We start from the raw sequence: 72,089 nt of genomic DNA, 5'->3' as shown, positions 1-72,089 counted from the left end.
GACACCTTCTGGACGGGGCCTCACAGCTCGTGACAGATGAGATTTTCAGGGACAATTCAGTGACAGGAATTTAGAGCTGTCATTTCACTTGTTCGCAAGTTAAAGATGTAAAGCAATGTGGGACTCTTCAGGTCATGAAATATAAATTAAATGTCCACAACTGACTTTTGAGATGGTTGATTATTGAGTTTTAAACATAGTAAACATAGTCAATACTTTGGCTGGTTATTGTGATCAATTCAATTAATTGCAAAACAAAATGTGCTTTTTAAAAAAAAAAGGTATTTTATCCAAATCACATTGAATTTGATTTGAGACCATTCATCATCAGTCCATAAAACAAACCTTTCAATTAGCCTTCAAATACAATCTCACTTCGTGTATGCTGCCTCATAATCAATCAAAGTGATCTGGTGTCTCCTGGTGTTGATCTTAACAGTCTCGCACCTTGTGGAACGTGTGCATTAAACACTTGTTTTGTCAACATTGTGTTGTGGGAATCTTCCAGAATGTGTATCTCATCCATCCTTCAATGTGGACGAGAGCTTGTAGTTCAAGGTGAGTTCACCCGTCTACTTCTGGCTCTAAATATGCTTCTGGCTGTTTGTACCGACATGAACATTCATCTTGGCACATTCAGTCTCTCCTGAAATTAAACCAAGACATGTTTAACCTCTACACACTCCTGAAAGAACCCAGACACATTCATCCTCTCCTGAAGTTAAACCAGACGCGTTCAACCTCTACATTCTCCTGAAGATAAACCAGACTTGTTCAGACTCTCTTGAAGTCAAACCATACATGGTCAGTCTCACCTGATGTTATACCAGGTACGTTCAGCCTCTCCTGATGTTAAACAAGACGCGTTCAGTCTCTGCTGAAGGGAAGCACAAGTTAAAACATACATGTTCAGTCTCTCCTGAAGTTAAACCAGACACGCTCAGCTTCTGCACTCTCTTCAAGTTAAACCAGACACGCTCAGCTTCTGCACTCTCTTCAAGTTAAACCAGACACGCTCAGCTTCTGCACTCTCTTCAAGTAAAACCAGACACGCTCAGCTTCTGCACTCTCTTCAAGTTAAACCAGACACGCTCAGCTTCTGCACTCTCTTCAAGTTAAACCAGACACGTTCAGCTTCTGCACTCTCTTCAAGTTAAACCAGACACGTTCAGCTTCTGCACTCTCTTCAAGTTAAACCAGACACGTTCAGCTTCTGCACTCTCTTCAAGTTAAACCAGACACGTTCAGCTTCTACACTCTCTTCAAGTTAAACCAGACACGTTCAGCTTCTGCACTCTCTTCAAGTTAAACCAGACACGTTCAGCTTCTACACTCTCTTCAAGTTAAACCAGACATGTTCAGCTTCTGCACTCTCTTCAAGTTAAATCAGGCACGTTGAGTCTCTCCTGATGTTAAACCAGGCACGTTGAGTCTCTCCTGATGTTAAACCAGGCCCGTTGAGTCTCTCCTGATGTTAAACCAGGCACGTTGAGTCTCTCCTGATGTTAAACCAGGCCCGTTGAGTCTCTCCTGACGTTAAACCAGACACCATCGGTCTATCCTGACGTTAAACCAGACACCATCGGTCTATCCTGACGTTAAACCAGACACCATCGGTCTATCCTGACGTTAAACCAGACACCATCGGTCTATCCTGACGTTAAACCAGACACGTTCAGACTATACACTCTCCTGAAGTTAAGTCAGACATGTTCAGTCACTCCTGAAGTTAAAACAGACATGTTTAGCCACTCCTGAAGTTTAAAAAAAAAACAATCAGCCTCTCCTGAATGTTCGCCAGACCATTCTATCTTGAATTTAAACCCGACACCATCGGTCTTTCCTGACGTTAAACCAAACATGTTCGCTCTCTGCTGAAGTTAAACTAGACACGTTCAGTATTGACACGCTCCTGAAATAAACCCGAAACATTCAGCCTCTCCTCTAGTTAAACCATACATGTTAAGCCTCTCCTGAAGATAAACCAAGCAACATCAGTCTCTCCTGAAGTAAAACCAAAGACGTTCAGTCTCTCCTGATGTTAAACCAGACACGTATAGTCTCTCTTGAAGTTAAACCAGACACGTTCAGTCTCTTCTGAAGTTAAATCAGACACGTTCAGTCTCTCCTGAAGACAAGACATGTTCAGTCTCTACACCCTCCTGAAGTAACACCAGACACATTCAGCCTCACCTGATATTAAACCAGACACATGCAGTCTCTGCCGAAGCTAAACCAGACACGGCCCACGCCTTTCCTTTTTTTATTCTTACACAACCAAAAAACATACAAAGTGCTAAAAGTGCATGGGAGGATCGAGGAGTTTGGCTTCTCCAGCAGCAGAACAGTGAATGAGGTTAAAAGGTGCCTTAAATACACTTCCCTGAACTGGGTGAAACCATTAAAAACTCCATAGGTGACTTCCGGTAATGGTGGGTGAGGAGTAGACACGTTTTCTCCAGCTCCCGAACTTATTTCATTGTAACAGTAGAATTACCCCCTTTTTAATCAGAAAACGCCGAAAACAGTGACGCTTCGACTCCGAAATGACTTCCAGGACAACAAAACAGCAGCTTCGGAAGGATTCTCCGCCCAAGGAGGACAAAACGGACAGCAGTGTTAACATGGCCGCGCTGACTCACCTGCTGGAGGAGCATAAGACTGCCCTGTCCGTGGAGTTCAAGACCACCATCTCCACACTAGAGTCAAAGCTTGATTCAAGAGTCAAACGATAGTTCAAACTACTCTGAACGCTCACGGGCAGAGCATCTCTTCACTGGAAGCTAATGCGGACGTGGTGAGTGATCGTTTGGACTCGTTGGAGGCTAAGTGTGCGGAGCTAACTGCTAGCAATGCTAAGCTAAAGGCCAAAGCCGCGGACTTGGAGTAGCGTAGCAGGCGGAATAATATCCGCATTATGGGGCTGCCAGAATCGATCGAGGGCCCCCAACCAACGACCTTTTTTGCCTCCTTTCTGCACGAACTCATTGGCAAGGATACCCTGCTAACCCCCCCTGTGTTGGATCGTGCACATCGGTCCCTGGCCCCAAAACCAAAGCAAGGCGAAAGACCGAGGCCAGTGATAATTAGGTTTCACAATTTTCAGATGAAGGAGAAAGTGATTCAAGAGGCCCGGAAAAGAAGATCTGACATGCAATACCTTGGTAAGCCCATCGCTCTTTACGAAGACTATACCCCCGAGGTGATGGAGCAGCGCGTCGCATACCGGGATGTCATGCAACAGCTGTATAAGCAGGGGCTTAAACCCTCACTTCTCTACCCGGCCCGACTGCTGATCACCACGGAGGGAGGGGAAAGACTGCGGCTGCCATCTGTGAAGGAGGCTAAGGAATATCTGGCTGCCAAGCATTCTTAGTGAGATCTGCACTGGTCACGCTAATGAAGGCCACCAGGTACCACGCTGAAGTTCGTTTTGTTTTGGATGCTGATGCTGTTTTGACCAGTGGAGCCCTCCCACTCGGTGGTGGGGATCGGTACTGAAGCCCAGCTCATTGAAGACCTTCTTTCGTTATTTACTTAATCATCTTCCTAATGAGCCTGATGCAGAACACTAACATTTAGATCTGTTCATAAACGTTCAATATGGTCCCAATGAAACGAGTGATCTGCCTTCTGAGGTTGCCTTGTCTAGTATAAGCTGTTCACAAATATTATCTTCCCTTTTGTTTTCCGTCTCTTTTTACCATATTCAGTGTTCTTGTGCCTCTCTGTTCTAGGGAGGAATATTGTTGTTGTTTTTTTTTGTATAGCAACACTATTTTACAGAGTCAATGTTGAATTAATATAAGTTTACTGGTTGAATATTTAATTCTGCAGAAAACCTGTTAATTCATTCTTGTATATTATTACCTGCACATTCAAGGTTCTACATCTTACCATTTTTTCCAAACACCTTAAGCAGCTCGTCTGTATGCATTTTGATATGATTAATTCTTTCATTTACATATTCATTTGATTTCTATTATGCTGTTTCAACAAATACATATTTGGATATTATAACATTTATTTCTTACATCTTCGAAACCTTGTTGCCTTTGGTGTGCTCAATTTCATACAGGCTGCTGATCAGTTGCTATACCTGTTAATCTAGGGGTTAATTCTCGTTGTGTTCCCTTTTCCTTGGGAGCAGGAGAAACGGGATTAGGAGGAATAGGAAGTTTGTATCTTGTATGATACAGGAGTTTAGTTTTCCTAAGGGATTATTTGTGATGTGTGTGTATGTGTGTGTGTGCGCATGTGTGTGTACTGTTTCTTGTATTGTCGTCGTCGTCCCCTCCTCCCCCTTCTTTTTTTTTTATGTGTGTGTGCTTCCTTTTGCAGCTCAGTCAGCTGATTCTGATGAAAGCCCATTTTGATGACAGGTAGAAATATCCGCTTTATTTCGTGGAATGTCAAAGGACTGAACAATGTCGTCAAGGCCCACAAGGTAATATCGCACCTACAACACCTCAAGGGAGATCTGTGCTTCTTACAGGAAACTCACCTTCGTAATTGTGATATTTCTCGTTTGAAAAGGCCCTGGATGGGTCACTTGTTCCACTCTGGTTTCACTGAGAAAGTAAGGGGTGCTGCGATTGTTATACACAAGGACATCGCTTTTGAACCATCTGTTAATATATGTGATCCTAACGGACGCTTTGTTATAGTTTCGGGCAAATTGCAGAATACTCCTGTGGTTCTAGCTTCGGTATACGCTCCCACGTGGGATGATGAAAAATTTATATCAAAATTCTTTTCCTCTCTACCTAATATAGCAGACCATCTCATCATTATTGGGGGTGATTTTAATCTGGTACAGGATACAACTCTTGATAGATCATCTACAAAACAGACCACCCTAACAAAATCAGCTGCTACCTTGAAATTCCACACTGACCATCTGGGATTGGTGGACCCTTGGAGGACTAGGTTCCCTTCTAATAAGGAGTTCTCCTTCTTCTCTCATGTTCACCATAGCTTCTCACGAATTGATTTTTTCCTGGTAGATAATAAGTTGTTGCACAATATTGTTGCTTGTAAATATCACAGTATAGTAATCTCTGATCATGCCCCTACTTCAGTTGATATTTCTTTTTCCCCCTGCAGACCGGCTCACAAATTCTGGAAATTTAATTCACAGTTGCTTTCAGAAGCTAAGTTCAAAGATTTTCTTACCAAAGAAATACATTTTTTCTTCGAAATAAATGACAGTATATCAGCAGTGATATACTGTGGGATTCCTTTAAGGCTTATCTACGAGGGCAGGTTATTTCATTTGTATCCCATTTTAAAAAAAATGGAACTCTCTAAATTAAAAGAATTATCAGATAAAATACACATTTTAGATGCTGAATATGCCACCAACCCTTCCGCTGTGTTATATAAGGAAAGATTGCAGTTAGAGTCTCAATATGAATTGTTGTCAACCAGAAAAGTTGAGATTCAGCTTTTACAAACAAAGCAACGCTTCTTTGAACAAGGGGACAAACCTGGCAAACTTTTGGCATATCAGGCCCGAGCTGCAAGTGCCTCAAGACATATACCCAAAATAATGACTCTGAACGGGTTAGTCACAATGGACCCCAGGGAAATTTGTGATACCTTTTCTTGTTATTATTCAACACTTTACTCTTCTGAGGTCTCCTCTTGTATTTGGTCAGAGCCTACCTCTTTGGACTGTTTGGCATATCCCCAAGTAGACAACGATTTATTTAGTAATCTAGGAGCCCCCATAGCGGTTGCTGAGGTCCTGGAGGCTATCAGTTGTTTACAAAGCTCCAAATCTCCTGGACCGGATGGATACTCCATAGAATTTTTTAAAACATTTTCCAGCATATTGGCTCCTATCCTGGTGAGGGTATTTAACGATGCATTTATAAATGGGAGACTACCATCTACATTTTCAGAAGCATCAATAACCTTGTTGCTTAAGAAGGATAAAGATCCCCTCCAATGTAGCAGTTACAGGCCCATTTCCCTCCTTAATGTTGACTTTAAGATTTTATCAAAAGTACTCGCCATTCGCCTTCAGAAGGTCACACCAACGCTAATACACCCAGACCAGACTGGTGTTGGGGTTTATGGTTGGTAATTAGCATAAATAATTACTGTAAGTAATGGATTACTGAAAGTAATAGATTACTGAAAGTAATTTAGGAAAAATTGGAATTACTAATGAAGTAAACGGTTAGTTACTCATCAGCAACTCCTAGAGTAATTGAGTAATTACTCAAAAGTTAATAAATTATCAAAAATAATTTATTAATAAAAATTATTAATTTGCATAAATTGGTTATTTATCAAATAATAATTAAATCGGGGCACCACCAGCTAAGCTGGAAATAGCTAATACCAAATTTCAGTCTCGTTTGTCAAAAAGGGTTATTTAAGTAAAGTTAATATTTCTGTGTAAATATAACAATGTTAAATAACAAGGAAGGTGTGAGCTTCGAGCACAGACTGTTACAAACCAGTGAATTGTCAACAATAAATACACAATGATAACCAAGAATCGATCAATTCAGTTAAAATGCGTTTATTAACAAAAATGTATTATTCAAAAATAATTCATAAATCATTTATTAAAACAACACAATTAAGTAATAAACAATCAAACACGAAGATCTAATCTATTAAACAGCAAACGCTATGTACAAAGAAAGAGGGTGTGTGTGTGAGTGTGTGTGTGGAAGCCTGAGTGGGGTGTAATGACCACGAACGTCCACCAGGTGGCGGCAGGCGTTGGAGGGTCAGTGTGTGTGGGTGTAATGACCTCGAACGGACACTAGATGGCGGCAGGCGTCTAGTTCGAGGCAGTAACCGGAATGACCACTAGGGGCGCGGCGGCGCACGGAGGGAGAATGCAATGACTCGACTTGTCCACCGAGTGGCGGTCTTTCAAGAGATTGCAATCACCAACGCGGCCACCAGAGGCGCTTAGTGCACTCTTTCTGGACAGCGTGACGTCACTGTGCTCGTGCACGGCTCGTGAGCCTGCTCGGAGCGCGCCTGGGGGCTCGTGGCTGAGAAATCCCAGGGACAGTGAACTACACACGGTCACAGAAGCGGGTGCAGCAGCGCGCGGCTGCTTTTACGCGATCGTTTATGAGGAGGAGAGGAAAAATGAAAAGGAGGGAGGGAGAAGGGCAGTGGACAGAATATGTTCAGCTCTGCACACTGTCTCTGGACTGCACAGTCATCTAGAAATGGTCTGTGCAAGTTGAGGGAGAGAGCGAGAGAGAGAGAGAGAGAGAGCGGGTTACACAGTGCGGAGGTTCGCGTGGATGTAAATCCAACGCGCAGACACAGATTGGTTGGAAACACGGGATCGGCGTCCCTGACTTCAACACAATAATAAACACACAGCAATATTACAGTCACGTTATTCTCATTGTCTGCCCAGACTCTAAGCCTTACTCAGTTTGACGAGGGTGAACGTGCTGCCGGCGGCCGGGGAAAGTGCGTTGATTTCCCGGCTGCGAGTTTGTTTTCTCTGGCGTCCCAGGTAAAACAAGCTAAAACTGGTCTGTGGACAAGGAAAAAGTCCACAGGATGATCAAGCGCTTCTTTTGAGGAGGGGGAGAAGAAGCGGCTTCAGGTCTGCATGCGGGAGGAGGGTGCGCTGGCAGCTGCACACTCGGACTCCGGTGAAGAAAGAAAAAAAGGAAAAAGGGAAAAGTAGAAGTAGTTCCACGGTGGTTGTCGGCTCGTCCGGCCGGGTGTGGAACTCCGGGCCGGTCAGCGGGCACACGTGGCACTTCGTCTCCGTGCGAAACGGATGCGTCCGTCTTTACGCAGGTTTCAACATTGGAGAGGCAGAAATCACCCCGGCGGGGTGTTTTATACCTCTTGTTGTGGTTTCGTGTTACCGGTCGGCTCTGGGTCATGTGGACCAATCCTGACGGAGGGCCCGCCCTGGACCTTCCAGCTGGTGAGGGAGCTCTCGGGCTCCCCCTGCCGTTGGCCTCTAGTATTGCACCTTGGAGGGGGGGTGATCCGGGGGGTGATCCGGGATGAATGGTGAACTTTTCCCATTCTGACCATGTGATCTCTTTGTTCTCAAAACGTGGTCTCCCCTCCCCCTTCCATGATGTTGAGTGGCCCCAACATCCCCCCTTTGGTCCGAAGAGTGGGATGCGGATCTCAGGCTTTGGAGCAAACCTGGGCCGAAACGTCTATGAGTCTGTGAATGTCCCAATGTCCTGTGGAACACAAGGTCATTTTCTGTCCAACAGTTCATACATGAGGTTATTGTCCGAGCAGGGCAAGGCTAGTCTGGGCAGGGTAAGGCTAGTCTGGGCAGACCTACTATTCCTGTTCTAACTATCTAAGCCTTCATACATTTCATTTCTTACAAGTGCATCACCAGTGAAAATGAAAGAGGTAGGAAAGGGCAGGAAAGTTGAAGAACAGGAGGGAGATGGGTTAGTAGGCAGCTCGAGGACAAGTTTACAAAAGCGGAGGTACCGGATACAAGGAGTAGAGTCTGATCTGTAAACTGTGGATGTGGTTGCACCAGTGAGCAAGTGTCCAAAAGCCACCAGCCGTCTGGGGCTTTTGGTGCACCTGCTCCGGTTTGGAGTGAGAGTGAAGTGTGGTGTGTGGAGGTGCACGTGTGTGTTCCCTTCCAAAACCCAACTTTCACTACAGAGGCTTCAAACTGTACACATTATTTCTGTTAATAATGGCTAAGTTTTGAAGAAATCACAACTCTTGGCTCTGTGGTTTCACAGAGGTTAAAATAGCACTGCCGAGACTGTCAGATGTATCTGTGAAGGTTGTATAACCGTGGTGGTGTTAGTCTTGAGAAATTGCTCAACCCGGGTTAGTGGAGCTAAGTAAGGTGGTTCTACCTGTACTGAAGCTGCTAATGGAGGAGCTAATCTCCCTTCGATCTCGTGTGAGATTTCTGACTATACACAGGGGTTATTTCTCCTAAACAATACTTGACTGGTCTAAGGCATGCTAAGTGGTGTTAACAGAGCTGGATATGAGTTTACAGTGACTATATTTCCCTGAATGGTTCGACTCGAGCTTTGTAACTGCTCATGTTGTCTAAGGAGGCAGGGTTAGATTTCTGATGGTGGCAGGGGTTAGTACATGCATCTGATGGGAATTGAGCATGCTGGCACTAAACCCTACTGATTAAAATCTGTTATGCTCCTGGAATGGAGGTTCTCCCCCCTCGCTAGGGGAGGAGTTGACCTTACTCCGAGGGAGTAAATTGATTGAGTGGCTCTGCAGTGCAGGCCGTGACAACACTGACCTCTTCTGGCTGGTCCAGAAGGTGCAGTGTAAGGTCATTTCTCTACCAGTCATTCTTTGGAGGGAGTGGAACCTGTGGAGTGGTGTATGGTGGACCGATTGGTCACCAACACCCGTTGGAGGCTCACGTCTCCATCTGCACCACCGCTGTTGCCATACCGGAGTATGTGGGTGGTGCTGTGGTTGACTCGGTCAACCTGGGAAAATGACTAGGAGTGGTATGGTGAATGGAGGTTGGCCTCCATTACCAAAATGTCGTACAGGGCAACCATGACACTGCGTGTGGCATGTGTGCCTGTCTGAGTCGACCAAAGATGGGAAGCTCCAGTGGCTGAACGCTTGGTTCAGAAGGAGGGCAGCAGCCGGAATGGCTGTGTCAAGATGGAGGCTCCCAAGTTATGACACGTTAGTCGGGGCTCTGAGGTTTTGACTGGCGTGAACTCTCCCTGCTGGGGGTTCAGTCCCATCAGCGCCACCTATGAGCCCAATGAATTCAACTTTGGTGCGGCACCCCACTATGCTGAGAGCAAGTTTGGTTCACGCTACCAAAAGTTGATAAAGGACATGTCGTGTCTCGGCTAAATGTTCCTCACAGGTGCAGTGACGCACGAGGAAGTCATCCACATAGATGAGGGTTGCCGTGAGCAGCAATGTTACTCATCATGGTGTGGAGAAGGATGGTAGACACCGATGGTGGGTCTAAGTAGCCGAAGTGGCACCGGTTCCAGGCGGACTGGCGGTTGCCAAAGGAAGAAACTAGCTGCTACTGGTTAGCGGGGACCACCTTCGTGGTCCAGCACCGCTTTACCGCGTATACAGCTAGAAAGAGTATGTACTGGTGTACACAAGATGGCGGTGCCTCGAGGTCAGTGGGGACGCACGCCAGGTGGGGGTCTGTGACCCCCCTTTCGTGCGAGACCCGCGCGAAGACCGTGTGATAATCGCGGAAGACCTCAATGACTGCATCTCCTCGTTTCTGCTGTGTAAAGCGCTAGCTTTAGCAGGGTGTGGCTCGGTCTTTGACTCGAAACCTGAATAAGGTTCTTCTGGTACAGACGCGGTCTGTTTACCTGAAGTGTCTGTATTCTCTGGTTGAGTCATCGGAGCGTGCACAACCAGGTCACCTTCAGTGCTCGGTTTTGTTCCATGGAGAACCTGTTTGAGGTTGACATGGTGAGCGCTGGTGATGGTTTTGGTTGTGGGAATGAGGAGAGCGGTGTCATGCGTGTCGTCACTGGTGGGGGACGACCGCAGGTTGTCAGTGAGAGGCACCATCAGTTCAAGATTGTGAAATGGACTGTCAGTTGACATCTCTAAAGGTGGGAATGCGGTCACTTTAATCTGACCGTGTGTCAGATTGTGGACCCGCGGGTTGGCTGAACGATTGTTCAGCTCCAGAAGAGATGTGTCACAGATCACCGGGTCGGGATCTGGACAGCGAGTCGAGGAGGCACATGAACCAGGGACCTTGGTTAAGGTCTGAAGTGACCGTGCTGAAAGTGAGCGGTGGCTCGGAACTTTAAGCAGGCCGGCGTCGGTGGCCGATCTCTCGGACCAGCGCGCCAAAGGTGCCTCCGGAACCGAGGTTCCATCCATGTGTGCACCCCCCACGGTGTGGTGGGCGTGCAAAGAAGTACTCATGTACAAAGAAGAACTCACGTCCTTCAGTGACAAGAGTAAAGATTGGTGTGCTTGAACTGGGTCTCGGCTCGTCACCTGCAGCGGATGCTGACTGTCAGGGAGCCTTGAAGTGGATTGGCTGGGGTCAAACTTTGGGAGAGACCCAAGTATTGGTAGGGGACCTCTAGACTGGATGGCATCGACTCTGCTGTTGAAAGCTTGGTGGCCTGGTTCAGGGCCAAGGGGAGTCGGGCTGGGGACTTGGGACCAAAGGCGCCATTGGTTGCAGTCCATCAGCACGGCCAGTCGGTTTAAGAGGTCCTGACCAATAAGAAGGTCCTCTGTGTTCAGGTCAGTGACATAGATGGGATGTGTCACCGACATGTCCTGGAAAGTTATGTCGACCCAGACACGTTTAGTGATGGGAGACACGTCCTGAGTGAAGCTTCTGATGTTTATGCTACACTCTTCCACCTGAAGTGGCTTTCCTAGGGCACGCATGGTTCTAGCAACCTGCGTGAAGGTGGCTGAACACATGAGGGTGATTTCTGACCCAGAATCAAGCAGGGCGAGGGTGTCTACACCCCCTACCATCACTGAAGTGTATACGCGGTTGGCAGTGCCATTGCGTACAAGATCACCCAAGAATGTCAAAGGGGGCTCCTCTGTTGGTTCTGAGGGCCTCTTTGACCTCCTGGATCTCCGCCTCCTCCTCCTGACAAAGCAAACTTTGTGTGCGGAGGGGAGAGGCGACCGGCCTAGTCATGCGGTCAGGGGCCGGGAGTCCGGTTCCTCAGGGGAGCCGGGTCCCTTCTGACCAGGCGGGTTCAGGTCCTGCATCACCTCCTTGAGGCAGGATTTAATCCACTGTGGGACGTCTGCGTCCCAGTGGTTTTGGGTCTGACCTCGGCCGTGAGACTTACCTCTCCGCTGGGAGTGGTGAGGTCTCGGTCTGCCTGATCTCTTACCTCTGTGCCGTTGTCCACCTCGTGGTCGAGGTTGTGGACATCTAACGGGTCCCCCATCCACAGCGAGTGCGGGGGAGGGGACCTCGTGACCTACAGGTGTCGGGTTCGTGTTTCCAGTCGCCTGCGTTCTCAGGACGCCTGCGTCACCATCATGGTTTTCACCTGAACTGTGACGCAGCTCCCACACCATCTGCGCGTGTTTGCGGAGATCTTTCATGGTGGGGTTTTTGGTCCTGCAGAAAAGAGCGACATCGAACCGCACACTGTTGTGGAGGTTGTTAATGAAGAGCGACTTTAAAGTCTGGTCTTCATCCAACCCCGGTGCACTGCGGCCTTGGAAGTAGGCGGCCCTAAGGCGCCTATAGTACTCTCTGGGAGGCTCCGCCTCCTTCTGAGTAATGGCAAGTGCACCAAAGGTTGAAGAGGCAGGATCATTGTACAGAGAATACTCTTCCCTAAGTGCATGACAGAGGGATGAGTAATGGTCTCTGACGGCAGGTGGGAGGGATTCCATGTAAACATGGACGCTCCTGGACGTCGTCTTCCAGAGAAGCTTCAGCTTCTCACGTGACGAAGGATGAGGCAGGTCGAGGAGGCAGCGTTCAACCTCCCGGAGGTAGTCCTCTATACTAACCTCCCGGTTGTTTGGGTTGAACTGCTCTATGTCCTCTGCGAGGGACTCAAGCTGGCGGGTCCGAAGACCACGTTCCCTTGGGGGACCGGAATGGTCCGAGTCATCTGAGCTGGACCCCCCTGGTTCTCTCCGGTGGAGAGAGTGAGGGTCATGATGACCAAGAGGGTCTCCAGTGAGTGGAGGACCAAAGCTGACAGCACGGTGAGGTGCTGCAGAATAACTCTTTTCATTCTCCTGAAAAGGAGTGAAAGAGCTGTGAGAGCGCATTGAGGTGCGGCTAAGCACCGATGGATGTGTGTCAGAGCACACCGGGACCCTGCGGTCCTTAAAGTGAAAAGCTGGGGGGGCTGGGTGTCGGTTCAGTGGGATGCAGTCAACTCCCACAACACTGGGCAGGTGTCTTATGCCACGCCCCCCTGGCTGTGTGTCAAGCCCCCCCCTCGCCATGGCTGCGGGGAAGCTTGATGCAGTCTGTCCCCCTGACGGGACAGCTCCAAGTCTACACTCACCTGTGGTGGGCGGTCCACCTGACTGGACCACCTCAGGATTGTAGAGACCTGGAGGAGGCTGTCCACCTGACTGGACAGCTTCAAGAATGCGCATAACTGGGGTAATTTGTCCATCTGACTGGACATTTTCCAGACTGCGGAGATGTGCTGCGTCTCTGCTGAGAGCTGCACCAGGTTTTACCCCAATGTGGTTTGGCTCATTGTTCTGAGAGCCATAACCTGACTCATCTTCTGATGAATCATCAGATGATGTGTCTGTTTTGACTTCTTTCACAGAAGTTCGGGTTAGTAACCCAATAGGTTCCGTATAAGGAGCCTGATCGTCCCTGGCCTGGATCTCCTGTCGCAGGCGGGAGTTCTCCAGCTTCAGCTGGGCAGTGTTAATCCTCAGCTGCGAACTGTAAAGTTGCAGCTGGGAGAGCTGCTCTTGAGCTTCGAGAGCTTGCAGCTCGGCCTTGCGCTGGTAGAGCAGTGCAATGTGGCCTAACACATCCGGAATGGTGAGCTCTACCTGACCAACCGGGTTCCTCACAGAGCTTAACAGCTGCCTGATCTCTGCTTCACAGGTCTCTAAGCTGTAGCTGTTGAGGTTTCTTCTCTCCTGTGTGGAGAGGCATAGGAGACCAGCGACCACAGTCTGCAGGGCTGGGTCATGTGGCTCCCGAGGAGTCTCTGCTCCGAGCACGCAGTGTCTCTGACTACTCATGGTAGGAGTCACGCGAAAGCTGTGTTTTGAAAAGTGCCAAAATGTTGTTACTGCATAGGTGATGGTTACACCTGTAGCTTACAACTCTGTGGGTTGCTAATTGCTCTAACTGTAACCTCTCTCAAGTTACCAGGGTGGTGTTAGCACCTTGGGTGAGCAATAGCGGGTAAGTGTACATCTATCTCTCTGCTAGAAATAAAAGAATGCATGAAAATGCAAGAAAAAGAAGGCTTTACCACTTCACAAACACAATTGACTTTGCTTAGCAGTGCTGTAACGTGTTCTTCGAAAAACTAAGTTCTGAGAAAAACAAAGTTATCGGTTGTAAAACTAAACAGACAATTCTGGATAAATTATGCAGATATTGTGACAATACTGGTTTTAAAACAGCCTCACACGGGGCACCATTATGTTGGGATTTATGGTTGGTAATTAGCATAAATAATTACTGTAAGTAATGGATTACTGAAAGTAATAGATTACTGAAAGTAATTTAGGAAAAATTGGAATTACTAATGAAGTAAACGGTTAGTTACTCATCAGCAACTCCTAGAGTAATTGAGTAATTACTCAAAAGTTAATAAATTATCAAAAATAATTTATTAATAAAAATTATTAATTTGCATAAATTGGTTATTTATCAAATAATAATTAAATCGGGGCACCACCAGCTAAGCTGGAAATAGCTAATACCAAATTTCAGTCTCGTTTGTCAAAAAGGGTTATTTAAGTAAAGTTAATATTTCTGTGTAAATATAACAATGTTAAATAACAAGGAAGGTGTGAGCTTCGAGCACAGACTGTTACAAACCAGTGAATTGTCAACAATAAATACACAATGATAACCAAGAATCGATCAATTCAGTTAAAATGCGTTTATTAACAAAAATGTATTATTCAAAAATAATTCATAAATCATTTATTAAAACAACACAATTAAGTAATAAACAATCAAACACGAAGATCTAATCTATTAAACAGCAAACGCTATGTACAAAGAAAGAGGGTGTGTGTGTGAGTGTGTGTGTGGAAGCCTGAGTGGGGTGTAATGACCACGAACGTCCACCAGGTGGCGGCAGGCGTTGGAGGGTCAGTGTGTGTGGGTGTAATGACCTCGAACGGACACTAGATGGCGGCAGGCGTCTAGTTCGAGGCAGTAACCGGAATGACCACTAGGGGCGCGGCGGCGCACGGAGGGAGAATGCAATGACTCGACTTGTCCACCGAGTGGCGGTCTTTCAAGAGATTGCAATCACCAACGCGGCCACCAGAGGCGCTTAGTGCACTCTTTCTGGACAGCGTGACGTCACTGTGCTCGTGCACGGCTCGTGAGCCTGCTCGGAGCGCGCCTGGGGGCTCGTGGCTGAGAAATCCCAGGGACAGTGAACTACACACGGTCACAGAAGCGGGTGCAGCAGCGCGCGGCTGCTTTTACGCGATCGTTTATGAGGAGGAGAGGAAAAATGAAAAGGAGGGAGGGAGAAGGGCAGTGGACAGAATATGTTCAGCTCTGCACACTGTCTCTGGACTGCACAGTCATCTAGAAATGGTCTGTGCAAGTTGAGGGAGAGAGCGAGAGAGAGAGAGAGAGAGAGCGGGTTACACAGTGCGGAGGTTCGCGTGGATGTAAATCCAACGCGCAGACACAGATTGGTTGGAAACACGGGATCGGCGTCCCTGACTTCAACACAATAATAAACACACAGCAATATTACAGTCACGTTATTCTCATTGTCTGCCCAGACTCTAAGCCTTACTCAGTTTGACGAGGGTGAACGTGCTGCCGGCGGCCGGGGAAAGTGCGTTGATTTCCCGGCTGCGAGTTTGTTTTCTCTGGCGTCCCAGGTAAAACAAGCTAAAACTGGTCTGTGGACAAGGAAAAAGTCCACAGGATGATCAAGCGCTTCTTTTGAGGAGGGGGAGAAGAAGCGGCTTCAGGTCTGCATGCGGGAGGAGGGTGCGCTGGCAGCTGCACACTCGGACTCCGGTGAAGAAAGAAAAAAAGGAAAAAGGGAAAAGTAGAAGTAGTTCCACGGTGGTTGTCGGCTCGTCCGGCCGGGTGTGGAACTCCGGGCCGGTCAGCGGGCACACGTGGCACTTCGTCTCCGTGCGAAACGGATGCGTCCGTCTTTACGCAGGTTTCAACATTGGAGAGGCAGAAATCACCCCGGCGGGGTGTTTTATACCTCTTGTTGTGGTTTCGTGTTACCGGTCGGCTCTGGGTCATGTGGACCAATCCTGACGGAGGGCCCGCCCTGGACCTTCCAGCTGGTGAGGGAGCTCTCGGGCTCCCCCTGCCGTTGGCCTCTAGTATTGCACCTTGGAGGGGGGGTGATCCGGGGGGTGATCCGGGATGAATGGTGAACTTTTCCCATTCTGACCATGTGATCTCTTTGTTCTCAAAACGTGGTCTCCCCTCCCCCTTCCATGATGTTGAGTGGCCCCAACACTGGTTTTGTCTCTGGACGACAGTCTTTTCATAACACTAGAAGGTTATTAAACATTACATGCTCTTCTTCAGATTGTAACTCAGCGGAAATAATTTTATCATTAGACGCCGAGAAGGCATTTGACCGCGTGGAATGGGACTACCTGTTCGTTATCCTACATAAATTCGGTTTTAACCCCAACTTCATATCATGGATTAAGCTACTTTACACTTCCCCCATGGCTAGTATAAATATTAATGGTATAAAATCAAAATTATTTTCTCTATCCCGTGGCACCCGGCAGGGATGTCCTCTTTCCCCGTCCCTGTTTGCGCTTGCCGTCGAACCCTTAGCACTATGGCTTCGTGATGAAAGGAAATTTGAAGGGATTTCCAGATTTGGTATTTCTCACAAGCTCTCTCTGTACGCAGATGACCTTCTGCTTTATGTCACCAACCCAGCCAAATCCATCCCTGCTGTCTTAGATATTTTAGAACAATTCAGAAAGCTATCTGGCTATAAAATCAACCTTCACAAAAGTGAATATCTCCCACTTAACTCCCCTGCAGAGAACCTCCCACCCTCCCTTTTTTCCTTTAGAAAAGCGACCCAAGGATTGAAATACCTCGGCATTATTGTAACAAAATCACTCTCTGAATTGTTTGCTAAAAATTTTCAACCGCTACTCGAGCGTTGTAAATCGGATTTTGCTAGGTGGGCCACTATTCCTTTGTCCCTTGTGGGTCGTGTCAATTTAGTCAAAATGACAATTCTTCCCCGTTTTCTCTATGTTTTTGACCACGTTCCGGTATTTGTTCGAAAATCCTTTTTTTCTACACTTGACCAGTTGATTAACTCTTTTTTATGGTGCAATAAACGAGCTCGCATAAAGAGGTCAACTCTTCAACTCCCTAAATCTCTGGGAGGTCTGGCCTTACCAGACCTTCGCCGATACTATTGGGCTAGTAATGTCAAGAAAATCCTTTTCTGGAATGTTAACCCACATGGAAAGAACCTATATGAGGATATATGCACATATATGAAACCTATATGCAGCATATATGCACATATATGACAATATACATGCTGTATATATGCACATATATGCACATATATGACAATATATATGCTGCATATATGCACATAAATGCTGCATATATGCACATATATGCACATATATGCTGCACATATGCACATAAATGCTGCATATATGCACACATATGACAATGTATGGGCTGCATATATGCACATATATGACCATATATATGCTGCATATATGCACATATATGCAGCATATATGCACATAAATGCTGCATATATGCACATATATGACAATGTATGGGCTGCATATATGCACATATATGACAATATATGCTGCATATATGCACATATATGCTGCATATATGACCATATATATGCTGCATATATGCACATAAATGCTGCATATATGCACATAAATGCTGCATATATGACCATATATATGCTGCATATATGCACATATATGCACATATATGCTGCATATATGCTGCATATATGCACATAAATGCTGCATATATGCACATATATGACAATATATGGGCTGCATATATGCACATATATGACCATATATATGCTCCATATATGCACATATATGACAATATATATGCTGCATATGTGCACATATATGCACATATATGCTGCATATATGCACATATGTGACAATATATATGACAATATATATGCTGCATATATGTAAAGTCCCACATGGACAGAACCTATATAAACATATATGTTTTAATATAGGTTTTGATATAGGTTTTGAATATATGTGACATATATAAAATTGGCCATTTTCCTATATTTTATGCACATATATGGACCTATATGCAAGGCAACGGACTGGTGCACGGGAGACCCTGGTTCGATTCCCGCTAGGGTCACTGAGCAAATAACAGCATCCGGTGTGGGCCCACATGGAAAGAACCTATATAAAGGTTAGGATATATGTGGCATATATAAAATTGGCCATTTTCCTATATTTTATGTACATATATGTGTGCATACATGGGCACATATAGGTGTGCATATATGCGCATATAGGTGTGCATATATGGGAACATATAGGTGTGCATATATGGGAACATATAGGTGTGCATATATGGGCACATATAGGTTTGTATATATTGGAACATATAGGTGTGCGTATATGCGCATATAGGTTTGGAATATATGTGACATATATAAAATTGGCCGTTTTCCTATATGTTATGTACATATATGTACATATATGTGTGCATACATGCGCATATAGATTTGGCATATATGTGAAATATATAAAATTGGCCATTTTCCTATATGTTATATACATATATGTGTGCATACATGCGCACATATATGTACATATATGTATATAACATATAGGAAAACGGCCAATTTTATATATGTCACATATATGCCAAACCTATATCAAAACCTATATTAAAACATATATGTTTATATAGGTTCTTTCCATGTGGGAAGATTGCGCTCAATGATCGTCCTTTATGGGCCATCATGGAATTCGCCTCTTCACCTGTCGCATTATGGGCAGTGGTTTGTTCACAGTTACCTCTACCAACCAAACGTGTAGCGCAGAACACCATTGTTTCTGAGACCTTAAAAATTTGGAGTCAATTTAGGAAACAATTTGGTCTACACCCCTCATCGAGATTAGCCCCAGTGTTTCGAAACCCTTTATTCCTTCCATCTTGTTCTGACCTTGCATTTGAATTCTGGTCAAACAAGGGTCTGCAGACCCTTGAAGACCTATATATTGATGGTATTTTTCCTTCATTTGCAGACTTATCAAAAAGATTTACTCTCCCACAATCGCATTTATTCCGTTTCTTCCAGATCCGACATTTTGTACAAAATCAATTTCCTCATTTTCCTAATCGCCCCCCTGAGACCTTGATGGATTCCCTTCTCTCTTTGAAAACATCACAAAAATCCCTGACTTCAATCCTATACGATGCTGTTTTTTAGAATGAACCCAACCTCCCTTAACTCCCTGAGAGTTGTTTGGGATCGAGACCTCCAAATATCTATATCTGATGAACAATGGGGTCGTATCCTTAATCTAGTTCACACATCCTCAATATGTGCTAGACACAAACTCCTACAGTGCAAGATTTTGCACAGGAGCCACTTCACTAATGCACGGTTAGCTAAGATCTACCCAGACAGAGCGGACTCTTGTAACAGATGTAATCTCGGACCAGCGGATCACATGCACATGTTTTGGTCGTGCCCCAAACTTTTTTAATTTTGGCGTACCATTTTCGATACGTTGACCACGGTCCTTGGTCGTGCAGTTAATTTGACCCCCTTGTCGCTCTTTTTGGATTACCCCCATCATTTGGTTGGTCGAAAACCTCACAACAAATTATTGCGTTCACTACCTTGCTTGCGAGGAGGCTTATCCTCCTGAAATGGACGCACTCATCCCCACCTACACATAATAGATGGATTCAAGAGATTTTGCGATGCGTGAGACTTGAGAAAATCAGATTCTCCCTGAACGGTTCCCTACAGGCCTTTTATAAACTCTGGCAACCCGTTCCACTGCATATAGATACCTTGCACATTGAAGCTGAAACACAATAAGCTGAGTTGTTAATTCTTTATTTATTTTAGTTTATTATTTTATCATGTTGTCATTGTTATTGTTGTTGTTTTTTGTTTAGTTGTTTGTTTGTTTGTTTGTTTGTTTGTTTGTTTTGTCTTGGGTTTTTTTTTTTTTTTTTTTTTTTTTAATTAATATCTAATTATTTACATAATTTTTTCATTGTGATTATCTTTAACCCTTGAGTCCTTGTCTTGTCTTGTCTCGTATTGTGGTGTGAATGATTTATTTTGTTCGGGAAGGGAGAATTGCTCTCTAATGCACCTTGGTTTTATATTACGTTTTACTGTAGCGAGTTTAATTACATTGAGAGATGACCATTGTTGTACATCTGGTATGTTTTTACATGTGTCTGTACCTCCCAATGTAAAAACCAATAAAAATATTTGACAAAAAAAAAAAACTCAAGGTACTCAAAGTTAGTGTCTAAAAACTAAGTAAAAATCCTCCAAACCAAAACCATAACTAGAACTTAATGAAAGAAAACTCCTATTAACAAATACATCTAAAACCAAACACATAACTAATAAACTAAATCCTAAACCCTACTAAAACTATGTGCAACACCCCAACTTGCTCCTCCCCATGGTTCAGCCCGGAACCTTCTTTAACGGTGTCTGTCCCAGGGGGAATCTTTTACTTGGACACCGGCCTGAACACAAGAGAAGGTCAAGAAACTCCTCACACGCCACACAACACTCACCCACATCTTCAACATTCACAGCACACACATCAACAACTAAAAGAATAAGATAATCTTAAATACACATATTGCACATTGCTCAATTCATTGTTGTGTTGTCTCCACAGGTGGCCGGACCTATAGACAACAGAAGGTTCAATAAATAAGTTAAAACAACAATTGTGTGCAAATTCATTTATACAAGCGCAAATATCTTTATTTTAAACTGCTGTGTGCTTCTTAAAGTGCTGATGAACATTTTAAAGTGCTGAATAAAGTGCTGTGAGTGCTCAAAATAAAGGAACGAGCTTCCTGTTCGTTACATGTGTATGTATGTTTTAAGAAGAGCAGTGCACTCATGTTTCTGCCATGAGAAGTACTGTCCGAATTCTCAAGAAGCCAAGAAAAGGAGGCTCGTTTCTTCCTTTAGAGCTTCCTTTAGCTTAGGATAGCATTGATGCACACACAAAGGTGAGTCATGCTGCCCCACAACTCCTTGAGGTGACAACATTTAAAGGGACCCGCTCCTCCGAGCGTTTACGGAAAATGACGATGGTGGAAAAAGGACTAACTAACCCATGTAAGTTACTTATGAGTGCAATAATTGAACAACTTCAAATCATCTTAACCCAGATCCCAACTATGAATGTTATGGATGTTGTAGAGCCAACACAGTAAAGTTACTTTTTGTGCAGCCAGGTTGTATTTGCTATTTATTCAAGCAGTTAATAATATCACAAATAATGTAACACTTTCCTATAGTCACAGACGCTGAAACCTTTAGCCTTAATAAACGCAAGGGTGAAGCTGGACACCCTCTTCAGTGGGAAGAGGAATACGGCAAAACAAGGCTGGGAGTAACATAATTGAGAAAAACTTTTGTTATAGCGAAGTATGACAAACGACTGTATTTATGACCTCCAGGCAGGTGTTGAAGGAGTTGGGGCTGGAGGGGCAGGTGACTACCGTGCAAGTCACAAAAAAATTGACAATTTAAAAAGTAAATACAAGGTAGATCAAAGCACATCATCTGGCTCGACGCTGTGGTTGGTTAGTGTTATATTCCCCTTTACATTTAAAACTGTGTCATGTCGAGTGCGTCAGTCTTATTGCAATTGCATGGGCCTATTATGTATGGAACGTTCTCATTTGTGGGCAAGGTAATTATGAGTAGACATAATGTTTCTATTAATACATTTATTGTTATTCTTTCAATCACAGCGATGTACAAAGCTAATACAACATTTCAATAGGTCATCTGACAGTGAAAAACAAAAACATCAACAATTCCACATGAGCAAGCATCACAAGACACTGGAGAGGACTCCCACTCTCATTGCCTCATTCCCGGCACCAACTCAAGAACAGACTGCTGAGGCTTCATCATCGTCCTCCTCCCTCCAGCCTGCCATGCACGATGAAGACTCTGTGCCCCCAACAAAAAGGCCAAAGAAGGATGGGCCCCCATTGGCCTTTGTGAAGGAGCAGGCCAAAAAAGATTTCGCCATGTGGACGATGCTCCCCTTGACCAGAATGGGGGCTTCTGGGTCTTCTGGGCAAACTGGTCAAAAATAAAAAAGATGGATAATTTACACTCTTAACTGTACCCTTTGTTTTTATTTAATTATTTGAGATGTAATAATAAAAGTTTTACAGTTATCATTACAGTAAACCCTGACACCAATACATACAACATAGTTATGAGAATATATATTATTACTTTATCAGACACACTCACCAAAAGAAAACTGTTCGACAGCCTCAACAAATGAAAAAGTGGCACCCCAACTATTACGTCAAACTGAAAGAATAAGACAGGAGGGAAAATAAATTAGTGCAAATTAATTACATGAAGGATTCAACATGTACCTAGAAAACAATGCATTACCTCAAAGAACAATCACAAATAATCATGATCTTGCAGTGCAGAGGGAAATTGTTGTGGGGCTGGTGCCTGAGCTGCCAGCCTGTCCCTGACATGTTGACCCCCCATTCTCATCCCCTTGTAAAAGTGGTGGTGGAAGCGCTGGATCCTCTTCCTCAGCCGCTGGATCCTCCTTCAAGATGTCCCCAGCAGTGAGGCAGATGTTGTGCCGCGTTGCACACACAGCTACAACATTTGGCGCAAAGGTGTGGTTGACCTCCATGGCTTTAAAGAAGATTCCTCGCCACCTTACCTTCATCATGCCAAAGGCCTTCTCAATGATGCTTCTCCCTCTGCTATGCAGAGCATTGTAATGAGCATCCACTCTTCCCCTCACTGGCTCCCAATATGGGGTGATGAGGGTCATCGCTGCGTGAAGACACGGATACCCCCCATCCCCCACGAAGAAATGTCCAGCGGGTGGGGAACAGCCCGTAAACAAACACTGGACTATTTCAAAGCACCCTGGTGGGATGGGCGGAACCAGGGTAGCCCACAAAAATGTCAATGAATTTGCCAGTGCTGTCACACATGGCCTCCAGCTGAACAGAGTAGAACAGTTTTCTGTTCAAGTAATCGGCTGCATGGGGACCAGGGGGAGCCTTGATGCAGATGTGACATCCATCAATTGCTCCCACACAGTGGCTGAAGGTGGGGCTGTTGGTGAGGGTTTGAAAACTGTTGCCTACTTCAGCATACTGTGTGAGAGTGGGAAAGTTAATCACTTTCTCCAGGTGGCAGAGAATTTGTACAACCATCCGGTGTACCACATCAAAGAAAATTGTGGATTTTGGCACATCAAATACACGGGACACAACCTTGTAGGACAGCCCATGCACCAGCCAGTACACCACCTTGAGGACCTCCATGCACTGCCCTCAGCCATGGGTCTTCTCCCTCCTGAGTAGGGCCATCAATGCTTCCATTGATGGCCTACCCAAGCAGTAGTCAGTCTTCAAGTCTTGCGTTTGGTCAAAAAAGATTTGACGTACAGGTAAATGGGGGTTGGGCGTGGCATACATGGGTCTCATCACTTGAAAAGGACAAAATAAAGTCAGTACAAGAAGCATGTTGTGTATTCTGCTGTTAGGTAAAACATAATGCCAACATTGTACATAAGAAAAAATGACAAATGTGGGATTAGTTTGTTAGGCTTTGATGTCTGCACAATGTAATCATTGTCTGAGCAATTGTGTAAACCCACCACATTATCATACCATATGTGCATACAATGCCATGAGCCTCTGCATTCGCACCCTCCTCCTCCTCCGAATCTGTCGGTTTTGCTGCATAGCAGACCAAATAGCAGCGACAGCGACCTCCACTTGCTCCATTTTCTGTCACTCAACTCTGCATTCTCCAGCTGCTATTTTATAGGCCAGTAATTAATTGGCTCATCTGGCTGGATAGCACTCAGCTGTGTAGATAGGATACTGTTCATTCATAGAAGTGTGGTAGTGTTGGGCATTTCATTATCTCATGGTAATTTATGTCAGAAATGAACTATTTTAATAATAATAATAATAATGCATTGGTTTTATATAGCAGTTTTCGAGACACTCAAAGACACTTTACATTGCATTATTCATTTATTCCATACTGGATGGTGGTAAACCACGTCTGTAGCCACAGCTGCCCTGGGGCAGACTGACGGAAGCGAGGCTGCCATTTTGCACCATCGGCCCCTCTGACCACCACCAACCACTCACTCTCACACTGCATTCACACTGACAGTTCAGGGTTCAGTGTCATGCCCAAGAACACTTCCGCATTTGGACAAGCAGAGATGGGATCGAACCTGCATCCGACCATTTAACCAACCGTACCTTGTCACATTACAGTTGCACAACCTAACATCAAAGCACGATACAGTCTACATGTCAGTGTTTACTGTTGTGTGTGTTGGTTGTTATGATATGATATGCTATATGTGATCACATAATTGACATAAAACAAGAGCACTCTCATTCAAGAAAAAGGGAACGGAGACATTTTTAGCCACATTATGCTTTATTCAACATATGTCATTCATCTATGAGCTTTGTACAGTTGTACATTTGCATGCTTACAACAATTTCATATAATCATACTTATTTTATATTACTGTTGATTTCTGGGTGGAAGGTGAGTGGGTGCAACCATTCTCAATGTGACGTTCTTTTAGTTTCCCTTTAGTTCCTCGTAGCCTGGCAGCCTCTTTTCTTTTGAGTTCATTTCAAACCTTGACATATCTGAGTTTATATCAGCGGTAAGACGCACAAGGCACTTTCCCTTGTAGAAATGCGCTTTTTGTAGTCCATTTTCGGAAACTTGTAGTTCTTTCCCCACCACGGCATATGTCCCTAACTTGCGCCGCCGTCGCGTTATTATGACATCACTAAGTGAAAGCGCGGTCTGACTGCCACGCCAACGTGAACCCATTTCACTGACTACTTTAGGAAACCTTCTAATTCCTTTCCTTAACCCCGTGACGTCATCCACCGGCTTAAGTGAAAGTCGATTGATAAGGAGAACGGAGGGACATTCCCGACGTACCCGAAGAGTCTGAAAGCGAAGACGGAAGTGGGGAGGAGGGAGTGCTCTCGTTTTGCGTTCTCCGCTTCCTTTTCGTTTCCTGGCTGGCTGAACCTGACAGACAGTCGCTGGTATCCAGGGTCCAGAGACCGTCGAGGGTTGCAGTCATGTCGGCAGCTGCTCCGGGGACGAGCAAGGGAGCCCACAGCGATGGGACCGCCAAGAAAAAGAAGGGTCCCGGCGCGCTGGCGACGGCCTACCTGGTCATTTACAATGTTGTTATGACAGCGGGGTACGTAGCGCGCACTGCCCTCGTGCTGGTAGCGCGCGTGTTGTGTTTGTGTTTCTGAGCAGCTCACTCATGGCAGCAAGATATCGCGTCAAATCGCATAGAAAGCTCCTGAATATGTGCAGGTTGGGTCGGAAATGAAGGCAGCGTCCTGTTGAGGGAGGTGACTTTGAATTTGCGCCGTGAGATCGAAGGTTTACCCAGATTAACGGTGGATGACCACCTGGCGTGTTCGCTGGATGTTACCGGCGCTCAGTACAAAGCAGAAATACCACGACAGATGGTCTATTGTGTTTTCATGCACTCTGTGGCATTTCTTCTTTATTCCGTAATACTTATATGTTTTATAGTAAATGTCAGTAGTGTAAAAATTCTTTGTCTGATTGTTTTGATGAGATATTTGAATGTCCTTCTGGATAAATATTGCATTTATTCGTCTATTTATGTGGCTCAAAAGTGTCTGGGGATCAAAAGATCTTCGAGGGACAAATGTAGGAGTCAGTGTTTTTCACTACTTTCAATCATTTTATTTAAACCCCGTTTATTAGAACTGAATTTATTGTAATTTTGTGTAGATTATTACAAATCTAAAGCAAAATTGAGACAATCAAATGTAACAGTTGCAGATTGTGTATACAAAAATCAGGATATTTTCAAATTGATAGTGGTCAATACTTTTTATTTACCAGGGATCTGAATAGCATCCACTATGAATGAATTAATGTTTTATTTCTGCTCTTCACCATTTAACACATCCTAAATACACTAATGATTACTATTTACATTAACTGACCAAGAAAAGTACATTTAAAATATGTGCAACCTACACACAACAAAATCTTATATCAATAAGGTCATTACTGTAATGGTTGAAATGTCTTAATACATTTTACAAATATGGTCTGGTAGAATGTGGATGAATCTCTCCCCAAAACTGAACAAGTTTGTCACGTTTTAGACAAAATAGATTAAGTGAGATTTTTAAACCAAGTTTGAAAAAACTAGTTTATTTTTTCATTTGTACTCGTCTGATATTGGGAAAATAATAACAGATGTTTTAACTTTAAAGAACAAGGAGCTGTTGAGTTTTGTCTCATTTGTCTTTGAACTTTAATACGTTAAACATCTGGACTAATCACAGCTACACACATACTATTTTACAACCCCTTGCATGTTTTTTTTTATCTCGGACGTTGGCCTAAGAACTCTGTCTGTGCTTCTTTTATGGCTGTGATTTTCAGACTGTTGCGCAATTGAATGGTAGGCATTGTTTGCTCACTTTTCCAACCAGTTGGACCACATCTGGCTCGCTGAGTCGACAGGGTGCATAGTGCTAGCTTTGTGTCGTACACGTACATTTCTGCAGATGCATGCGGAGCTGCCACACCAGTTTCTCCCCCTCATGTTGTGTTCTTCACTGCCCCTCACTGAGACAAAGGCCTGAACCACAATGGGGAGGAAAAAGCTCCAACAGCTGACCTTTGACCTCCATTCATGCACACCTTTTTTTTCTTCAAATCAGACTACATTCACAAGTGACAGTTAAACCGCTTTAATACTTTACTTTTCATGTAAAAAAAAAAGTAAAGGCTCCCCCTGGTCCCCCATGCGCATTAATTTTTTTTGGAACTGTTTCCACTTTCCTCACTATATTTAAAGACAGGTGGCTGCAGTTTTTCTTGTTCTTCAAACTGGATTTTTTTACTGTTTTCGGCTCTTTGAGGACGATTCAGAGCGACAGTGAAAGGATAAAAGCAAATGTCATAGTAACAGGATCGAGTGCCTAGAATCTCTAATTACATTGTTTGTTAAAGAAATTAGGTTTTAGTATCTCATGATGAAACCTCCTAAAAGTTACATACCACTGAGCTACATTCTATCCACCATTGAGCAAACTCTTCTTCTTCGAGGGTAAATTGTGTTAGGCTTTTTGCATGATATAGAATTTAAAACAAACTACAGAGCAAAAGCTGTGATTGTGGACCACGTTTGTGGACCACGTGGCTACGTGTTACATAATTTGTATGTATGCTACAGTCATTCTGCCAACATGAGTTAAAAATAGACATTGGAAGTTGCACTATTTAAAATTTTGTTTGTGCCCAAAGGTCTAAAGCAGTGGTGTGAAACACATTTTAGTTCAGTGGCCACATTAAGTCCAATTTCATCTCTTGGACCAGTAAAATAGTGCTGTAATCTCCTGTAAATTTAAACTTTAAAGTTTTTCTTTGTTGTGGTGCAGAGTATACATGATGAAAATATCGATATTCTCATAAAACTAAACCTGTAGACAGATAAACAGACTAATTTTTCTGAAGTTTACTCAGAAATTAGGTAGTTCGACTGAACAAAAAAGTCACATTACAGTGAATTGATCACAGATTTCTCATTTGTTGAGTTTGTCTGATGTGATTTTTAAAGCGACTGCACAGTAAATGTGACATTTCCCTGTTCTACAGGTGGCTGGTGATAGCTGTGGGTTTGGTCCGGGCCTACCTGGCCAGAGGAAGCTACCATGGACTGTACTACTCCATAGAAAAGCCCCTGAAGTTTTTTCAGACTGGAGCCATCCTGGAGGTAAAGGGTTAGAGTCAAACACGTTTCAGTTCAGGGGCCACACACAGTCCAATCTCATCAGGTCCCACCAATGATAAAACCTGAATACCTTGTCAGAAATGTCAACTGTATAGAATGTTTGTGTGCAGCTTCCAGTAATACTCCAGTGTTATTGATCAAAGTGTTGGATTCTGTTATCTGTACAGTGTGTCCTCCATAGCATACAAACATGATAACCTAGCATGCCTGAGCAGACCCAGTCGAAGGCATGGAGCCAAAAATAGTTTAGAGCTTTATAAAGATGGAAAATATGTTGAGATTTTTTTTTTTTTTGCAGAGAAACACTAAGTTATGTGTTTTTTATTCGGTCAGAAAGGTTGGATATATATACAAAGCAGAGTGTTGATACATACAGCTGAATCCCAATGAAGGATCATTGAGATTTATTTCAGTCAATTCTACATTGGAATGGATGTAGAATTGACAGTGGAAAAGGCAGTAAATACTGTCTCAACTTTCAATAATGAACAGGAAATGACAACATTGCCACATATAGAGTTGAAACATAGAAGTGTTTCAGTGATCTTCTCAAGACGCTCTGCTGCCAGGCAAGATTTATGGAGCCAGATAAGTTTATGGTATCTTTTCATTGGTTAAATGTCTATAGCGGTACTTCTCCCGGTCTGAGGGTTATAGGGATGGGTATCGTTAGGATTTTTATGATTCTGGTTTCTAACGATTCCTTACTTCAATTCCAAAATAGTGAAAAAATAGGTCAATTGTTTATTTAACAAAAGTACCTTTATTCCTTTACGTTTGAAGAAACTGGTAAACAAAAATAAAATCCTGTCTGAGCAGCGCGAGTGCTAAAATGCTAAAGTGCATTGTATTCACAGCAAAACAGCAAATAAACATTAAGAATTAAAGTGCATTCAGTATATAACAGCTGCTTACAATCAGTAGATATCCCGTCTAGTCTTTGAATTTGGAACAGCATTTATTGAACATGTTTAAAAAAAAAAAAAAAGACTTTCCTGTTAAATATATAAAATTATCTTGTTATGTAGTATTAAAAAACAAACTGTACAGCACTCAATCTTTTGAAAATAATAAATAAATTACAATGACAGATAGATATACTTCAATAAATAAGTCCAACATAAATATTTGGAAAAATTGGTACAAAATAAAATTGAGTCAGAGGCCGCATGTTCAGCAAGGAACTCCAAACTTTATTTTCCATTCGAACACACTCAGAAATGCTTTTCCTTTCTCTCTTTTTTCTCTCATCTCCAACAGAGGGCACACACGGTGTAACAACAAGACTACTTCTGCTCGAAAACCCCGTCTCTCTACAAAATAAGATTCCCCAACGACCCACAGTAACTGGATGAATTATGACCTGAACTGATCACCACAGTGGGGAACTTTATTTTGTAGAGAAGCGGGGTTTCCGGTCGGACATATTTTGGTTTTCCACTGCGCTGCGCTCTCATGTTGGAGAGAGAGAAAAGAAAGGAGTACTCATAAGTGTGGTTCAATGGAGAATACAATTTTGAGTTCCTTGCTGAACACACCGCCTCTGACTCCCGTCCATCGGCTCTACAACATAATCATTTTTCTTCGATTGGATGAATTTTGAGATTGTCTTGAGCCGTAATCGTAATCGCGATTAGAATTCGATTAATTGAGCAGCCCTAATGGGTACCCATGAAAAATATTTTTCCGCCGTTTATGATTCTGTTCCCAACCCTAGAAGGTTATGTTTTGGAGTTGAACTTTATTTCTATTACAAAAAAAGACCTAACTCTTCATAAGACTGTCTTGCATGAGTTAAAATAAACTGTGTTGTATTGTTCTAGTTGAGTAATTTCTTCTTCTCTCTTCCTCCCACAGATGCTGCACTGTGCTGTGGGTGAGTGTGTGTTCAGACTCAACCCTGTCCTCATCTGAACACTCTGCCACCAGTTATCATCTGTCGTAAGATAAAGAGTTGAGAAAATGATCAACTTTTCATGAACTGAAAGTGAAGGTCTGATGTGATTGTGCAAGAAAGTAGTGTAACGATCAGTGTCTCAGGTGTAATTGTGGTTCTATTGTTGGAGGGCAGCTCTGCCTCTCTGCAGCACTCAGTCCATTCTCTTCCTTATCTGGGATCTGAAGCTAAAGCCAGCTGACCTTTCCCTGCAGATGCTGGCCACTTAAAACACGCATGCATGCCTCCATCATGTCTGACTCCTACAATGTGACATTCCCCGTGTCCGTCTTGTTTGTCAGGAATTGTCCCGTCCTCGGTGGTCCTGACCGGATTCCAGGTCATGTCCCGGGTCTTCCTCACCTGGGCCGTCACGCACAGCGTCAGGGAGGTATGACCACTGTTTCTTTTCACTACAAACGCAACAAGTCAATCTCTGATGGAACAGTCTCCCTAACGTGTTCATTTTCAATCTGTGGTCTGAGAGAATGCAGAGATTGCCGGAGATATTATGAGTATTTCAAAGTATATTAGTCAAATTACAGTATGTCACATTCAGCTCAGGGCAAACTTGGGATTCTGTAATTGTGATATTCAGTTTTTCTTTCAAGCTGAAGTGTGAGAGCATTTATGTTCATTTTTTTAACGCTCTGTGTTAAAAAAACTACCGATAATGTATACTATTGATACAGTGTCTACTGGAGCTGATGTAGCATCGACAGAGGCCCAGTTGTTTCGCAGCAACGTCCATACACACCTATTGTTTGTGTATGGACTATAAATTAGGCTTGGTGGCATTTGAGAAATACTGGTATCGGTAGTCAGTACTGGAAAGTAGCAAAATGTTACTGCACTTTGAAAGAACGAGTACTATCTGTTCGTCCCTACCTGTGTGTTAAACTGCGGTGCCTCTTTGACTTGTGGCGGCTGTAGGTTAAAAAAGGTTGGGAACTATTGCACAAGTGTAAATGACCAGTTGATGTGTGTTTGCCTTGTTTGTAGATCGAAGCTGTAAATGTGTAAGTAACATCAGGTGGCCTTGCTGGAATGAATCTGCTCCATTTAAATGTTCTTAATGATATGTCTGTTCTGTCTGATGCTTGTTTTGTGCGTTTGCTGTACAATTCCTTACTGACATCTTTCTCAAGCTCGTCTCTTTGAACTTCAGATGACAGTTGGAGATCCATTTTAACTAGTACTGTTAAAAATATTGTTATTGATTTAAAACGTTGAACTTGTTAAAACGCACATGAGCACTATTTCTCTCTCGTGTGTGTGTGTGTGTGTGTGTGTGTGTGTGTGTGTGTGTGTGTGTGTGTGTGTGTGTGTGTGTGTGTGTGTGTGTGTGTGTGTGTGTGTGTGTGTGTGTGTGTGTGTGTGTGTGTGTGTGTGTGTGTGTGTGTGTGTGTGTGTGTGTGTGTGTGTGTCTGTGTGTGTCTGTGTGTGATTCATTATACTGGCAAAAATGATGGAATCCCTAGTCTTAGAGGTTCATTCAATTGCTTAATTTTGTAGAAAAAATCAGATCACAGACATGCCACAAAACTAAAGTAATTAAAAATGCCGACTTTCTGACTTTAAGAAACACTAAAAGAAATCAAGAAAAAAATGGTAGTCAATAACAATTGCTTTTTTAGATCAAGCAGTGGGAAAAATTATGGAATCACTAAATTTTGAGGAAAGAATTATTGAATCATGGAAAAATAAACAAACAAAAAAACAGTCCAACACTACTAGTACTTTGTTGCAGCACCTCTGGCTTTTCTATCAGCTTGCAGTCTCTGGGGACAATCTGGCTCCAACTTTCTCTGATTTCTGTTGCCAGATCAGCTTTGCAGGTTGGAGTCTTGTCATGGAACATTTTCTTCCATTTCCACCACAGATTTTCAATTGGATTGAGATCCAAACTATTTGCAGGCCATGACTTTGACCTCCCCCCTTGAACTGCAACCTTATTGTGGTGGGGGAGTTTGAGCACCCGGATGACCCTCGGAGCTATGTTGTCGGGGGGCTTGCCCCCCCAGTCGGGTCTCCCAAGGCAAACAGGTCCGAGGCGACGGGTCAGACTAAAAGCAGTTCACAAGACCCCCATGGATACACACACGAGGAGCACAGAGATGTCGCCCGGATTGGCGCAGCCGGGGCCACACCCTGGAGCCAGGCCCGGGGTGGAGGCTCACACGCGAGCGCCTGGTGGCCGGGTTCTTGCCCGCGGGACTCGGCCGGGCTCAGCCCTAAGGGACGACGCGGGCCCCTCCTCCTCATGCTCCTGTGGGCCCACCACCTACAGAGGCTGCCGTAGGGGTCGGGTGCAGTGTGGATTGGGTGGCAGTCGACGGCAGGGGCCTCGACGACCCGATCCCCGGACACAGACTCTGGCTATTGGGACATGGAATGTGACCTCGCTGGGGGGGAAGGAGCCCGAGCTTGTGAGGGAGGTTGAGAGATACCGGCTAGATATAGTCGGGCTCACCTCCACTCACAGCTTGGACTCTGGAACCCAGCTCCTCGACAGGGGCTGGATACTCCACTTCTCTGGAGTTGCCCGCGGTGTAAGGCGGCGGGCTGGAGTGGGATTTGCTTATAGCCCCACAGCTCAGCCGCCATGTGTTGGAGTTCACCCCGGTGAACGAGAGGGTTGCGTCCCTACGCCTTCAAGTAGGGGACAGGTCTCTGACTGTTGTCTCGGCCTATGCACCGAACAGCAGCTCAGAGTACCCAACCTTCTTGGAGTCCCTGGGAGGGGTGCTGGATAGTGCCCCAACTGGGGACTCCATTGTTCTCCTGGGGGACTTCAACGCCCACGTGGGCAATGACAGCGAGACTTGGAAGGGGGTGATTGGGAGGAACGGCCTCCCCGATCTGAACCCGAGTGGTGTTCTGTTATTGGACTTCTGTGCCAGTCACAGCTTGTCCATAACGAACACCATGTTCGAGCACAGGGGTGTCCATAAGTGCACGTGGCACCAGGACACCCTAGGCCGGAGGTCAATGATAGACTTTGTGGTCGTGTCATCTGATCTCCGGCCGCGTGTCTTGGACACTCGGGTAAAGAGAGGGGCAGAGCTGTCAACTGATCACCACCTGGTGGTGAGTTGGATGCGCTGGACCGGGAGGAGGCCGGATAGACTCGGCAGGCCCAAACGTGTTATTAGGGTCTGCTGGGAACACCTGGCCGAGCCCTCCGTCTGCGCAGCTTTCAACTCCCACCTCCGGTAGAGCTTCTCACAGATCCCGAGGGAGGTTGGAGACATTGAGTCCGAGTGGACCATGTTCTCCACTTCCATTGTTGAAGCTGCTGCTCGGAGCTGTGGCCGCAGGGTCTCTGGCGCCTGTCGTGGCGGCAATCCCCAAACCCGGTGGTGGACACCGGAAGTAAGGGATGCCGTGAAGCTGAAGAAGGAGTCCTACCGGGCACTGTTAGCTCATAGGACTCCCGAGGCAATCGACAGGTACCGGCAGGCCAAGCGAGCCGCAGCCCGGGCTGTGGTGGAGTCAAAAACTCGGGTCTGGGAGGAGTTCGGAGAGGCCATGGAGGAGGACTTTCGGTCAGTCTCGAGGAAATTCTGGCAAACCGTCCGGCGCCTTAGGCGGGGGAAGCAGTTCTCCACCAACACTGTTTACAGTGGAAGTGAGGAGCTGTTGACTTCAACTGGGGATATCGTTGGGCGGTGGAAGGAATACTTCGAGGACCTCCTCAATCCCACCACCACGTCTTCCATTGAGGAAGCAGAGGCTGGGTTCTCAGAGGTGGACCCGTCCATTACCCAAGCTGAAGTCACCGAGGTTGTTGTGAAGCTCCTCGGTGGCAAGGCACCGGGAGTGGATGAGATTCGCCCAGAGTTCCTTAAGTCTCTGAATGTGCAGGGACTGTCGTGGCTGACTCGTCTCTGCAACATCGCGTGGCGGGCGGGGACAGTACCTCTGGACTGGCAGACCGGGGTGGTGGTCCCTCTCTTCAAGAAGGGGGATCGGAGGGTGTGTTCCAACTACAGAGGGATCACACTCCTCAGCCTCCCCGGGAAAGTCTATTCCAGGGTACTGGAGAGGAGGGTCCGGCCGTTAGTCGAACCTCGGATCCAAGAGGAACAATGCGGTTTTCGTCCTGGTCGTGGAACACTGGACCAGCTCTATACTCTCCACCAGGTGCTTGAGGGTTCGTGGGAGTTCGCCCAACCAGTCCACATGTGTTTTGTGGATCTGGAGAAGGCGTTCGACCGCGTCCCCCGAGATGTCCTGTGGGGGGTGCTCCGGGAGTATGGAGTCCGGGGTCCCTTGTTGAGGGCTGTTCGGTCTTTGTACTCCCGGAGTATGAGTTTGGTTTGCATTGCCGGCAGTAAGTCGGACCTGTTCCCAGTGCACGTTGGCCTCCGGCAGGGGTGTCCTTTATCACCGGTTCTGTTCATTACTTATATGGACAGAATTTCTAGGCACAGCCGGGGGCCGGAGGGGGTCCAGTTTGGGGACCACAGGATCTCATCTCTGCTATTTGCGGATGATGTGGTTCTGTTGGCCCCATCAAGCCTGGATCTCCAGCGTGCACTGACACGGTTCGCAGCCGAGATTGAAGCAGCTGGGATGAGGATCAGCACCTCTAAATCCGAAGCCATGGTTCTCGACAGGAAAAAGGTGGCTTGCCCCCTCCAGGTCAGTGGAGTGCCCTTGTCCCAAGTGGAGGAGTTCAAGTATCTTGGGGTCTTGTTCACGAGTGGGGGAAAGATGGAGCGTGAGATCGACAGGCGGATCAGTGCAGCGTCTGCAGTTATGCGGACGTTGTATCGGTCCGTCGTGGTGAAGAAAGAGCTGAGCCAAAAAGCGAAGCTCTCGATTTACCGGTCGATCTTCGTTCCTACCCTCACCTATGGTCATGAACTATGGGTCATGACCGAAAGAACGAGATCCCGGATACAAGCGGCTGAAATGAGCTTCCTCCGTAGGGTGGCTGGGCGCACCCTTAGAGATAGGGTGAGGAGCTCAGTCACCAGGGAGGAGCTCGGAGTAGAGCCGCTGCTCCTCCACATCGAGAGGAGCCAGCTGAGGTGGCTCGGGCATCTATTTCGGATGCCCCCTGGACGCCTCCCGAGGGAGGTGTTCTGGGCATGTCCCTCCGGTAGGAGGCCTCGGGGCAGACCCAGGACACGGTGGAGGGACTATGTCTCTCGGCTGGCCTGGGAATGCCTTGGGGTGCCACCGGAGGAGCTGGAGGAAGTGTATGGGGTGAGGGAAGTCTGGGCAACTCTGCTCAGACTGCTGCCTCCGCGACCCGGCCCCGGATAAGCGGTAGTCAATGGATGGATGGATGGATGGACTTTGACCTTATGTGACTTTCTTCAAGGAAAGTTTTCACAGTCTTTGCTCTATGGTAAGATGCAATACCATCTTGAAAAATTATGTCATCATCCCCAAACATCCTTTCAATTGATGGAATAAGAAAAGTGTCCAAAATGTTATGTAATGTCAATGTAAGGACTGCCATCTCCCCAGTGCATTTATCTGACATGCAGCCCCAGATCATCCATGACTGTGAAAATGGGCTTGTTTTCTTCAGGCAGTTGTCTTCATCACTCTCATTAGAACGAGTATCATCACCTTGCCCAATGCAGATTGGTCATTCATCACTGAATATGACTTTCATCCAGTCATCCACAGTCCACCATTGCTTTTCCGTAGCTCATTTTAACCGGTTTTTTTTCTGTTTAGGTGTTAATGATGGCTTTCCTTCAGCCTTTCTGGATGTAAATCACATTTCTTTTAGGCAGTTTCTTACAGTTCGGTCACAGACGTTGACTCCAGTTTCCTCCCATTTGTTTTGCTGTACATTTTCATTTGTGCGTTTGTAAGACATTTAAGTTTTCTGTCTTGATGCTTTGATGTCTTCCTTAGGCTACCAGTATGCTGGCCTTTTACAACTTTCCCATGTTGTTTGTATTGGTCCAGATTTTAGACAGAACTGTCTGTGAACAACCAAGATCTTTTGCAACATTCCGTGATGAATTACCTTCTTTAAGAAGTTTGATAATCTTTTGTTTCAACTGATATCTCTCGTGTTGGAGCCGTGATTCATGTCAATCCACTTGGTGCAACAGCTCTCCAAGGTGTGAGCTCTCCTTTTTAAGTGCAGAGTAATGAGCACATTTCATCTGATGCAGGTTTTGGTAATAGGTAACAGGTGATTCAATCTTTTTTTTCCCCTCAAAATTGAGTGATTCCATAATTTCTTCCTCAAAATTTAGTGATTCCATCATTTTTTCCCTCTGCTTGATCTAAAAAAGCGATTATTGTTGACTATCAATTTTTTTCTCTTGATTTCTTTTAGTGTTTCTTAAAGCCAGAAAGTCGTCATTTGAAATGACTTTAGTTTTGTGGCATGTCTGTGATCTGCTTATTTTTCAACATAATGAACCTCCTTCAAGACTGGTGACTGGTGAATCAGGGGTTGTATAACTTCCTTCATTCAATAAGTTTACAACTTTGTTTCTAGAAATATTAAAATTGTCAAAGGGGTGGACCTGCACTTGTTAATCGAGGAACGATCTTTATTTGTTTATAAATTTTGGTGAACTTTTAGAGAAACGACATTCACTCGAATCTAAAATTATGCCATAAAAATTGTCTTTAAATGTATTTATAGTCTCTGTGTGCTGAGACGACATTAGTTCCCTGGCTTACCATGAATAAATACGTATTACAAGCTCCAGTCTTAAGTAGAAAAAAAAGCGCTTTAGTGTAATTAATTACAGAAAATTGTGCAATTGATTGGTTAATTTTAAAAATTGGATTGACAGCACGAGTTTTAACATATTTGCATTGGCTTGGACCTAATATCTGAGGATTGTGACCATCGGCGTGTGGTGTGCATTCTTCAAAAACCCAGCATGGTTCTGTGATGGAGAGTTTGGATGTGCCTCTAGCATGGTGTGTGTTCATGTGTCGTCCTGCCCACAGGTTCAGAGCGAAGACAGCGTGTTGCTGTTTGTCACCGCCTGGACCATCACTGAGATCATCCGCTACTCTTTCTACACCTTCAGCCTGCTCAATCACCTGCCATACCTCATCAAATGGGCCAGGTAGGAACACAGACACACACACACACACATCTCTGTCCAGTTTATTATCAACAAGAACTTAACCTGCATCCCACAATAAGATGTTAAATGGTTAAAATGACGTTTGGATGATGACACAAAAATTACACTTTAACATACAATATAATAATGTTATTCGATATCAGTAAAGGCCTCCTGAAATTAGTGACTTTGGGCACTGAAACAGTTTCTTCTTTTAGTGTAAATATTTTGCATTTTCATAGGGTTTGGTTCAAACAGTCGGTTCTCCAGAAGACACTGCGACTGTCAACAGTCCAAATCTACAGCAGCTTGCCTCAGAAAACAGTCCAACCTCAGTAATACTGTCAGCTGCTGCTGGTACCTGCTGCTGAGGTATATTCCTCAAATGTTTCTTTTTTTGCTCAGTCAGTCAAATCCAGTAGTAATGCAGGTTTTACTGTGGTACCGTTGTCATACAGTGACATCTAGTGGTCACAGTCATTATATTTTGATATGCAAGTTCAGGGGTCCTCAATTGGTGGCCCGCGGGCCGGAGCCCCCTATCTGGCTGGCACCAGCCCATTAGCTGCACATCAACGTGACATAAAGTGGAATTTGTGGAGAATAAAATGTGCTGCTCTAGCTTGTTTGGACCTCGTCTCACACTGTAGTCGGAGCCAGTCTCTGAGCACATCTGATGGAATCACGTCAATGCTGCTCCACTCGGGATGTCCTTGAATTTCAATTTCACTACCTTCAAAACCGCCCGTCATCGAGCAGCAAGTTAAAATTAAACTAAGAAACAACCTGACCTGCAGCGTGAAAAAGTGGAGCAGGAAAAGTGTCAGTTGAACTCTGACTGGACTGAACAGTTTAATTTTGTATTACCGGCTCTGCTTAATCTGCACACTGACTGGAGCTGTCAGCAAAGTGGATCATCACTTCAACTTTCTGCATGCCGCCAGCTTTAATGCCAACGACCCTCCAAGAGCTCAAAGTCGCTAAACGGAAAACATTACGTGAAACATGCCCTTCGTGTCTACGATATGTCACCATTGGTACCACAGAGCAACAGCAGCATCATTGCTTGTTTCATAGAACCTTGACCAAAGGTAAGAAACCATTTGCTGATGCTGAGTTGATTTTAAAAAAACTGCGCAATTAATATGGTTGATGAAGTTTTAAGTCACAAGGAGAAAAGCAAGACGATGGTTGTGGAGCTGTTAAAGGTGTGTTTACACATAATGACGACAAGTTTGGCACGAATCTCAATTCTTGACTGCGGATCACGATTTTGACCTGAATTCTATGATTCAGTTTCAAGGCGTCACGGACAGCCTTTAATCATGCGTTACAAGTAAGAGCAGGAAACGACAGATCATCAAGAGTCGTTGCGCATCGTCAACATTATTGTTCTACTGTGTTGAAAATTGCGCAAAGCTGCACTGCGCCTTTGTGCATTGTCACTTTCATTAATCTGTCAGGCATGTGGTGAATCGAGAGAATTGTTATATTCAGTTGTGGATTTAGCTCTGTGAGATGGTGGCAGCAAGCCAGGGCTCAATCTGTGAAGGAGCGCGCCAGAAGAAATGAGAATCACCGTCTCTGGTGCGTCTGGCAGAGGCGGGTGTTCACTCAACAACTGAGTGTAATGTACTGAGCAAATGCTGTCACGCTGTATAACACATCAACACACATCACTACTAATTCACACGCTCAGTTACAAACTTCATGAATCAAAGTGATTCTTGATATTGTTGGAAGATTTATTGGCCAAAAAGATGTTCCAGGAATGTCAGGCCCATTTAAGAACTATTTTCAGATGTATTACATGGCATAAAGAATGTCAGGAATGTGGCAGGAATGATGGAAAATTATATTGGTAACTCATGGTGCTGATGTGTAAACACACCTTTCAGCAAGTCCAGTTGTCAGATAATACTGCGACAACTCGACTGGAGGATTTAGCGGAGGAGTGTTCTTCACCTCTGATCACTGACTTAAAGAAACTGAATCCAGAAACAGACTTTCTGATGAACATCTTGGTCTCAGGATTGAGACGACAGGATACATCAGAGGGATTTCTTCATCCCATCACTTTTCTCACTGATTGGTGAGTGAATTAATTATTTTTTGTATATTTGGCAATCTAACTAGTGTATTATAACAAAATTACAACAATAGTGGTAATAAGTTCATTTACATGGCAGTTTTTTTTTGTCCTGTGTTTGTTGCTGCCAGCCGTTTTAGAGCATTTTGACCAATTTTCAAGACCCACAGAATATTGGGTGCTATGACTATGTAAACACCGAAGATATCAAGAGAAAGAGTAGACTCTTCTTTCATCAGGAAAAGAAAGTTTGTTTCTATCCTTTTCCGTTCTTTAGGTAACGACTGTAGAACATAGGCTGGTTTTGCAAAAAAACTGTTTTTGACCAAATCACTGAGAAAACGAGCTTTTTGTGAAAAGAAACATGTCAAGCAGAACAGTGACTTTGATGTTAATATGTTTGGCTTTACTGACACCTCAAACATCTGAACAGTGTTTCCCTTCTATCAAACAACAAAAACAACACTGAGAAAGGATTTTTGATGCACAATGAAACAATTTATTTACAAATACTGTACTTTGAACGCTTGACAAAAAATAACTTTTGGTGTGTGTGTGTGTGTGTGTGTGTGTGTGTGTGTGTGTGTGTGTGTGTGTGTGTGTGTGTGTGTGTGTGTGTGTGTGTGTGTGTGTGTGTGTGTGTGTGTGTGTGTGTGTGTGTGTGTGTGTGTGTGTGTGTGTGTGTGTGTGTGTGTGTGTGTGTTCACCACTACACACAATAGTTCAGCTTGGTGTGGCAAGCTGTGAACCACTCGCCTGTGTGCAAGGGGACACAACAAGATGTGCACCACATTTTGGTCTCGCTGCACTGGCCCCTGGACCTCCTTGTTGGTCTGGACTTGCAGCTTGTGGGCATCAGCTGGTCCAGTTTTTGTTTGCTTATCTGTCCGTCTAGCCTGCTGTCTGGGTGCTGTATGGTGCCCTTGGAGTGCATTGGGCTTCCACCAAGTCCCCACCCGACTCAGCCTCCATATCTGCCACTTCTTCCTCCGCCACCTTCTCTTTCTCCCCCGCATGGCGCTTTGTGGTCCAGGACTTCACTACCCTGCTCATGAACTCCGGGAGGGTTTTGCACTCACCTGGGTTTCTAGATCTGTGGAGAACATATGCATTAAACATGCATAGTTGGAACAGATGGACCAGCTCAGTGACCTTCGGATGAAGGGGTAGTAGGCAACGTTTTGGTCCAATTTATCAACCCCATTCATGGACGCATTCTATGCGACGACACACTCGCTTGAACTGAGGAACCTTGTCTCTGTGTGACTTCTGCCACACGTCAACCCTCTACATCCTGTCTTGGTAGCAGGTTGTCACCATCTTCACCAAACGTTTTTCCTGCCATGCCACTACCATCACCTTCTCATTGTGCCGCACAAGTTTTCCCCCCACCCCCAGGTCAGTCTTTGTCACTTCTGTGATGCTCTTGGGTTCCCCCTATTCTTCCTCAGTGTTCCACAAACATTGGTTTGTGCTCCCAGTAAATGTTCAGAGTTCAATCGAGATATAGAAGTTGTCCATAAACGGTGTATAACCATGGCCTGGGAGACGATCAAGGAGAGAGAACACTGTATCTGGCAGAGTGCTAGCTGTCCTGGCATAAGGATGCATATTGAAGCAGTACCCTGTGGCAAAGTCACACAGGATGTATGATTTGATGCCATACTTCACAGGCTTTTGTGGTTGTACACTCTGAAAGAAAGTCGCCCCCACCACCGCATCATTCCCTCATCAACGCAAATGTTTTGCCCTGGTTTCGGCTTTTTGATATAACCAGTAAGAAAACTGAGTCGAAAGAAAGTTTTCAGTTCGGGAACCAACACTGTTTTCCATGCATTGCCTCTGCTATGTGGCAGACTGTCAGGGTGGGCTTGAAAATACTGCCTTGCATACAGGATGGTCTGATCCACTATATGTTAAAGCAGCTCTTCAGTCCTGAAGAGCTCCAGGAAGTCAGCTGGCTGGTCGGAATCCAGCACTGCGGCAGCACTCTGGGGTCCAGGGGTTGCCGTGAAGGGGATTTGATTTGGCTGCCGGTTGGCTTGATGACAGCCAGAATCATGCTCACGACCTCTGGTTGATGCACACCCTCTGCTCAATCGCCCTCTGCTTGATGCACGACCTGTAAATTATAGAAATACAATTACTATATAAATACAGTTCTTATTGCTGCTATGTAATGTGGAGAAAATATTTTTTACCTTGTCTCTCCACACTGCCAGCAGTAGTGGGCTCTCTGTGGGATGCACACTCAGTCTGGCAGAACACGCGTCACCATGTTGCTGTGGCGTTGTAAAGAAACTCAACTCCTTGCGGGTCGCAAACGATCAAAGCGAGCCGACAATCCGTGCCCTTTACTCAGCAGCAAACGTTAGCCAGCAAGTTAGTTCCTACCTTCATGTCTTTTGGGGGATGAGTCTCCGCTGCTCCGTGAGGAAGGCAACCACTCATAAGACGAATCCGGGTTAGGCTCGCTGAAAACACTTGACTCGTCAGACGAGTGGCTGTGGCAATGCACACTGTGTGCTCTGGCACGACTCTCTCCATTTGGACCGGCTTGATTGTCGCCGATGTTTTTTCTGCGACACATACTCTGCTCGAGCGTGAGCTGCCTGAACGAACTACGTTTCTCCATTTTCCGCCACTCTTCTTCTTCGCGCATCTTCCGCTCATGTAAATCTCTCACCCAAAATGAGCACTGCTGCCACCTACAGTGATCAGGTTGTCATTACACTTAGTTACAAGCCTGATCTTGATGGACAAGCTCTGCCAGACTATCCCCCAGCCCCTCCCTAGTTTTTTCACTAGTGTCACTTTAATTTTACAGATGTATATAAATTTTATATTGTTGTTTTTGCCTTTTCTCCTGTACAGCACTTTGTGATTTTATCTGTGAAAAGCGCTTTATAAATACATTTTACTTACTTACTTACTTACTCCCACTGACAAAGATAACTGGTGTCTATAGATGTCAATGGCAGTGAACGGTTGTAATCAGATTGACGTCTATCGACGTCAATGGCAGCCAATGATTTAATCTAAGTCCCATGAGCACCAAAACGACTATAAAGAAGTGACTTGTAGTTAATGTATATAAAAGTAATATGGTCACTGATTACTAGTTACTACTTAAAAAGTAACTTGGTCACTTTACAGATTACTTGTTTTTGAAAGAAACGAAGTTTGATAACAAGTAACCTTTCAGATACTTTCAGCAGCTGCCGACAACGCCCACCACCGTCTCTACATAAAACTGACAACCGATTTGACCAAAAACTCTAATCTCTAAAGTTCTAATCACTGCCTGGCCTCCTGCACCTGTTGATATTTAACCTTTAACCTCCTGTGCTTGCTGATACATATTTAACCTATCTAACCCTGGCCCTAACCCTTTATTCTTTGTTGTATTTATAGCTAACTCACACTTTTATTATCACATTTTCACTATTACTGGGATTAATTGACTGTGGGACTACCTGCCAATATATATTTTTACTAAGGAAAGTTACAAAATAGTGTAACACCTCTGCAGTTGTGTTATTGTTGCAATGATGTGTTTTGGTGATTCTTGCCTATGGCGAGGCGCAAGATTACTCTTCCTAGGGCCTTGTGTGTGTGTGTGTTTATTTTCTTCTGACGCTATTTTTCGGTGTGTAACTGGTCCTGCACTGTTTAGAGCACGTACACACAAAGCACATCAAAAAGTGTGAAAAATTGAAAAAAAAGGTTTTTTTGACAATTAGGCTAACAGTTTCCGAAAAAAATCAAGAAAATGGGCGAATCATTTCCCATTCAAAGCGGGTGGATACTGACTGAAAAAACAAAAAAAATCCTCACTTTTCTATGCCATACCTTCAGCTAGAGACTGCTGCGAGTTCCCAAAAAAAACCATCTCTCTCTCATCGTCACGGACACATTTCGTCTTCTTCCTCATCACATTATACATCAAAACGTAGCAACAGGCCTTATGCTTCTAACAAGTGTTTATGCCACTTTTGTCACATAAACACTTCTCTATAAAATAAAAAAAAAGCCAGAGTTCGCAACAAGCTCACAATTTCCTTCCAGAGAGAAGGGGAGACATTTTCTCAGTCAAACCCAAAAGTTGAGACATTATTCTCAACTCATCACAGGGAGACCGCATTTAAGACAGCAGTCGCCAACGTTTTTTGCGCCATGGACTGATTTAAAGTCCTAGTGAAATGAAAATTCGACCTCCAAAACACTCTGGCTATCGCTTCTAGGGACATTTTTATGCTAACTGGCCCAAGGGTAAAATGTTAAAACACAGCAATCTGTGAGAAAATAGCCGATAAACAGCGCTATTTTCGCTGCTCGGCGGAGCTCTTCTGACAATAATAGAGTGAGGTCACTAGATGTGCACACGCCCAAGTTGTGTTTACATTATGGCGGATCAGAGTTTTGACAACGAAGAGGGCTGAATTTAATGATATTTCATCATCATCATCGGGCATTTCAAATCCAGTGATTGATGAAGGAGACACAGAAGGGTCGTTCTGCCATTGGTGACCCCGTTTTGAACATGTTTGAGAAAGCAGAAAACTGTTCGTCCGCGCCTCAGCAGCCGGCAGTTTTCACTGCGGCTTTGAGGCTTCCTGAATTTTGGAAGAACGACCCGGCTTCGTGGATCATGTCGAAGCGCTTTTCCGACTGCGCGGAATCACCGAAGATGAGTCCAGGTATTACTTGATAGTCTACTAGCCGTGCGAGCTAGCGGCTCCCGCTAGCCGCTCCCGCCGCCTGTGCTCCTTTTCTCCTCTCTCTGGTCTCTTCCATGCTCAATCTTTCGTCAAGGCTTGTTGAGCCGCATTTTGTAATAACGGTGCATTTTGTAATAAATGTCCAAAATGTAATAACTTTTTCATTTCATTTTGTAATAAAGCCGCATTTTGTAATAAACTGCCCCAACGCATTTTGTAATAAATTTTGCCGCATTATGTAATAAGTTATTACATTTTGAGAAGATTATTACAAAATGCACTTGCAACTTTTTTATTCTCTAGGAAATGTAATAACATGGTGCATTATGTAATAACAATGCTAAAGCATTGTTTATTTGTTTAATTGTATTTTATTTTACTTTAAAGTATTTGTAAAAGTTAGGCCTATTATTAGTATCACTGTATTAGCCTAGTAGCAGTACTTAGCAATTACTATCAGTACACTATTCAAAGGTTGCATTAACAGAGAATATTCTGTAAATTCCAGATTTTTTTTATTGGATACCAAAATCACATCAAGAATAGTTATAAACATCCAACAAACCTTATTATGCTTCTTATAATACAGAACAAAACTCTGGGTATCAAAATTTTATCCATTCGTAAACCTTAACATATGCACATACAAAATAGAAACGCTGATGAATAGGTAAAGAACAGCTTTATTTATGCATTTATAGAACCTTTCAACAACAATAAATGCAACCAACACATGCAGGCTTGCGACCAATTTAAAATAATAATGAACCAATGAATATAAGTTCTACTTTAAACAACGTAAGTGTCTTCTGCTTGTTTAGAGAGCTGCTATGACCAGTAAATTTCTCCACTAAGATTAATTTTACACAAATATGAAATTGCCTCAAAAGGCTAAACAAACAACAAAATTCCTATTTCCAAAATATATCCGTAATTTCAAATTGTCCATGTCTAATATGTCTAATTACCAGCCAAGCCATAAACCACTTGGAATGTTTCCCAAACAACTCCTTGAGTTTTAATGCCACACCACCAAAGCGCCCTGCTGCTTTGTACAACCTTTGTACACTAATTGTGTGCTTTCCAACGACGTCCAACCCAAGGTTTTTGGCTTAATGTTTCCCTTAGATAGATTAATGGATGGAATCGATCTGCAATGTCTTTAAAATGTTGAGACACTCTGTTAAATGTCCCAAGCATTGACATGTCATCCTCAAGGGTCATTTTGATAATAGACTGAAACATTTCAGTTGGTAGGACAGGCTGAACAGGGGGTGTAGTCAGAACAGGGTCCTCAGGCTCATCAGGCTGGATAGGTGGGTCAAACTCATCTGGTGAGGCAGGCTGCAGTGGTGAAAGTGTGTTGTTGTCATATAACTGTCCTGCTTGAGCATCCAAAACGTGCTCTATAAATGGTGTGACTGGTCCCTCCAGACTCAGATAATGTTCTCCATGCCCCTCTGCCACATGACCAAGTACTAGCACTGGATTGTTGTGACAATATATGTTTGACTCTGATACAATAGTTGAGGCATTGATTCCCAGAGAGGAAATTACAAGAAAATGGACCTGGAAAATTTCAGATGCTCTTTGCAATGTAATGTGGTCACCATAGGTTCCAGTTCGGGCCATTCTTTCCAAGTATCCATCCCAGTCATTTCCCTTGACAAAGTTGAACAAGAGTGTTCCATTTCCATTGTATGAATAATTCCTGAGGTCTTGGACAATTTCATCTCTTAAGCTTTCTGGTGATCTAAATATTCCAAGGGTGGATAGCTGGTCAGCCATGGCTGCAAACTGACAATTTCCATCTGGGTCAGGGTCATAGCGAATGCTTAACTCCATGGACATAAATTCCTCTAGTCTGTCTGTGTGTGTGTACTGAAACAAAAGTGGGTTTAGGCCTCTCTTTGATGGTGCTGTCTTGGGTTTTTTAGAGTGTATCTTTTTTCGCAGCCGGGTAGCACTAGTTATATCCGACACGAAGAACCATTTTTGTGTTTGTCGGAGGGTCTTTGGGTCCCTAAAACTCGCTTTGTATTTTGAGAGCTTTCGATTTTTTTTCACAATTGTACTACGCCTTACGTGATACTTTTTGGAGACTCGATGGGCACCATCCCTCATTCTGACCAAAACAGCATCCTTAACATTGTAGTGTTGTGATAGGTTTTGTTTGAATGCACGCTTGATCATTAGTTTAGCACAGTGCTCAGAGGCCTTCCGTGCCTCTGGATGGTAAAGTTGAATGTTGATTCCTCACAGACTCCTTACGAACAGAAGATGGAGAACCTCATAAAGGATGCCTTATGCTGTTGCTTTTTCTTCCATAGTATACTTCAAATGGAGACCTCCAGCCTAAAACTTATTTAAGATCCTCATTTAGCAGTCTTGAAATATACAGGTAGGTGCTTGACCCAGTTAACTCCGTTCCGTTGAAATTTCACCAGATCATATATGATCTTCTTTCTTAGCCACCTATGTGTCCTCTCAATCTTTCCTTGGCTTTGTGGAAGATATGCTGAACTTTCAATTATTTTCACTTGCAGAGATGTAATTAGAATTTTCACTGCCCCTTTAAACTCAGTCCCTTTGTCATGTTGTAACACGGTGGTCCATGTTCACGATAAATCTTGTTAAGGTGTTTGGCAATTTCAACACTACTTTTTCTTTTCAATGGTTTCAGCCACATGTAACGACTGAACACATCCATCACTGTGAGAATGTAACGGTATAAAGCCTGACCATAACTCATTTTCATTTTTCCCATGTCCAATAGGTCAATTTGGTGTCGATCTTGCACTTCTTTGGCTTGAATGGTCATCAAAGGGGGTTTATTCATAAACTTTGCATTTTGAAGTTGGTACCACTCAGTTTTGTTCAAGATTTCCTGCACCTTTCTTTCACTTATGCCACTATGATGCATTTTCAGTCGTTTGCTCAACTTTCTTGCTCCAGAACCCTTAGTATCATCTAGACCAGGGATCTCAAACTCCGGTCCTCGAGGGCCGCAGCCCTGCACGGTTTGCATGTCTCCCTGCTTCCACACAGCTGATTGCAATGAGCAGCTCGTTATCTGGCTTTGTGCTGAATGTGGTGATGAACCATCAGGATATTCAGGGGAGGGAGACGTGGAAAACATCCAGGGCTGCGGCCCTCGAGGACCGGAGTTTGAGACCCCTGATCTAGACCCTTTTTAACAACACAATCAACATTAGACTGTAGCATGACTGGCTTGCCGGCACACAGCAGTGTCTGCCCACCCTCACTGTGAGAATAGACCCCTTGATTTCTCCAGAGACGCACCAAGGCATTTTGTTGAATTCTTGTGCGTTCAGAAACTGGAACATAACTCCTCTCAACTTGCGAACTATGACATTGTACATTTCCTCGGTCATTGCTTGCTTTTGTCCATGGCCTACAATGAGCCCCAGCAGGGTGCAGGTCAGGGTTATAATTAGCAGACCTACAAGGGTGACAAAAGAGGGAAAATGTTTAACTCCCAAAACTAAACTGCATTTTGTGCCTTTTTTTTTTGCACTTTTATTTTATTTGTGGAATTTCATTTCAAGTACTAAAATATTTTATCTTGAATTAATATTTAAGAAGGTATTTTAATTATTACAATTTTGATAACCCACCACCACCTGCGGCATCACAGTAATTCAAATTGCTTTATGAATGTTGATCTTGTGTTATTGCCCTAGATTTGTCTCAATAAAGGATTCTATCATTAAAGGGGACGCTGCTTTTGTAGGAATACTGAAAAACAAGGTATAACATTTTTAGCCTTTTAATAGCTATTTCGATGCTTACTATTTATGACTGTGTTAACCCTTTGGCCGCCAAAGATGTTATGAAATATTAATATACATTTTCCAAAAGGCTGTAACTTGAAACTGGTAAGAGATAAAATTATGCTGTAAATGAGATCAACCTTAACCACAACCCTAAGTTTGTGATGGGAGTAAATTTACCAATCTAATTTGCATATTATGACATTCATTGTGATCTGGGATGTGTTGTTTAAATGATCACTTTATTTTTTGAGCAGTGTACTATTGTGTGTGCGCGTGTGTGTGTGTGTGTGTGTAGTTTTTTGCACATGCACAGTTTTCCTTCAAATGTGTTATTACCTGTCGGACATTAAAAGTTATTAACTTTTAATATGTACTTAGAGGCATGGATTTCAGTTTTGCTTTCCAAACTGTTTTTAATGCAGTGAGCATAACTTGGACAATGCAGGTTTAAATTCAGTCATATAATTTCTTATCAAGGGCAAAACATCTACATCACTTTAGATCAACTGCAAAATGTCTTTATACTTCCATATATTCAATTACACAGATAATATTTGACACAGTTTTTTCATACCTAGCATCATGTTGAACTCTGTTGGCTGTCTCAATTAAGCATGCAAGCAGTGCATGATCTTTGTAGAACTGATGCAGCAGCCAATCAGATTACAGCTCGCCCTCCCCTCCCTGGCTGAGTGACAGACCATGTAGAGCTTTGAATTTGGCCACAAGTTATTGGCCTATATAATTCAAAACGTGTTCTGTCATACATAGATTTATTGGGCTACGTAACTGTAACCCACTTCAAGGTATGTACACGTCTGGACCTCTAGGTTCGTAGGAGCTATAGATATAGCAATAACCACAGCACACAAGTAATTTAGTTAAACATGAAATTTTAACTCAAACTGAAAAAAATGCACATACACCTTTAAATCACAACCTATGGGCCCAAACTAAGAAAATAAAAATGTCTCTTGCAGAAGAAAGTTCTTCCCGGAACTTGTTGTGTCCATTCAATGTTCAAGTCAAATATAGTCAGGGGAAATAGTCAAGTCAGGGAATGTAGCTCTTGAATGTTGAAGTATCTTGTTGATGTCGGTCAGTGGGACTGACACAATCCTACCACAGCATCCTCAGGAATCGCGGTAGAGCTCAGAATTCGACTGGGAGACTCGCCATCGACGTTTCGTTTCCACTCCTCAACCTTGGTGGACTCCAAGTTGAGATTTCTCGGTATCACGGTCTCAGCAAGAAAAAAAACCTGACCTGTATGTACAAAACAGGTTGTATGGTACAATTCTTGTTATGCAATTGCAATATATCCTTTTAAAAAAATAAAAAACTGTTGTACAACATATGTATATTCTTTCAAACAACAATATAGTTACAGATACGTCACTACAGTTACATCCAAATAAAATGAAATGTATTCTGTTAATCTAACCCATATTCACATTCAGTGAGTGTGACTAGTGCAGTGTAACACATCCATATTGCACTTATTTCAATGACATGTGTGTACCATCATAAGTATACAATTCAAGCAACCTAATAAACATTTAGTTTAACTTTATATTCCTAAAAAATTTACTTAAAAACAACGAAATGATACACTAGCATGACTATAAAATGGCGGCGGCGTATATGGAACATGTGGTTGCTCGCTTACCAAGATTCTCAGGAGATTCGGGACAATAAAGTGTGTCCTCAACGTTTCTCCAACCTCTAAACAGGAGTTATAGTCACATTAGCTCAATAACTTCAATATTTATACTTCACAATACACTCAAATCCGATTTCCATACCTTATAAAGTATTTTCCGACCAGCACGCGAGAGACGAAACAGTGCTCCGTGCGTCAATGAGCAAAGTAAAGCTAATCGCGTGTTGCATGCTACTTCCGGTATCGCCAAAATAAACTCCCGGTTGTCAAAATAAAATAACGTTTCAACACAAATAATAATATTAATACAATAATATTAAGCCTTTTAACCAGGCAGGTTACATCACTCTAAGGGAAATTGCATAAAAAACAACAAAAAGTCACTCTTGTATAAATTCATTGTTTAACAAACAACAATAATAGGTATTATTACATAATGCACCATGTTATTACATTTCCTAGAGAATAAAAAAGTTGCAAGTGCATTTTGTAATAATCTTCTCAAAATGTAATAACTTATTACATAATGCGGCAAAATTTATTACAAAATGCGTTGGGGCAGTTTATTACAAAATGCGGCTTTATTATGAAATGAAATGAAAAAGTTATTACATTTTGGACGTTTATTACAAAATGCACCGTTATTACAAAATGCGGCTCAACAAGACTCATAAAACGCAGACTATAACTTCAAAACACTGTTAAAACTTCGATATTTAAGAGGGAAACAATGCAAGCCAATGTAAACACAACAGATCGAGATCTGCACATCTCTTGACGTCACGCTCACGAAGAAGGATTCCCCCGACTTTGTCGGCTGGAGATTCAAAATTCAAATAACTTTATTATGCTACAACAGTGGTGGGGCAGAGTCGGAGAAACCTTATAAGTAGTACCCCAACTATCGTTTTTTGCAAAGTAGTGTTTTACATTTCACTAGGCCTTTAATGTCAGACAATATTTTCACGGACCGGCCTTTAAGGTGTGGTGGATAAATACAACGAAATCAAATTGATACGACCAACATAAAAACTGGTATTTTGTAAGTATAATAATAAATGTATATCCACTGTGTACTTGTATGTCTTTCTACTTGTATGTTATTCTTCCATCTCCTCACTGGGCCTTTTCCCCTTTGTAAAGAAACTTTCCAAAGACTTAGAGAATTAGGTAGTTTTTCAAAATAAAATATTGTTCTAACGCGGATAATAAATAAAACAGAAATAATGTAAATTATTTATTTCTTCTGTACAGCCCGATCCCAAACGACCCAGTCTGTGGCCCGGGGAATTGGGGACCGCTGCTTTTAAACATGAGAAGTCCTTCAACTGCTTCTGACGCTGACAGTGAAAACATTTTTCAAGCAAGTGTCACAGTTCTCGAACACGAATCGGTTGTTTAGTAGGTGCATATTACATTTGGTTACTGTTTCTGAGCCAGGCTCTGACACTCGGTGAAAGGTGCTCAGTCTCCATGGCAACAGACACACCTGCACCTTATCTGCCTGGTAACACATGCGACTTCTTAAATAATAATTTTCCATTACTTCTGGTACCTCACAATGAAGTAAAGCATGACATCACATTTACCTGGCAGTGCTCACTCACACAGGTCGTGTGCACACCACACTCCCACACGCCATGTGTAAACACACACACACACACGTTAGCATGCTAGTGCCAGTTAGCATTGCCAGTTATCATCGCATGGTAACCATTAAGCATGATAACATGAGTTAGTATTGCTATTTAGCATTGAGAGTGAGCACACTAGACAGTTAGCATGCTAACGTGAATGAGCATCAGTATTTAGCGTGGTGAGCTAGCACACTAGCCAGGTAGCATACTAACATGAGTTAGCATTGTCAGCTAGCACTGGCTCGATGCTTATGCTTTCTAGCGTCAACTAGCAATGCGAACTGAAGTTGGCAGCAGGAGGAAGGCACACAAAACTCCTCTGGAATTTTCTACTTATATTTATTTTTTTGTGTTACGTGTGTGTGTGTGCGCGTGTGTGTCCCAGTTCTGTTCATTGATATAGTAACTTGGTGAAATAATTTTAATCTGAATACAGTTTCGGAAATAGTAAAGCGTTAGATTACTTGTTAATGAAAAAAGTGTTCATATGGGAGTCATGCATTACTAATTAACACGTTACTGGCATCACTGGTTGGAAGTGCAGCAGTTTCCAGTTGTTTCTATTGAGCAGTCAATTTTATAATTCCTGGGTTTATTTTAGCAAAAACGAGGCTCATTAAAGAGAAATGTTGCTGCGACCAAAGAATTTATAAAGTTCATGACGTAGGAGTCTTCATATATTTTAAAGATGCAGTTCCTTATGAATGTACATGAATCTGTCAAACTCTTATCCAAGTGTGCTCTTCCTCACCGTGTGTTGAAATGATGGTGACAAGAGTTTTGTGCCGCAGGTACACCTTCTTCATCGTGCTCTACCCTATGGGTGTGACCGGGGAGCTGCTGACCATCTACGCAGCACTGCCAGTCGTGCAGAAGACAGGCCTGTACTCCATCATGCTCCCCAACAAGTACAACTTCTCCTTCGACTACTACACATTCCTCATCCTCGTCATGATCTCCTACATTCCCTGTAAGTCCAACCCCATGTGGAAACACTTACTTTGTTTACTCTGTTGGCATGTCGTCACGTTAAGTTTTTAATGAAATTAACTAAACAAACACTTATTTGTTATTGTTGGAGCTTCAAGTTCAGGAGGAACATCTCTGAATTACTTCATGAAAAATACTAATTTACTTTATCTTTATATTGTTAAGATACTATTTAATAAATTTGAATTGCAAACGCACAGAAATGTAAACATATGAAAGAAGTTACTAAAGAAGAGTCTAACTAATTGATTCCTATGTTGAAGCAGAAGCTGAAAAAGGCAGCTTTCGAGCAATTCATTTGTTTTAAATTCAAATATTAATTGAAGATTTTCTTCTATACTGTTTTCCAGTATACAGAATAGAATACACTTTTACTCAGCTGTAACTGATTTTGTCAGAAATGTGTGGTTTCAGGGTTCATTTCAAAACCAGACAGTATCCATTAGTGACCCAACATGAAAATTACATTGTTTTCAGAGTTTCTGTCATTTTGGTGTGAACGTCAAACTTTTCTGACACGTTTCACTTGACATGTAGCATGAGTGGGGCTTCACTATGATGAAAGAGTGCTTCACCGCTTCCTTTGTGTTTGTCCAGTGTTTCCCCAGCTTTACTTCCACATGATCCGGCAGAGGAAGAAGGTGCTGGGCCACATAGAGGACTACAGCAAAGTGGAGTGAGCTCAGTAGCATTCAGAAAAGTGGGAGAAAAGAAACCAAATCATCTGAGAAATGAGGAACCAATTCATGTCAGCTCACATACACACGCACACGCACACACACACACACACACACACACACACACGCACCCGCACCCGCACCCGCACCCACACGACCCGGCATAGATCCAGCTCTTGTGTACAGAAGCTCATTGTCTCTAGTCTTTTTAAGTTATGAACAAAGCAGCTTTTCCTGGGCAGAGCTGGGAGTTGGCAGCACACAGACTTCATTAAAGTAAGAGATTAGAATAGACAACTCCAGTCCCTTGAACTTGTCTATAGAAAGAGTAATGTGAAGTCTCGCACTGAAAGTAAGAGTCCTACTTGTTCTTTTGTTTCCTTCCATGTATTTTAATGGTTTTGATGACATTCCTAATTTAATCAAATAAACCTTTTTGTTTTCATTCCATGCTCGCATGCCTGCTTTGTTTGCTTCTCTTTTGATTTCCTGATTGTCCCCAGTTCAAGTGGTTTGTGTTTTGACATGTTTGCATGTTTTTGTTAAAGGTGTACAGGAGGATTTTCCCGAATTTTAGGAAAGAACCGCCCTCTCCACCTTTGGAAAAAATGCACATGCGCAACGCTCTCCCTGCTCCCGAGACGGAACGCCTACTAAAACGTGTGCGAGAGACGTGACGAGCCCAGTTCTCCTCGTGCACGCTCTGTTTACAAGTCACAAGTCGGCATCGCTCACACAAGCCGTAATAACTACTGACGATGCAAATTACAAAACAAACTAATCAACCCTGGAAAGTTACAATATAGACGTAGATAACTTTTACTGGAAGTGATTTGAAATGGATTTCTCCAAATAGAAGCCAAACTTTCCCTGTGGAGTAGAAACTTTGCAACTGAAGCGTCAGTGGGAAGCCCAACCTGGGCTTTCAGCGCACGCCATCGTGTGAAACAATCTCCCAAAAACACTCTGGTCTTGTTTCTCTCTTCCGAAGCCTTTCTCTTCTTCTCATACACTTCGAAGACACTTTTTCTCTTGCGACCCTCTGCCATTTTCAAAGTACCCGGTGAGAACTGCGAGCTCGCTGAAGGCGTAGCTCACCATAGACACCTGAAAGCGCGCATGCGCAGAAAGTGAAAACTAATAGATCCACGCTACCTGGGGACGAGCACGTACGACGGCCTTACGTCACCAGAATGATTGACATTTGGGAGGACCAATAGTTTTGATGATCCACCCGGAAGTATAACATCCTCCTGTACACCTTTAACTTTCATGCATCCATTCAATTAAAGATGTTACTTTCTCTAAAATCGAAGGTAGATCATTTTTACCACAAACGGAGAAATACAATACACATGAAATGTATTCATATTACACAATCCAGTAATCTACAAATTCATTCATTTCCTCAACCCACCCGGCACATTTCGAACATTTGCTACTTTACATCACATCAAATTTACAACAAATGAAAATGGAGACTTGACAGATTATGACAATTTTTTTTCTTTTTGGATTTATTTGTTTTTATTATATATTAAGCATAAGTTATGGAACAGATAGCACAACATGTTGTAGCAACAGTGTTTCCAGATCAAATAAGTTTTGATTTGTAACACTAAACCACATTGTAGCTCAAATGTTTGTTGGATGTTTTAATTTGATCGATTCTTGATTTGAAAATACAGAATGAAACAAATTTTTTGGCAATGTAGCAATCGGTGGTCATGGTTTATTTGTGAAGGTACGATGCTCAGCTGAAGTGATTCGGTCGATGTGAAGAAAGTGGATTTTCACTTATTTTGGATAAAGTTGCATTTATTACTTTTTTGGATTTAAATCCTAGACTACAACACAGTTTACATGTTTTAAAGTGAAAATGGGACACTTTCATTGAGTCTGTCTATTTACAGAAAAAATGCTATGCTTGTTGGAAAACAAAAAAAAAATACTGTCCGTCTCAATGGAAACCAGGAAAACATAACTTTTCTGAAATTCACTATGGATGTAAATACATAGTAGTAACAATGGAGGATGAAGAGTGTTTATGCTACTCATTTTATTTTAATTGAAAAAAAATTTCACTGATCATCTTTGTGGAAATCACTACTCCACGTATTAGGAGCAGGAGTCTTCCTGGAGGATCCACAGTGGGATTCAAACCTACAACTCTACTTTCCCAAGGCCATTTCTCTAACCATAACCACCATTGCCCCAAGATGGCACTTTCTAATCGTGCACATTGACCACAACATCATCTGCATATGTGGAGACACATTGCTTATATGCACGGAGCCGATAAGACAATGACTGACGGTTTTAAAGGAGCTTGACTGTTTATATTGTTCTGTTCTCTGCATGCATGATTGCGTGGTCGAATTACTAAAATAAAAACAACAAAAAAGTAAAACGGCACCATCTTTTGGCCTGGCATGCAGTGTTTCAATAAGATTACCGGTACTTTCAAAATTTCAACAGTACCTTTTCCAGTCACATGAACTGAGCCTTATTCACTGAGCACATTCAGATGAACCCTTTGTGTAGCACATATCTTCAACAAAGCAAAAAGAATAACACAAACCTGAATTGAAGTGTGAACTGTTTTCATTTAGGCATGAGCACCCGTCTCCCCGAGCTGTGACAAATGCCAACACAATTCGTTAAAAATGTCACAACACGACGCCTCAAGCCGCTTTTCAGTTTAGTGTCAGAATTTATATGGTAAGAAATGAGATAAGAGGTGTGTGTGTGTGTGTGTGTGTGTGTGTGTGTGTGTGTGTGTGTGTGTGTGTGTGTGTGTGTACACACAGTTATGTTCATAATAATAGCAGTGTGTTTAAAAAGGTGAGAAAACCTTCAAATAAATTGTATTTTAATAAACACAAATGCATTGGGGACACTGCACATTCTTTTTTACAGCAAGGAAATTTGAAAAAGTAATTGAATTTGATAATATTTTACAGAAAGTCAAGAAATATGAGATTTAAAAAAATAGCAGTGTTGACATCTTTCTTTACAAACTCAAAATTGTACTGTATAAACCAAGAGATGCTTGAAGATTCAACTTTCTTGAGAATAATAAACTAATAGTTGCATAACCATGGTTTCTGATAACTGCTTCACATCTGTGGTACATGGAGTCGACCAGCTTCTGGCACCGGTCAACAGGTATTTCAGCCCAGGACAATTGTACTACATTCCACAATTCCTCTGCATTTCTTGGTTTGGCCTCATGAACAGCATTTGTTATGTCAGCCCACAAGTTTTCTATGGGATTAAGGTCCGGGGATTGCACTGGCCACTCCATGACTTGAATTCTGTTTGTCTGGAACCACGATTTTGCTCGCTTGCTGGTGTGTTTGGGGTCATTGTCTTGTTGAAACACCCATTTCAAGGGCATTTCCTCTTCAGCATATGGCAACCTGACTTCCAGTATTGTGATGTATTCAAACTGATCCATGATCCCTGGTATGCAATGAATAGGACCAACACCATAGTATGAGAAACATCCCCATATCATGATGCTTGCACCACCATGCTTCACTGTCTTGAATTCAGTGTTTGGAGGACCTCTGACAAACTGTCTGCAGCCCTTAGACCCAAAAAGAACAATCTTGCTCTCATAAGTCCACAAAATATTACACCATTTCTTTTTAGGTCAGTCAATGTGTTCTTTTGCAAATTGTAGCCGCTTCAGCACATGTGCTTTTTTTTTAACAATGGGACTTTGCGGGGGCTTCTTACTGGTAGCTTGGCTTCACATAGACGTCGTCTGATTGTTACAGTACTCACAGGCAATCTTAGATCTTCTTTGATCCTCCTGGAGCTGATCATTGGCTGAGCCTTTGCCGTTTTGGTTATTCTCCGATCCAATCGAATAGTCGTTTTTCTTTTTCTTCCTCACCTTTCTGGTTTTGGCTGCCATTTTAAAGCATTTGATATTATTTTAGCTGAACAGCCTATCATTGTCTGCACTTCTTTATAGGTTTTCCCCTCTTTTATTAATTTCTTAATAACGCTCTTCTTCTGAACAGTGTCTTGAACGACCCATTTTACTCAGTTTTTCAAGGACAAATACACAGCCAGCATATGCAGTGTCAGTTGCCTTGATCCTTAAATAAGGGCCACCTGTTTAACACCCTTTTTTTCCCACATAATCCGTGACCACACTAATTGAACTCAGCACTGCTATTTTTTTGAACACGCTCCTTTCAGGAAATGATTCAGTTTCACAGAATCAGCAGCATGCATGTCATGCCTGTTGGGTTTATTGGTTTTCTATACCTTAACTAAACCTTGGTAGTGATGTGGAACTGCTGTTATTTTGAACACACATATATATATATACTGTATATATATATATATACATACAATAGTCCCACATCACATCACTATATATATATATATATATATATATATATATATATATATATATATATATATATATATATATAAGCTTCACTTTGACATCTGATGGCAAAAGGATTTACAGGAATTTGTGAATGTCCAGCTTAACAGAATCTGATGGATGTTGTGCAACATGCTTGCAAACTCTAGGCAAATGTCATTGCCAATTTCATTTAATTTAATTTAAAGCTTAAAGCCTTAAACACCAAGTTCTTGCTGTAGTGCATATGCAGAAATCGCAGTAATGGGTCGACTCTTTGTTTACAATAAAGTCAATACATCTTCTGCAATATGTGGGTAATTATCCATCAGTGTGTCTTTTAAGCCAAGTAAATAATGTAAGTCACGGATCACACAAATATATTGCGTAGCTGGAGTGGAGCAATGGTTTATTACGATCATAAATATTTTCTTATAATGGTAAAGTGAGTGACTGTTCCTCTCCCTCTTTTTACCCCCTCTTCATCGATTGTTGAGAATGATTTTCAGAAACATGGGCGACTTGGAAATGCCTTCCAGGAGCAGAAAACTACATCAATAAGGAGCTCTGGATGCCTGGAATGATGAGCTGAAGTAAAAAAAAGCTGAAGTAAAACGAAAAGAGAAATAACAGACGCACGGTATGTGTTACTCCAGAACTGCAATCAAAGGTTTTATACTAATGTTTTGCATGGGGCCAACTGACTTTGTACAGGTATTAACAACGACAATATATATATTTACAATAAACCTGTAATATGAGAAGCTGTACCACCATTCTTTGTTTCTTTCAATCCATAATTGGAAAAACTGTTCAGGGTTCAGAGTCCTATATGCTGGTGTTCCACATTACACCAATTAAACGTCATTTGAAGCCACAAAACATTTGAATTTTAAAGTGAGGATAACTACAGAAACAAACTACTATGGGTTATTAACATATTCAAGGTAGCCTTCATGGAATTTCAGTACAATTAAAATTATTTTTAAATTACTTTTAAGATTTTGCAATTATTTTTTAGTTGCTGTTACTTTTGTTACTTATTTTTAATCACTATTTCAGTGATTTGAACCATTTTGAATGTGTTTTAGCTAGTATAGTCATTTTTTAAAGCTGGTTTTGGTCATTTTCTCTATTGTACCTTCTTCAAGTTCTTTGTAGCATCTCAAAGCAAATTTCTCAAGCCATATGTGTGTGTGTGTGTGTGTGTGTGTGTGTGTGTGTGTGTGTGTGTGTGTGTGTGTGTGTGTGTGTGTGTGTGTGTGTGTGTGTGTGTGTGTGTGTGTGTGTGTAAATGTATATATATGTATGTATATATATATGATTGACAAACAATGACAAAATGATTGGCAATACATGCAGCAGAAAACACGTGGTCAATGTATTTCATTCTATAAAAAGACAAGCCGTCTCCTGTTTTTTGTTTTAAAATTGAAAATTGAAAAACGAAAAACGGAAATCGGGTCGCTTCCCGTTTCCCGATATGCCTTTCTGAAACAAAAATCGGGAATATAAAATACGGCAGTAATTCTTCATTTCAAGTTTGAGTTGCTGGAAAACCGGAAGTCAAGTCTCCTCTTCGCTTGACGTGAGAGTAAACAACGGCGCATTGCGATGCTGCCGCCTTCAGGCTGTCTGTCAGCTTCGAAGTTGCCCACCAGTTGATCAGATGTTCACACATCCCCCCCCAACAATCAGAATGGTACAACAATAAGAAAAAACACAAAACAAAACTAAACACGTTTTTTTAGTACCACTTGGGAGGTCTGCACACCCAACCATATCGGCTGCACTTCACCACCACAGGAGGAGGTGCAGGAGGAGGTTTAGGTACCGGCACCAGGGTAGGTACAGGGGACTCTGTGGCAGCTGACGACTTGGGAGGACGCCTACGTCTCGGGGGCTGTGCCACCTCCACTGGTTGCTCCAGCATGGTGTGGGCAGGTTTCAGGCGGTCCACTGAAACCCGGACCCATTTACCCCCCATGTCCACCACAAAGTTCTTCGTCCCCGCCTCCAGGACGTGAAAGGGGCCGTCATACGGCGGCTGAAGTGGGGAATGGTGAGTGTCATGTCGAATGAAGACATATTTGGCTGCCATAAGGTTCTTTGGAACGTACGACTGGGGCAGTGATGAACTGGAACGGGGTCGAATGTGCTGACTGCCTCGTTGAAAACTGGCCGTTCAGCTGCGACCACCCACGGTTCCGATGGCTCTGGCAGGAACTCTCCGGGGACCCATAGTGGCTGACCCAGCACCAGCTCCGCCGACGATGAAATCTTCCGTCGGAGCCGAACGCAGGCCCAACATGACCCACGGCAGTCTGTTGACCCAGTTGCTGTCTGTGAGTGTGCCTCAGAGAGCGGTCTTCATCGTGCAATGGAAACACTCACAAAGTCCATTGGCCTGTGGGTTGAACGCCGTCGTCCGGTGCAGCTGCACTCCCAGGCCTTTAGCCACCTCTGTCCACAGCTAAGAGGTGAACTGGACGCCTCTGTCCGAAGTGACGTCCAATGGTGTGCCGAACCATGCCACCCAGGTGGCTATGAAAGAGCGAGCCAACTCAGCCGCCGTCGTTGAAGACAGCAGGACCACGTCTGGCCACCTAGTGGTCCTGTCTACCATGGTGAGGAGGTGAATAAAACCTTGGGAGGGAGGCAGCGGACCCACCAAGTCCAGATGCACATGATCGAACCTCCTTTCAGGAACCAGGAATTGCTCCAAGTGGTGTGACGCTGTAGCTGGGACCACTGACATGCCACACAGGAGGCTGCCCAGCTCCTGACGTATTTCTTGAGGCCCGGCCAGACAAACTTTGCTCCCACCAGCTTCACTGATGCTCTCATGTCTGGATGCGATAGGGCATGAATAGGATCAAAAATCTGTCGTCTCCAGCCAGCAGGTACCATAGGGCAGGGCTGACCTGTAGACACGTCACAGAGGAGTGTGGCACCATTGTCGTGGAATACCAAATCCTGCAGCTGTAGACCTGTGGCGGCTGTCCCGAAGGCCTGGATTTCAGAGTCCGCCTGCTGGTTGCTGGCCATGGCCTAGTGTAGTCCACCCCCAAGGTGCACAGAGTTCACGTGTACCCGGGAGAGGCAGTTGGCCACAGCATTACTTTTTCCAGCCACATGCTGAATGTCTGTGGTGAACTCTGAAATGGCAGAGAGGTGGCGCTGCTACCGCCCAGACCATGGCGCCGAGGTCTTGGACATAGCGAAGGTGAAGGGCTTATGGTCCACAAAGGTAGTAACCCGCCGACCTTCCAACAGGAACCTAAAATGGCAGACGGCAAGGAAAAGAGCCAAAAGTTCTCTGTCAAACGTGGTGTACTTCCACTCGTTGTCACGCAGTTGTTTACTGAAAAACGCCAGTGGCTGCCAGGCTCCACCCACCCATTGTTCACATACCGCCCCCACTGCGTACTCCGAGGGATTGGTGGTGAGCGCTACCAGTGCCATGGGAGATGGGTGGGCCAGCATGGTGGAGTTGGAGAGCGCAGCCTTGGCCTTTTTGAAAGCCAAGATCCTTTCTGCGGACCAGTCCACGTCCTGCTTGGCCTTTCCGTCCCTCAGTGCTTCATACAGAGACTGCATCAGCTGAGCTGCATGTTGGATGAAGCGGTTGTAAAAATTCATCATGTCCAGGAACTCCTGCAGTGCCTTGATGGTCTTCAGGCACGGAAAAGCAGTGATTGCTTTCACCTTAGCCGGTAAGGACACCACTCCCAGTGCGGACACATAGCTAAGATATTGGCGAGGGACGCCGCTTCCCCCGTCCCCAAAGTGCAGGAGAAGGAGGTGAATGAGACAGCGTCCACCAGGTGGCGATTCACCATGTCCACTAAGAGTCCGTGCACACACAGAAAATCTGTTCCCAGGATGGGCACGGATACAGCAGCCATCACAAAATCCCATCCGAACTGACGGCCATTAAAACACACAGTCACGAACCTGGTGCCAAATGTGCAGATGGAAGTCCCGTTAGCCGCATCCAGAGGTGGCCCCTTTCCGCCGCTCGCGACATCGGTGAAGGAGACGGGGATGATACTGTGCTGGGCGCCAGTATCCACAAGGAAACGCCTCCCGGATACAGTGTCTTTAATAAAGAGCAGCATTCCGATGTCCCTGGCGCTCATGGTTGTTAACGAGCGCCGGCTCTGGTGTTTCCCTGCACAGAGAAGGAGCAGGACGGCGTGCAGCGCTTGGCTCTGCTCCCGAACCGCCGGGGGAAAAAACACAGCTGGTCGTCATTCTTGCGCCGATCCGAAAGCGTCCTGACTGCAAACTACGCTTCGTCCTCTGGCCGGTGTTCAGGTGGCTCCGGCAGGACTGCATGCACTCCGTACTGCCGTGACGCGAGCAGGATCTTGTCTGCCTCTTCTGCTAGCCCCCGATAGTCCTTCGTGCGTACGAGTGGAGAGCTCGCCAGAGCCGTGCGCACCGGAGCTGGGAGTTGACATAGACACAGGTGGATGAACAGGAACTCCACATCCCCCGATCCCCGCAGCACCAACATGTTCTCCATCAGCTCCGTGGGTTTGCTGTCTCCCAAGCTGTTGAGAGACAGGAGACGCTCAGCTCGCTCGGCGTCGGACAGCTGGAACAGCCACAGGAGTTGAGTTTTGAGGGTGGCGTGCTTTCCTTGCCCCGGCGGGTCCCGAAGCAGCCCCATCACTCGGAGGGTGGTGGAAGAGTCCAGAGCTGCGACGACGTGGAAATACTTCGTGTCATCTGCCGTGACCCTTCGGAGGTGGAATTGAGCCTCGATGTGCTGGAACCACGGTTCCGGATGATATGGCCAAAACTGAGGTAATTTGACAGCCGCGGCATACACAGCAGGCGCTCCGGCCCCCGTGCCGCCGGGGATTGCACTGCTGCTGGCTTCGGTAGACATGTTCTCACGGGTCACCAATGTGGATGCGGAGAAAGATGGGACGGACGAAGGAGTCGAGTGGCTTTTCTTTATTTCCTCCAACAGCAATGACAGGTTACCTGTCGAGCCAATCCTCCCTGTGTCACCGCACTTCAATCCATTCTGTTTGGGAGAACCTCCCCCTCAGGTGCACACCACAATGGAATATTATTATTTCATATCCCAGGTGTTGGTTAAATTAGTCATCTTTGATTCATTTATTTCATGAACAAACCGTGTCTTAATATTGTGCTGCAAATATATATGTGTATATACATGGGTATGCATATATATTTATCTGTGTATAATATTATCTGATACTTGCGATATTGCACTTCTGGTTAGATGCCAAACTGCATTTCTTTGCATTTGTAATGACAATAAAGTTGAATCTAATCTAATCTAATCTAATCAAAACAGAAAAAATTATTGAAATAAAAAATAGAAATCCAACATTTTTTCAACTAACTTTATTGAAAGAGCAAATTCTCTCATTAAGAATGAATATTTTGTTAAAATCACACATTCCTTTGTTTTTCCATTCACTGCTAAGACAGATGAGGTGCTGCAGAGCCTCGGGGAAGGGCGTAGGGCAGTAAGGACTCAAACTGGCTTTTGCCAACCTGGTAGCCTGGCAGGCAGGGCCTGAGACACAGATCCTGGCAACCCCATCTTGCAGAATGAGGAACTCTTAATCTTGCAAATGTATCAGGCAGGCCTTTATTTTATAGTTGTCAGGGGAATTTCCTAGTAAAAATGTCAGGGAGACAGAATACACAGGAAATTTAAGACAATTTTATTACACTATTCTTGTAAGAAGAGACAATGTCACAGTACAACCTTGGCAATGAACAATAAAAGTCATACATACTTGCCGTATGTAGTTGTCTACATTTTGTTGGAGCACAATTGAATATAATTCCAATTTTAGTTCAACAAAGTTAATGGCTCACAGTAAGAAATACATACAAACTTCCCACCAAATGCTTTCGTTGTTCTGAAAGTAAAGAAAAAGTATTTGCATATCACAAATAACCACTAAGTGCATGTAAACATCAGCAAAAAAATAAAATGAATGATAAATTAAAACATTAATAATTTTAACAATACCATCCCTGCAAGCAACATCGAACTTTAATCATCAGAATTTTAATTATCAGAGCATGTCAATTTCACAATGTACCTTTCAGAACAGGAACAGCAACAAAGAAAATCTACCGATGCTGATGGCGTCTGCAGAAAATCTGTTTTGTGGTGTTTAATCACTTGTAACGCTGCTAATCTCCTTTCACTGACATGTCTTCCTTGAGAAAACAGGAATCCTGTCATCATTTCAACCCATCAATTAAAGCAACACATAAATCAATAAGATGATAAAAATGACACACTACTGCATACATAGCTGCATCAGCTTGTTGATAGTAATACTATCAAGAAGAACAACACTAATAATACATTTTTGTATTATATTAGGAACCATTAACCAATATACACAATGAAATAATTTCTTTTTCGTAAATATTATAGTGTAATTACAAATTAACCCTACTGAATCTCAGTACATTTTTAGCTTCACATTTATTTTGTTTTTAATGTGTATTTTTCTCTCCTGAAAAATATTTCATTTAATGTGATGAATGAGCTCTGAGGATCTGCAAGTGTGCTGCTTCTGACAGTAGGGGGCGCGATGAGACTGTAGTTAAATCAATGAAAAGACGTGATTATGCCACACAAATATGGACGATGAAGCAGCAGCAGCGGCAGCAACAGAAGAAGATGCTCAATTTCCTTTTTTTTTTTGAACAATGTTTTTATTAATTTCCAATAAGAACATACAAAGCACATTAACATATGCCACACAAGTTACACAATGAGATGCAGGTGAACCTCGCTGCATACACATACATACAAAAGAAATAAACACGCACACAAACATACATATCCACATAAAATAATTACAATAATAAATAAAATAGAATAAGATACATTTAAATTAAAAAAAAAATAGTCACACACAGAATAGCTCTACAGATAAATATAATCTATTGTTGCTTGAGAAAGTCCATTAAGGGTGCCCACACTTCTTCAAATTCTTGTACTTTACCCCTGATTACATAGGTTAGTTTTTCTAATGTAACATACATTGCCATCTCTCTAATCCAAGATTGTGTAGATGATATTTCAGTGTCTCTCCAAGACAAAGCAACTTGGCCTGCAGGAGGCCAAAGTTGATCAGAGTCTTACACTTAGAGTTAACAGAAAAACAATCTGGGTATATCCCTAAAATACAAAGTTTTGCTACACAGGGTACCTGAATACCTGTAATTTTACTTAGAGTGTGAACAACCATTTTCCAAAAAGTTACCAGTTTAGGACATTCCCATACACAATGAATCAAAGTACCTTTCTCAGTCAAACATTTCACGCAAGTATCTGGAGTGTCAGGGAACCATTTATTGAGTTTCTCAGGGGTTATGTATGTTCTCATTAACCATTTGTGTTGTAGCAGTTTCATGCGAGTATTAATGGTTTGTGTTTGAGCTTTTATACAAGCTGTCGCCCACTCAGCTTCTTCAATATCTTCCTTAATATCTGAACTCCATGCCCTCCTTCTGTCATGACTAGATTCCTCATCATGTGAGACAAGTACTGTATATAGTATAGAGATTTGGCGTTTCCCATTCATGTGTTTTAACACAATGTCCTCAAGGCAGGACAGCGGCGGTTCTTGTGTATCCTGATGACACTTTGATGAAATGAAATGCTTCAGTTGTAAGTATTTAAAAAAGTGTTTTTTTGGAATTAAATATTTCAAACAAAGATCATTAAATGTAAGTAAGGTGCCCTGAACATATAAGTCTCCAATTTTTTGCACCCCCCTATCGGCGCAAATTTGAAAACCACCATCTGCCCGGCCAGGAGTGAACCGTGCATTATTCCAAATAGGTGAAAATTGAGAGATGGGAGGTGTATCACCAATATGTCTATGAGCTTTAAACCATATATCAATAGAGTTCTTAAGGAAAGGATTTGTTGTTTTTTTCTTCAAAGTTTTAAAATCTGCTGAATATAAATATAGGCTTAGTGGCAGCTTAGATATTGATGCTTGTTCAATATGAACCCATGCTGGAGGAGAATGTGTGACAAAATAAAACATAACACTACGCAGCTGAGCGGCCCAGTAATACCACTGTAAACTGGGCATCTGTAATCCTCCCCTATCATATGGCAAGTACAATAATCTGAGTCTTAATCTAGGTTTTCGATTGTTCCAGATAAACCTACAGAATGCATTATTAATTTCTTTAAAAAAAGATTTTGGTAGTGGCATTGGAAGTGATTGAAATAGATACAAGAATTTCGGCAAGATAGTCATCTTGATTATATTGATCCGGCCAATCATTGATATTGGCATTGTTGTCCATTTTTCAAGTAATTCTTGTACCTCTCTCATCAACGGGTCATAGTTTGCTTGAACGACTGTATTAATTTGGGGGGTAATCTTAATTCCAAGATAGGTGAAGCCTTCCCTCGCATTAAAAAAGGGTGTTGTTATGACTGGATTATTTCTTTCATCTTTGTTCAGGAAAAGTATAGAAGATTTTGTATTATTAATACTGTATCCAGAAAACTGACCAAATCTATTAATTAAATGTAATAATGTCTGGACACTGTTTGATAAATTTGACAAAAAAAGAATCACATCGTCTGCATATAACGGTATCCTATGTTCATGATCTCCGATTGTTATTCCTGATAGATTAGCTTCAGCTCTAATGGACATGGCTAAAGGCTCAATGGCTAAAATGAACAAAAGTGGGGAGAGAGGGCAGCCCTGACGAGTTGACCTCTCTAGCGTTAACGGGCTTGATAAATTGTTATTCGTCATTACGCGTGCTGTAGGGTTAGTATATAATAATTCTATCCATTTCATAAATTTTCCCCCAAGTCCATATCTTGGTAGCAAATTGAACAAATAATGCCACTCAATTCTATCAAACGCTTGTCTAGCATCTAGAGATAACAGCGCTGTATCCCTGGTATTATTTTTAGAGTGGATTATGTTGAGGACCCTTCTTATGTTATGAAATCCCTGACGAGTCTGTACAAACCCATTCTGATCACTATGTACCAAAAAAGGGATATGTGGATCTAGCCTTTTAGCAAGAATTTTACTCAATATTTTTGTGTCTACTCCCATAAGGCTAATAGGTCTGTATGAAGAGCAGTCAGTCGGTATTTTCCCAGGTTTCAAAATAAGAACTATTGTAGCAAGTCTTAAAGTTGGTGGTAATGTACCATTATTAAATGACTCGTTAAACATATCCAAAAGTGGGGTCAACAACTGCTTCTGGAAGGTTTTATAAAACTCTATTGGTAGGCCATCGGGCCCTGGAGTTTTGCCTGAGTTTATGCTTTTAATGGCCTGCAATAGCTCTTCCATTGTTATGTCTTTATCCAGGTCCACTTTAACTTCCTCTGTGAGCGTTTTAAACTGAAGCTGATTAAGAGAGGTATCTCTATGAGCGGGCATGGGGGAACATTCTGACCTGTATAGTGATTGATAAAAATCCTTAAATGTGTTATTAATATCCAGAGGATCGCTTGATATCTCCCCTGATTGAGTAGTTATGCCATTAATGGCTCTTTCAGATTGTATTTTTTTTATTCTCCAAGCTAACAATTTGCCTGCCTTTTCTCCCTGGTCATAAAAGGCTTGGTTCAGCCACAGTAGACTTTTTGCTGCTTTATCAGCTGTTAATTTATTGTATTCTGTTCTTAAAATTAATAACTGTTTTTGTTTTTCAGGGTCATCTTTATTATTTATACCTATTTCCAAAGATTTTATTTGCTTCTCTAATTCATTAATTTCTGCTTTTTGTTTTTTGTTTTTAGTACTAGTGAAACTAATAATTTACCCTCTAATATAAGCCTTAAAGGCTTCCCATCTAATGCATGCATTAGTTTGGTTAGTATTAATCTGAAAGTAGACATCAATCTTATCTTCTAAATACTTAACAAATTCAGGACTCCTAAGCCATCTCACTTGCAGACGCCAATTAGGAGGAGACTGATGAAATTTCTCCATTTTTACAGACATGGAAATGGGGGAGTGGTCACTAATGACTATACAGTCATACCAACAATTCTTAATTTTGGATACCAGTTCTTGTGATACTAAAAAATAATCAATGCGAGACCTGGACTTATGTATTCCTGAATAGCATGAGTATTCCAAATTATCTGGGTTAAGTTTTCTCCAGATTTCAGATAAATTTAGGTCATTGATATATTGTAGGATTGTTTTTCTAGATTATTTTTTATGGGGATCGTTTTTCGTAGAGCAGTCTACTGACGGGTTCAGAGTGCAATTGAAATCCCCACCAATAATGTTTAAGCCATACATTGAAGACAAGGTTAAGAAGAAGTCTTCAAAAAATTTTGGGTTGTCCTCATTAGGACCGTATATGCTGACCAAATTCAATGTGAGAGACAGGATCCTACCCTGGGCGATTACAAACCTTCCTTGGGGGTCCTGGATTGTATTAGTAAATTGAAAAGAAATTGTTTTGTGGATAAGAATTAGTACCCCCCTAGCATAATTGTTATATGTAGCATGTATAACTTGACCAGGCCACCTACGCTGTACTTTTTTAATTTCAGTAATTGTTATATGAATTTCCTGAAGAAAAATTATTTTAGAATGTAGGTTTTTAAGTCTGTTCATTACCTGTTTCAGTTTAGTTAACTTATTGATTCCCCTGACATTCCAGCTTGTAAATCTTAAATCAGACAGTTTTGGACTTTCCATGTTGTGCAGTAAGATACATAACCATGTTGACTGTGACAAAAAATAAAGACACAGAATAAATAAAAGTAATAACAACTGAACTAGACATATAAAAACACTTAACCTTTTAAATCCCGCCCCCCCTTCCCTTACTTAAACTAAACGTGTAAGGTCAAATACCAATCCACACTAATGAGGAGTGGTTTAACTGTAGGCACTTCTCTCAGACAGCCCACATGGTCCCCCCCCAGCCTCGCATCCCGACCTGAACATTCAAACACTTACTGTCCTAGAATGATAAATATGAAGTATAATATTATTAACGCTTCTTGATTTAACTGCTTCAATAGCCTGTATCAAATACACAAGTGTATAGGCCTATAGTAGGTGCATAAAATAAAGTGTCCACCAAATATGGTAGTAGCAGCTCTGCATATAATTAAAATAAATAAAAAAGTACAAAATGTATATAAAATTAACTTGTATTAAGCTGCAGTGCACCTATATTGTCCATATCAGTCTTTTTGTAGTTACCTATACTCCTCAGGGTTTAGAAGTTTAGGAGTTTGGAAGAAAGTTCTCAGCTTCTTCTGGTGTGGAGAAAAGGATTATCTTCCCGTTGTGTAGAGCCCTCATTTTGCAAGGGCGCAAGGTGAATCCACGAAAGCTTCCCGCTTCAATGAACTTTTTTCTCGCTGCATTGAATGGGCTCCGTGCTTTAATGGTTTCCGCTGATAGGTCTTGAGCAAAGAAGATTTTGTGACCATCGTGAGAGAGCGAGCGTTGTTTGGATGTGTTGAAAACAAACTCGCGGTCTTGAAATCGTAGGAAGCGAATGATTACAGCTCTATTATGAGCCGGTCTTGGTCTTGCCAGTGTGCGGTGCGCTCTTTCCAAAGTGAACGACTTGGTGCCGTCGAGCCCCAACCAGACCGGCAACATACGTTGGATGTAATCAATCATGGGTTGAGTTCCTTCAGCGCTTTCAGGGAGCCCCACCAACCTTAAGTTATTTCTCCGAGCACGATTTTCCATATCTTCCGTCTTGGACTCCAAATAGGCGATGCGTTTAGCGGCGTCAGTCATCTCCGTTTTCACACTCTGCAGGCCGTCTTCGGTGTCCCCTATGCGCCCCTCAGCCTCCGCGAGCCGCTTAGCATTAGCGGTGATATCCTGTTGAAGGTCCGCAAAGCTCTTTTTCACAGCCTCGACAGAGCTATTCATCACAGCTATGCATCTCTCCACGTTGTCGAGTTTTGCCCCGAAGCCATCGAGGGTACTTATCTTGGTGTTAGTCGCGGTGACAGTAGAGCGAAGTGACTGTAGCTCTGTTAGCACCGCGGCTAAATCATTCCCTGGGCTAGTCGGAGCGTCAGCAACATCGGCTACCGGGGTAGTTTTGGACTTCTGAGAGGCACGGGTTTTGGAGTTGTTCTCACAGTCTTTAAGCGTCGTTTGTTTAGACATCTTTTAGAAGTAGTTAGAAGCGTTAATGACTAGGACTTTTCAAACTTTTAGCAAAGCTGTGAGGAGACCCCGTTCTAAGCTGCCATCTTGGTCCGCGGCTCTACAGCGCCCCCCAGATGCTCAATTTCCAGTTTTCTTCTTCTTCTTTGATTGTTTAAAGGCAGATGCGGACAATATTAGCTCACTCCCACCACCCTCCTGATATTTTATGCGTGTGACCAATCAACTGCATGGCTCACACGTCTTAAGAAATGTAGCATGCAAGCTACGTAAAAGAAGAGAGAGAAAACCCCCCCCCCTGAAACTAAATTTCTATTCATAAATCCAGTGCTCCTACTTGTCCGGGATTTCTGGTGGGGTGAAGCAAGATGGCGCCTGTGTCCGGCTTTGCGTCTGCTGCCTCTCCTCTCAGTTGTTTACTTGTATGGATTACATTATATTTTGTTATATCCAGCCTGTCAACTAAAAACTGTGTCACGGCTGTCATCTGCTATGATCGCCAAACGCTTTTTGGCATTGACGGTCACATGAAGGAACTATGTGTGACCAGGGCAAGGTATGAGGAGTTTTTCCCTCCACCTTTTGAATGCCCCGTGTCCTCACCTGAGTACTTGCTGGTAGCGAAGCGTCGTACCAGGAGAAGGAAGAGGGGATCGCGAGCTGGCGTGGAATCCAGGCAGAGGAAACCGAGGAGGCTTTCGTCTTCGGCCGCTGGATCTGGATCTGGATCCTGCAATCAGCGCTGCTTACGAGAGATTCCTGTCCATGGTCCGGACTGGAGTCTGGCCTGCGCACCTCCGGCTTCTGTGCTCCTGTTGCCGTCTGATCGGTCCTTTCCGACGCGACATCCTACGAGCCGTCTCAGTGGATCATGCCGCGCGGGCTGCGCGGAGGTGCCATAGCGGTCTGCATGCATCTCCAGGTGAGCGTGCACGGCTGATGCGTTTTGCTCTGCTAAATGCACGCTCCATAGCGAACAAGGCATCCTTAATCATCTTTTTTCAAATAAGCGCCTTGATTTCATGGCCTTGACTGAGACTTGGCAGAGAGAACAAGATTTTACTCATCTGAATGAGTTGTGCCCCCCGAACTGCTCAGCTTTTGGGACTCCGCGGATCGCACGCCGTGGAGGCGCTCATTCACAAGGACTACATTCCGAGCAGACAAATGAAGCCGGAGCCATTCAACTCATTCGAGCTTCAGATGACTAAGGTTGATGCTTTTTATTATGTTTTAATTTACCGACCTCCTGGTCCTGCTCGTGATTTCTTTAATGAGTTTTCTGACTTTTTATCCTTGATTATCAAACTTGACAGAGTGTTGATTGTTGGTGATTTTAACTTCCACGTTAATGACTCTTCCTGTCAAGTTGCATCTGAGTTTTTAACACTCACTGACTCATTCCATTTAAAACAACATGTTTCTGGCCCAACTCATAAAAAAGGCCACACCTTGGATCTAGTTTTTTCTTTTGGTCTGGACATAGACAGTGCATGGATGTGGAGGATGTCCTTCTGTCTGATCATTGCTGTGTGTATATTAATGTCTCTGTTAAAGTGGACATTTGCACTCAAAATGTCGTTTGCAAAAAGCGCATTTTAAACCAATTTGCTGTTGAGAATTTTTCTAGATTGTTTGATCCATGTCTTGAGGGAGCCTGTAATAATGATGTGGATTCCTACATCAATTCATTCAATGAGCATTGTGAGTCTGTGCTGAACACAGTGGCACCTGTAAAGCTTAAAGTTGTTTCCTCTAAAAATTCCCAGCCGTGGCTAAACGATTAAATTGCTTCATTCAGGAGATCATGTCGTAAGGTAGAGCGCTTCTGGAAATCTACCAAATTGGAGGTGCACCGGATACATTTAAAGGAGTTGATTGTATCTCTAAATGAAATTATAAAACGGGCAAGATCTACTTATTTTGCAAATCTGGTGAACAGGAGTAAGAGAAACCCTAAGGTTGTCTTTGATACTATTCATAAAATCGTTTCACCTTCGACTCCATTGGTGCCTGTCTTCTCTGCCGATGACTGTAACAAGTTTTTGAAATACTTTGTAAACAAAGTGGATGAGATCAGGGCAAATGTGAAACCACCTGATGTGAACATCACTAATGTAATTATTTCTCGTGTGTTTTCTACTGTGACATTAGAGGATGTTATGATGTTACTGAAAAGAATGAAACCCTCTTCCTGCCCTTTTGATGTTATACCCACAACTTTGTTTTATAAGGTGTTAGAGTTATGACGTTTTCTTTGACCTCCGAACTGTGACGCTTCCCGCATGGACTTATTCAAACTGTTAAAATGGCGACGAACTGTTTTGTTATTGAGCTGTAGATGGTGGACAAATACTGAAATGCATCATGGGTAGCATAGTTTGTTCAGTCTGTGTGAAGGTCCGCCAATAGGAGATTACGTTGCTTACGCCTCTTTCTAGCGGTGGCCAATGGGAAGAGGGGATTTAGCGGAGCGCGTGTTTTATCTAGCGGAAGCTCTGGCTGGCTGGCTCTCTTGTTTTCCGCTCTTCGACTGACCTGACGCGCGTTTATCCTCAGCTGTTTTACTCCGCGGTTAACGGCTAAGTATAAGGCGATTCTCTGGATGGCCAGTGTTTCTGTCTTTTGTAATAAATTACTGTGTTAATCCAATCTCAAGGTTTGTAGAACTATGACTTACTGTTCGCCGCTGCTTCCCTTCAGCAGGAGATCTGTCCTCTCCTCCGTGCGGTGGGATACAGAGACAAAGGACGGACAAATGGCGCCACGAACACGATTTTTAACGGAAGGGAAGTTTGGACGAATTAGTCCGGTGAGTGAAAAACGATTTTTTTCTGAGTGTATTACGGAGCCGCCCGGGTTAAATTGAGAGGTAGCAGTTTCCTGTTTCACCGAATGCTGCACATTGGAGACGCTAAATTGGCTCTGTGGTACGTGAAGTTGAACGCCGTTTGATATTGCTAAATTTGATAGAATTAACGGTAACTATATTAAAGTTGCAAAACTTGAGAGTGGAATACGCAGTTTTTTATGTATTCCAGGTGTCGAAGACAGGCTGAGAAAGGTCTGGGACCTTTGGATCTATAAATCCTAAACAAAGAACCATACTGGGTACGTTAAATAGAGATTTTAAAGTCTCATACTATAAATACAAGTTCCTCGAACTTTAAAT

At 43.2% G+C, this 72,089-nt stretch overlaps 1 protein-coding gene across 1 annotated transcript; it reads left to right on the top strand.

Moving 5' to 3' along the window:
- Positions 1-25,034: 25,034 nt before the first annotated feature.
- On the top strand, positions 25,035-52,744 carry hacd2 (3-hydroxyacyl-CoA dehydratase 2). Its single transcript, XM_080498513.1, has 7 exons — positions 25,035-25,185; positions 27,642-27,759; positions 29,635-29,653; positions 30,016-30,104; positions 36,659-36,780; positions 51,479-51,657; positions 52,275-52,744. The coding sequence occupies exons 1-7, from the start codon at positions 25,061-25,063 to the stop codon at positions 52,355-52,357; spliced, it is 735 nt and encodes a 244-aa protein (XP_080354639.1). The 5' UTR covers positions 25,035-25,060; the 3' UTR covers positions 52,358-52,744.
- Positions 52,745-72,089: the final 19,345 nt, after the last annotated feature.

This window comes from Blennius ocellaris (genome assembly GCF_963422515.1).
Source record: "Blennius ocellaris genome assembly, chromosome: 6".
In the NCBI taxonomy this organism is placed as follows: Eukaryota; Metazoa; Chordata; class Actinopteri; order Blenniiformes; family Blenniidae; genus Blennius; species Blennius ocellaris.
The sequence above is the reverse complement of the archived record's forward strand: the minus strand, read 5'-3'. Positions and strand labels throughout refer to the sequence as shown.

Excerpts from the sequence above, each read along its gene's own strand:
- hacd2 (XM_080498513.1), top strand. The coding sequence starts at position 25,061 with ATGTCGGCAGCTGCTCCGGGGACGAGCAAGGGAGCCCACAGCGATGGG. Across the intron at positions 30,105-36,658 it reads TCACGCACAGCGTCAGGGAG|GTTCAGAGCGAAGACAGCGT; the intron begins GTATGACCACTG and ends TCCTGCCCACAG. Across the intron at positions 36,781-51,478 it reads TACCTCATCAAATGGGCCAG|GTACACCTTCTTCATCGTGC; the intron begins GTAGGAACACAG and ends TTTGTGCCGCAG.